Raw genomic sequence first — 60,948 nt, 5'->3', positions numbered from 1 at the left:
AAAACAATTGGTAATTTCACTGCTGCATGTTATGTATCTGATAACTTTTTAATTACTACCCAAGGTTTACCCTGTCGCCAGCTCAGACAGGGATGTGACGGGGCGACAGCCTGGAGTGTGGACCTCCATAACCCATGCTGGATTATGGCATGGCTCCGACTGTAGAATATTCAGATACAGGGCTACGTCCCGTGAGACCTCCAGCCCCCTCCCCAAATTACCCCCCTTCTGCTTTAATTGCCTTCGAAGTGTGATTAAATGTGTATTGACTCTGCAGTTGGTCCACCAATGAATAACAATGTGGTGATTGGGTGATATGACATCTCAGGCTCTAATACACATCTGGAGCAGGCCTGGTTTAGAGAAAAGTTTCCAAAACAGCAGAAAATAATCTTGAGGAAATTTTAGAATGGATTATGGCAGCATTAAAATTAAATTGGCTTAAAGTGAAAGATACACGTTGAAATAGCTAAGTTGGCAAAACAATCTGGTTATTGAATACACAAAAGTTTAATAGTGTGTATTGTGGCTGTGGAATGAATCAAACTCAGATCTTCAACAATTATCTTGGAGCTTTTTAATCCCGAAGTATACAGCAAATCCTCTTAGTAAAAGCATGATCTTTGGGGGTCAGACGTTAGAGGAATACATTTGACTTTGTGTGAGATGGCACTCATGAGTCTGTCTTGTTTATTATTGAAATTAAGAACGGCTGCCAAAAAATAAATGCAAAATAAATAAATTCATTTAATATCATGGTCAATCAATACAAGGGAAAATGTATTTTGATTATTTAATTTATATTACCCAACCATTGAAAAAAAATTGTAATAGCAACGATATAAACTGGGATGACATTATTATTATTTCTAGTAATTATCAAATAAAACAACCTCTTCATTAGTTGTTTTGGAATTGTAATTGCACTCAGGCAACAATAAACATAAAGAATTGGAAAATATCTGCTGCTGCTGCACCTAATATATGTACTTGAAATATTTTAGGAAAAAATAGGATCAAATTTTCGACTAATTGATGACATAAGCTATAATATAATAGTCAGGTGCTTTCTTGTCGTGCAATCAGTAATGCTAAATGCATAACAGTTACACAGCACATTTTGAGCTGATTCACCACAAAGTAAACATGTTTTATCTTTACAAAAATAAGAAAACATACTCAAAGCTAAGTGGTTACAAATATAAGTGTTTAATTAAAAAAAGGAATGGCCATTTATCACGTCAGCGTCATCTGATCAGTGCATCTCTGGGGATCTACTCCTGTCTCTACTCCTGTGGTCCAATAGATAACCTGTCAACTTGTTTGATAAAAAGGCCAGCGGTCAACATGAGCCCTTTAGCATGACAAGGAGAAAGTATTGGATCTCTGAGGCCTTAGATACAGTCAACATGAGACATATCGGATGGCATTCCCAACTACATTCCAGCAAGAATCAAACGGTGCGTATTTGAGGATATCCTTAGAGCGTTTAGGGCTGTGTTTGCAGCGTGACCCGCCGGGGCCAGTGCAATAACTGTGGACTCCCTCCCACTGCAGGAACCACTCTCAGTTTTTATTTAGCCGCTTGTGTGCCTTCCCAGTCCAGTCGCTTTTCAGATTCATTTCCAGGTAAACACAGTGTGGCCAACCACAAACCTGGAGCCAACAGGCGTTGTCACAGCTGTGGCAGATAATGGCGAGCCCAAAGTGCAACCCGGCTCTGGAATGTTTACCGTCCCCACAGGCAAGTGGGCAGCAAACACTGTTTCTGCCACTTTGTGAGAGGGCACTTTGGAATTATTACTTTGATTTTGATGAATTACACACATATAAGCCCTTTACCCTCTTCTGCTAAGTACTCAGGAAAGTGCAACACATATAACTCTTCTTTATTCAATATCATGTAAAATATTTTGCATTCAGAGACACATTCAGTGCTTATGCAATTGAAACAGAACAATCTGACAAATATGTTTATTCCAATTTAATTTATATGGCAATTGTTTACAATGTTGTGAATGAACATGTCATTGTATTGTTTTACTTTATTAGTCCATAATTGGATATAAAGATAAAAAGGAGGTTATCTTTGAGATAATCTCAGAGGGACATTATTATAACAGACAATTAGCTAAGAACAAGCACAAATTGAAACAACTACATAATACACTTTTATAGTAATAAAATAATGTTTATAATAAAGTGTGAATACACTTCCCAATGTATTATACGGCTGTATCAGTTGACATTTCCGTATGGTGCTCTAATGGAAACTTCAAGTTTTACTCCTGACTTTGGCAAACTTCCGTGCCTCAAATAGCTCCTTGCTGTTTTGAAGTTTAGTGCTGACAGATTTCAGACAACAACCCTTGAATGCTCTGACTTTAAAATGCTTTCTAGGCTAGATTGGATTAAGTAATTGCCACTATTTGGACTATGGTGGAGGTTAAAAAGATGCAGTGCTCGGCTTTGGCTTTTCTATAAGTCTTAAGTATATGGGAAATCACAATAATAGTTCCAGCTTTTATGGAATGCAATCTAAAATCTTAGTCTTTACACATTCTCAACAAGACTTTGAAGGAATGTTCCACCTGCAAAGTCTTCCCCCACCACAGCCTGCACCAGCTCCTCCGGACAGCAGCAGCCTGTGATGGGACCCGCAGCACATCCACTTCACACTTCAGTCCAGGAGAGTTTAAGGCGCTAACACTTATAAGTGTTAGACTTTCACCTTTTTACTTTGACTAATAAAACTGTCCACACTTTGGTAATTACTGATGTAATGGGAACAAAAGAGATGACACCTGGACTTGCCAAATACAACACTAACTATAATGGAGGCTAATTAATTTGAGGTGAACTGAACTGAAAATCTCTGACAATCACAATCAGATTGAAGATACAATATTTTGTACTTCAAACAAAAATGTGTATTTTTTTTTCCAATTACAAAATTGCCATTGATAGCAGTGATTCCAAATGCTAGATTTTGGAATTAAAAGTAAATATTATTTTCATAAATGTAGGGGTATGAACAAATGCCTGGCTTTTTTCTTCCTCCTTTTTCCCCATTCTAAACCCAAAATGTGACCTTCAACCAAGTAACAAAATGCCCTCTGGTTAAATATTAAACCCAGAATAAGCCACATATCTTTTCAGAAACATAATGCCTGCTAGGTCATCGACCATACCAAATATAAGTTTAAGTAAACAAAGACATCACATAGTATGATAATGTAGGCCTACAGGCCACGAGAAAAGGGTTTCAACAATTATATTTTCCTGAGTTCTCTCTCTGCCCCGCACCACATCTAACCATAATATTTGAGATAATAACTGCACCCGTCGTATTTTTCCTCTTTATTTATTAAAGGCATATCGTCACCACAGTATAAATATGAGTGCAAACACGATTCTATTTGTTTTCATTGAATTATCATTATGGTAATGCTCCATCAACACAAGGCAGTAAAATGGACTTGACCGCGCAGAGGCGATGCGTAAAAAGCACAGATTTGACCATGTCCCACTCTCCTCCGCAGTGCCAATACTCAGTCCTCAAATACACACCGTTTTTTTCCTCATGATCTCATTTCCAAGTTAAGCAGAGTCTGTTAGTCCCTCGTCAACAAGACAGGTTTACTCGCCTTTACTAATGGGGCTCAATGCGGATAGTTATGCTCTTGCGTAAATATGCGCTCAAATAGATGTACAACCACGACACGTGGCCAGCCGGACTACAGCCTCACCTTCATATTTGTGCCATACAAACATACAGTACGGTGGGAGAATTCGAGGCCTTGGGGGCGAATCGTAGCTTGGCTACGATTGCTAAAAGTATAGAAGAAAATATAACTACACGACCATTGTTAAAATTTGGAAAATAAAATGTTGTGGATATGAATACGTCTGATTCAGCAAGTAAAATACACTAAACAGGACGAAGGTGAAACATTAAATTGTTAAATTTAATTAAAATGACTGAATATAAAATAGACCTATACAATAATTAAAATGTAACATTTGTTAAATGTTATAACCACACAAAAACCGCCAACGATAAATACAATTATTGCATGAACTGTAATACGAAAGCAACAATATGAGGAAGGCTATTAAAAAGCGTCAATTAAAAGTGACCAACAGAGGGCGTCGTAATGCTGCATTGACTGACATATTGAACCCGAATTAAACACTTTTCTAGAATCGCGCGCTCAAACACGTCGCCTCGCAAATATTAGTCAACTATACTTATATATAAAAAACAATATCCCCCTCAGGATAACTTAGCGTTTAAAATGTACAAGATGAAAGGTTATCTATACTAAAAACACAAATCAACAAATCTTGAAAAAACTAACCCAAGCACCCAATTCAGCTTACAAATGTGTACAAAAATGTTTGTCTTACTCTTTCATTATGTTTGTCCTTATTTCAAATAAAACATACACTGGCCTTACCACAAAAATCAAGATGCAAAATAGCTAAATACTAAATTACATTTGCGTATTTGTATCCACAGGCTACACCTTTAGACTTTAACCCTTTGTGCTTCCTGTTTCGTATTGCCATGCGGAAAAACATTTCTTCAAATAACATTTAACCAATAAAATGCTTAACGTCAACATTCTGCCGAAAAGTCATGTCAAAGCGGGAATACACACTCTTGTGAGCTGTGTGCATTGAAAACTAACCCGGAGCATAACAAGAAAAATCCTCATTTTCCTATACGTCTTCAAACACAAACAACCCCTACAATAAACGAACTTTCTAATGAAGCTTTTCATACGACACTGTTCTTTTGATTGGCCGCAGGTGTACAATTGGAGACGTCAAGGGGGTGGTGGGGGTGTGGTGTTGGAGCTTGAGGAGTCTCACGCCTAGGTGCGAGGAGATTATTCAAATAGGGCCCAAGGCGTAGAAGTAGGGATTGGAGGCTTGTCTGGCGCACACTGCTATATCACTGCGCTAACGGGCAGCACGGAGCGTCATTTGAACAGCGCTCAGTGACAGACGGAGCACGGCCATCACATGCGCCTGTCCTCCACTGACGGGATACATCACCGACACATATCCAGTGGTCCCCAGTCCGCACCTACCTATTAGACCGACACTTTTGGCTTTTTCCTCTGCTGGGAGACGCGTTGTGGAAGTCCTCCATGATGCTTGGAGCAGTTAAAATGGAAGGACACGAACACACCGACTGGAGCACCTACTACGGAGAGCCTGAGGTGGGTACCTTAAATATATATTTCTTTCCCTGTCTAAAGCCGATCCCATTTTACACAACTCAATATTAGCCCTGAGATAATATTAACTTTGTGATCAAATATTGACTTGAGGCGCCTCCAAATCCTCCCCCATCTCAACGCGAAGCGACGCAGCGCGCTCTCTTCACCAAAGTTGCTTGAAATGCAGCACTGGGAGCCTCATACAGTGGGAAATAAGGCTACTACTATTTTCAACATTATACCCCACTTTTAATGTGCTCTTTACCATGGGGGGCCATTAAGCGGTCTGATTTCATAGAGATTGTGAGCGCGTTTTGGCAGATCGGGCGCACGCAACTCGAATTTGTTCAGCAATCCACAAATTATTTGTGCTTCTCAAAAACAAGATAATTTTCCATTAATGCTTGTTTTCTTTACAAATTATAAATAGAATTTGAAATAATAAAATGTGCGCATTTGGCAAACTTAGTTTCAAATGCTTTATTCACACTTTTTAAGCACAATTTAAAGTATATGCGCTGTTCCCAGTGTGCGCGCTCCTAACGACTGTTTCTCATTTCAGTGTTACACTTCCGTGGGCAACATGAATACAGGCCTGGGCATGAACTCTATGAACACCTACATGAGCATGTCGGGCATGAGCAGCACTGCCAACATGGCGGCCAACTCCATGAACATGTCCTACGTCAATACTGGCATGAGTCCTTCCATGACGGGCATGTCACCGGGCACCGGGGCCATGAACGGTATGGGCGCGGGTATGACCGCCATGAGCGCGGCGCTGAGCCCCAGCATGAGCCCGATGACAGCGCAGCCCGCCTCCATGAACGCAATCAGCTCCTACACCAACATGAACGCCATGAGCCCTCTTTATGGACAGAGCAACATCAACCGCTCCAGGGACCCCAAAACTTACCGCAGGAGCTACACGCACGCCAAGCCGCCATACTCCTACATCTCCCTCATTACCATGGCCATCCAGCAATCTCCGAGCAAGATGCTCACGCTGGCAGAGATCTACCAGTGGATCATGGACCTCTTTCCATTTTACAGACAGAACCAGCAGCGCTGGCAGAACTCCATCCGCCACTCACTGTCCTTTAATGACTGTTTCCTCAAAGTCCCCCGCTCCCCGGACAAGCCTGGGAAAGGCTCATTCTGGACTCTGCACCCGGATTCAGGAAACATGTTTGAAAACGGCTGCTACCTGCGGAGACAGAAGCGCTTCAAGTGTGATAAGAAGATGTCGTCCATGAAGGATTCTCGGAAATCAGGAGACGGCTCCCACAGCAGCTCTGAAAGCTGCAACGGCAACGAGTCCCCTCACTCCAACTCGTCCTCCGGGGAACACAAGAGGGCCCTGGCGGACATGAAGAGCAGCCAGGCCCTGAGCCCGGAGCACGTCGCGGCCCCCTCGCCCGTGTCCCAGAGCCAGCAGCACCTCATGTCCCAGCACCACGCTGTGCTTGCGCATGATGGGCATCTAAAACCCGAGCATCACTACTCGTTCAACCACCCGTTCTCCATCAATAACCTCATGTCGGAGCAGCAGCATCACCACCACCACAAAATGGACCTTAAAACGTATGAACAGGTCATGCACTATTCGGGCTACGGCTCCCCCATGGCAGGCGCGCTCTCCATGGGCTCAATGGCGGGGAAGACCGGCCTGGATTCCGCCTCTATCCCGGACACTACTTATTACCAAGGCGTGTATTCTAGGCCCATCATGAACTCCTCATAATACACACGGACTGCCCTCTTCTATTTGTACATTTGTAAAAATCTATAGAATTTGTGTACAATATGTATTTGAAATATTTTCCCACCGGTTTAGTCGTCCAATTTGTTTTGTAGTCTGATTATTTTAATGCTGATGATGATTCAAGTGATGTGAGCAGATCTGTTCAAGACAGGACCCAAAGACATTAAACAAATAAATACAAAGACGAACGTGCTGTACATTTGCATCCATGCACTCACAACCGGAGTTCTGTTTCAACGTTTCCTCAGTCATTTGTGTAATTCTATTTATGGCTTGTATATGTGTATTCTTGTAGTGACAAGAACAGAATCTATATTAAAGTGTTATGCTTTTGTTTCTCGAACACGCTCATTGTCTCTGATTATTATTATTATCATTATTATTATCATCGTTATGTTATCTAATAAGCTTGTATTAAAAGTGACATTTTATAAGCTCTATAAATCAATTGTAAACGGAATCTTATTTGGTAAATGCTTATAGGGGCACAATTTATTTTCATACTCCTACAGACAAGATGCTTTTGTTTCGAAAAGAAGGGATTATTAGATTTGCTGGTCAACATGAGCACACAGATCTCCATTTGTCATGAAGAAAAAGTAAACAAAACAAGCATATGCTTAATAATCCTAAACACAAACTCAAGGGGAATACATTATTAACAGGCAAAAGACACAAACGTGAGGAAAAATGAATGGACGTTTTAACAACACAGCTTTCTTGCATCAAAATGTGCAGATATTGTCTACAGATTTCTGGCGGTGCGCGTAAAACCCGTGCCAGGTGATGCGTAAAAAATCATCCACGCATTCATTCATTCAAATTCCCACAGTCGTGTTATGATTCTCACTGTCACCCACTGTGACGGGCTGCCACTCATCCCCATTACACACACACACCTCACAGTTTAGATGAGTGAACACGATTAAGTGTCTTTGTCACATAAACCAGCATCCCGCGGCGCAGGAGAATGACCGCTGGAAAAGGGGCTGATTCTGGAACAGAGACTCGCTTTAAATTCTCTCCCCACAATCTGGGCTCCCATTGTCTCGCGACTATTTGAAAGTAGTCGGACCCTCCCCTCTCGTTAGATAAGATACAGGTTAGTGGTTGTAGTTGTTGTAGGACAGGACCCCGAGCGCTTTCCTCCTGTGTCCGGCTCATACAGCTCAAATCCAAGGCCACAATCTGAGGCGGACACCTGCGCTCTCCGCTCAGCTCCGTCTCCTTCTGAACGCGCGGGGTCTAAAAGTGCGTTTATAAGCCTGGCCCTCTTTACAGATCACAATTTAAACATCATGATCTGCGAATAAACAAGACGAATAAACAATTGAGTCGAGGCTATGCCCACATATAGGAAAAGTACACACACCAACCAAATTGCACAAGTGTAAACTTTGAAGAGGACGCTGCTGTAGCTCTTTGTCAATTTACACAGACATTAAATTTGGTCCTATTCATTTTAGACATATACTGCTAAGCTGATTTTTTTTTTTTATAGCACACTGATCGATATCTCGGTAAAATAATCATTTTTTTTAACTAGCGGGGCAGTGAAATCTTTGCTTTGTGCTAAAGTCAACAGTGACAGAGTTTGAGCTCAAATAAATGCCGTGATGTCTGGAGCCCTTTGCAGAAGGCACAAGGCGAGCTTCTACAATGGGATCCTGTGTGGCTTGCCAACATCCAGTCAAGCACCGGCTGTTTTTGCGCAGGTACGACGCCTTTTTATTTCCCTTTTTAAACTCTTCTATGGGATGTAGATGTTGCTTTGGTGGTGGCCTTTTCCCCGACCACGCGCACAGAAGGAGGGGGTAAGGAGGCTCATATCCTAATTCATGAGAAAGGATTGAATCTTGAGATAGGGTGGTGCAAAGCTCCTGGCATCTGGGACTTGTGTGATCCAGGGGCTTGCCTCATGTTTCTTGCTGTTGTGACAGAGAGTTATGTTGCTGCACGAGAAGAGCAGTGAGTGAGCGACGCGTAATGTGCATCGGCAGTGCCTCCGGCATGGCAGCAAGTCTTCCTTTTAGGCATTAATAAAACGTCAGTGACAAAAATTCGTTTCAGTTAAACATATATAAATACGTGCGAGTATTTTATTTGATAGTATGTGATCTATTGCTGTTTGATTTATAGGGTTTTACGTGTTTTAAACTGTGTGTAACATTTTGTACAAAGCAAATATCACCAAGCATGAATTACTTTTTGTTATAATAACATATTATTATAATAATTATTGTTATCAATGTGATTATTACTATTACTATTATTATTATTACGATTATTATAATTAGTAATAATAATAATGATATCAATCGCAAAAGTATTATTATTTTATCTGTATTATTATTATTACTGTTTTTGTTCTTTTTTATTATTATTTTATTGTTATAGTATTACAATTAAATGTCATGGTCGGTGCATGGTGTGGATGCCTGGACAGCCTCCCCCGGACACACGGAGATGGGACTGGCCTTTCAGTGTTACTGGTTCAAAGGTACACAACCTCAATCAGCTCTGGAGCCTAGAGGTGCACGTGCCCAGGTACAGCGCCTCGCGAACAGCTTCTTTTTTCTGGCTCCGTCTCTCAGACGCACAACTTTGGCTCCTGCACCATCACATTTGATGTTATAGCAACTATAAAGTGTAGCTCAGCAGCCTGTTGAGGCGGCGCAAACGTAATTTCTTGGCATGTTGTCTGTCACATTTGCATTTTGCTTTTACGCAGTCTTAAGGCTACCTGACAACTGCTGTTGTACCCGTTTAAATACCACGGTCAGTTAACTGTTTCCTCTTTCTTATCATGTCTCGGGAAGCAGATGTCTCAAGGCAATGTCTCTGCAGCAATGGATTTTGAAGCTGAGTTTTGGGCCTCTATTTTCACAGAATGACTCAGTCCACGGTACGGCCGGTGCCACCCATGGGCGTCAACAATTGTAGACCTGTAAAGATACCGTGCTTTTTATCCGGCACCGGACTTTTATGAGAAACATAAAAGCGCAAAGATCCCAAGTTGTTTTAGGGGAGTAACGTGAAATAGGCTTTATGGTCCCGGGACAGCAGTGTTACTTATGGTTTATTATATAGGCCCCATCCAAAGTTGTGCGTAATGTGTTATGCCATGTCAGAGCAGTGTATTGGCTCATTGTCTGCCGCACCTATAGCAGCGTGCTGCAGCCCGCGCACTAGAACACCCAAGTAGATCTGTCTCCATGGAGACGACGGGACACCGGTCCAACAAGCTGTAATTCTGTCTCAGCCTATTGCAGGGGAGGGCCCGTTCACGATAGCGGGACTTAACTCCTCTTTGAGCAGAAACACGGCTAATCCAGCCTGTGAGCGGCCCAAGTGCCGGCCCTTACTATATTAAAGCCCCGCAAAGTCAGAGCCCTACAGCCACCCATGGCTTCACAGCGGGCGGCCCCTGCGCAGTGACACTGCGCAACACGTGCGTGCGTGGATGCCGGAGATATGTGGATTCGTTTTCACAGAGGTCCTCTGGTCCTTTAGTCAAAACCATACCCATTTTTTGTCTTTCTTTTTTTAAAGACCAATCTAAAATGGCTTGGTCTGATAGTCTTGGCCTATTTAATTTTATACATACTCAAACTAACCATATAGACACTATAATATAATAGCCTAAGCAAAGTCACAATAACTTTATTGTATACATTTGTCTTACATTTAGCAAATAAAATTATATATATATATATATATATATATATATATATATATATATATATATATAACAATATATATATAACAATATATATATATATTGTTATAAAATGATATATATATATATATATATAATTATTATTAGTCTATAATTAGACAGTTCACAGGCCTTGTTTAGGTTGTAGCCTACTGCAAATGTGTGCACAATTTAACATTTACAACAAAGATAATTTTCCTGTGACTATGACCTTTTTTGTATAAAATCTGCAGGAGATCTCCGCTGAGGTATTTGCTTCGGTGCTATTCCTGTTGAGCATATGGAAAAAGCAGGGCAGAGGCGGGCGGTGTGCGGGTGAGAATGCGGCCTCAGACTGTGATGTGTCCAGGCTCCTCTCACACCACTCTGTGACATTCCTGTGTGGGACTCCATCATGTCCACTCACACACACACAGCTCCGTCAACAATGCCCATTGACTAGTGCATGGCGGCGGCAGCTGGTGCAGCGATGCACTGACCTAAAGAGCACCATTCAGCCCCTCTCTGCCCCTCACTGCTGGTGTCTCCGCAGCTTTTATGTGTCTGGAAGGGGATGGATGGTCAGTGTTTGTCCTACTGGAAGACTGCCCCTCGGCCTCTTACCAAACCCAAGCAATCACAAGAAGGGCCATCCTGGAAATCTGTCAGATAATGTAAATATGTGGAAAAAGAACTTTCCATCCAGTTTCAGAGCAGCGTGATAAAATATAGATGAATGGCTCAGAAACGGAGAGAGGCTCAGCCGCACGGGGGAGATAAGCTGCTCAAGGAGAAATCTAAGCTTTCATGCAAGTAATAAGTGTGTGGCCAATCACGCAGAAAGATACTATATTGCTGCAAGATTAGAAGATACTCAAAATATAAAGTTTGGAATCACTACCAGAAAATGTATTATGTTTGCTTTTACAGGCATTTCCCATGGCACTCAGAGATCTTGTCTGGAAGAAAAGGTTGTCATAAAATGATATGTCAGTTATAGATGCTTTGCTATAATCGATTTGCTAAGATTCCTTTATTCCCCTGGAGAATATGGCCCATGTCTTTGATCTGTCTTCCTATAGACGTCTGACCAAACAATACTGTGCAAAATGTATTTGTAAGAAATATGAACAATGAAGGGAGAATAATTTATTACAAATATACGGAAATATAAAAAAAAGCAATAATAAAAATCAATAATAACATAACATAAAATAAATATGGGGCCGAAATGAACCATCGTCTAGTTCATATTAATTAAAAGAGTTAGGGTCACATTCAAAAAAGTTAATTTGTATTTGCACAAATAAATGTATTCTTCTTGCAATTTACCTTAGATTTTCATAATAAACATTTTAAAAATAATAAATCATTACTACAAAGCTCCTTTTCCCCCACATTACCACATCAACACAAGTTTTCCCTACATATCCAACACAGGGCCTCTCTATGACAAACAGCATGCTGCAACATCTCCCCAGTGTTCCAGACCCAGGAAGTAGTGCCAGATCTTCACCAGCCAATCACAACGAAGGACACCCAACTCATTAAAAGTTAATGAAACCTATAAACGTGGTGCGCCAGCGATTCATTTAAACCCCCAATCCAATCTCCTCTCCCGGCAAAGGCAAACAAGCCCGTGTGCCCCCCAAGTGCCGCCTCCGGAATAACAAACTACCCAATATTTTGTCTGCATATGTCCTCCTATGTGGACATGTACACCCCTGATAGGCTATCTTACAATGAGATTTGTCCAATTTAGTGAATGCCAGACCGGTTCTGTGCAGGGCGAATTCTGTAATCTGACTGCTAGTTGATTTTAATGCCGTTCCTTTTACAACCGCTTCTGCTTGTCGGGAATGGGCCAGAAGGAGATATGGCATTTCAGCATTCATGAGAATCACTGACATTCAAATAATGTGCTGATTTTAATACGGTTTGAGCGAGGGCCAAATGTGCGTGAAAGAGGCTGGTCATGGTTCTGTGAGTGTCAAGAGCGAGTCCTGATCCATGTAGGTGGAAAAGGAAAAAAAGAAAAGCTTTTGAGCATATTTCTTTTAATTCCCAGTCTGCTTCCAACCAATAAGGACTACAAAAGACAACACAATTTATTAGCTTTATCGACATGTATCTGTTCTTCAGTTTGAGGCAAAAGGTTATGACGCAAACATTATAGCTGGATGTGAAAAGACCTTTGGTAAAAATAAATTTTAGAAACATTCTTTAGACATGATGATATACTAAACAAACAAAGGATTTTTATTATTTGGCTCAGCTAAATTAGATTAAGAATTTACCCAGGAATAAAAAAAAAAAAACTATTGACACTAGCATTTACTACTGTATGAGTTCTAGACCTAAGTTAATTGTTTTGTCATTTTAAGAAATAATTTAAGTACAAACATCTTCTTTGTTCACAGCCTAATATTGTCATCATCAGACATTTCATGTTTTTACCTCTTGTAACCAATCAACACCAGTAAAGTGTCAAAAGCCTGTAACAACATACGCCTTGTCTTTTAAGAAGCCCTATTCCTCCACACTGCCCCTTATTACTTCCCCTGGGATGAGTTCAAATTAAATTCTCCCAGCGTATAGTGTCACTGTCATCCCGTTAATGAATTCCCATACCCTGACTCCAATCAAATTAATCCCTGTTTTAATCTCATATAAACGTCGGAGGCATTTAGAGTGGTGAGGCGGGCAGGAAGGAGACGCTGGGGAGGAGGTTGTTGTGGCAGATTAGGCTTGAAGTATGAGGCCGTCACTCCACTGGTCCCCTGACGCTCACTATTTAACCCTCGCCTGCTTGATGCTGACAGAAACATCACAGCACTTGTCACTTAACGTGCGCTCAGATCAGGGAAGTCAATTGGTGAAGATTTATAGCGGACAGCAAGGATGTGCTTAAGGTGAAGGAGGGCCGGTGGAGATTTCTGCAGTGGAGGGGTTTGAGGGACAAAAATTGTGTTCCCACAGAAAAGTATGTTTTTGATTGAGCACCAAATTTTTACATTGCACAAAAAATATTTGCTGATGAACATCAATTATATGTTAACGTTCTCATGACTTGGATTCTAAACCTAGACAATTTTCTGAAAATATTTGGAGTATCATCTACCAGCAGAAATCAAGGTCTGAAAACAAAACAAAACCCAACATTAACTAATTAGTGCCAAACCAGTATTAAACATTAAACAATAACTGGTAATATTCTTCTGCGTCTGTTTGAAGTCATGGCTTTAGTCAAGGCAGCGCACAGTTTCAGACCGCTGGACAGTGGCCTGATGCAAACCAGACATCCTCCATATGCAAACCATTTGGAAACTAGAGTATTTTTCTACTAATCATTACTGCAATATGTCAGCTGTCTTCCTCCAAAAGCTAAGGATACATAGTGTGTTAAAAGGCTTATTAAAACAAACAATATCTTCAGTGCTTTTTAAATGCAAATACACTGGCTAGACTTGTTGACAGAGAAGCAAAGATGTCCAGATGGCAGAAACAGGTTCAATAACTTCACATATATATATACATATATATATATATATATATATATATATATATATATATATATATAGTTATTTATTTATATATATTTATATAGCGCTGCATAGCTGCATATCTATAGACAGGTTGCATATCTAAATGTATAGTATTATTTAAGCAGAAGCTGCAGATGACAGATGCTTCTGAAGCCATGTTTGGCAGTTCAGAGGACAGTTTGGAGCCTTATAGTCCAGTCCACCAAATGTCTGAACAGTGATGGTTTATTGAGGCATCTGTAAGCTTATTCCGTTTATTGCCAAGCTTGGCTCATGTACCTAGCGTCATGGAAAGGGTAAAACGCACACACACAAAAGTTTGCTGTTTGCCTTTATTCCACCAAATCCTCGACAGCCGTGCTATAGCCCATCACTATTGACGCCATTGTGCTGTCACAACAACTAAACACATCATTTGTGCTCAGAAACTCATCCTGTATGTATCCAATACCAAATGTTTGGCCAGTGGAAGAGGTGGCATGGGGGGGTGCATAATTTGCTAGGAAACATTTTAGCGAACATTTGGTGATAAAAACGTCGGCGTCGGCCCCAAGGCTTAAAGCAATTAATTCAGGATCCTGACATAAACTCTCAATCCTTTGACAGCTTGGAGCTGAAATAAAAATGCTAGTTCTCCTGGGAACGGCAGAAGATAGCTGGCTCTTTTCTGGACTGTTTGCTCACTGGCCCTGAGAGCAATCTTCCCCAGTCAGAATGAAATGCAAGGACACAAACAATGTACGGGCCAGAGAATAGGAGATGGGGAATGAACAGTTTGGACTATTTGCTCAGCAGAAGGGCAGCCACAATGGCCGGCCCATGGCTTTCCCATGCATCAAGCTTCTTAGTCTTAGGCCTCCCTTTGTTGCCTGGTTTCTTCTTCCACAGCCAGATAAGGGCCCAGCTGCCCTACACTTTTAATTCCTATTATACACAATACTGTATGGTCATTTATCTGCACGCATTCTGCTGACATCACTGTGTTGTCTAATTGGAGGGTTATCGTGTGTGTATCTTGGTTCACCTTAGCATGTGCACTCGTTTAGGCCATGAATCGCGGTTAGTTTGTCCGAGAATGGAGGAGGGGTATAAAGCATGACCCCTCTTCTCCTCTCCGTGAAGTCAAGCACTGGGCGAGATAGTGATAGCAGTGTGCTTTGCATAAGCCAACGCTGTGTTCTCATTTCAGAGGAGCACTGCAGCTCAAAGAAAAGGAGAGATGTTGTAAAAGTGAGGCAAACAGAGAGGAGTCCTGTTTATGGAGGGGACAGAGCTGTACTTTTCCAGCCAAAGTAGAGAGCGGCTGAGGGCTCTCGAGGTGGAATGAAATGCTCTCATTATATGACCTAATGGCAGCTCCAGCCCAAGGAGAGGGCAAACAAGTGTAGTGGCTTGGGCCCACAGAGCATCCATATTGTGCTCTTTTGTTTTGTCCTGATGGTGTGTGTTTGCATTTACATTGACCAGTTTGCTGTCGAATGTGTATTCACACTCAATAGATGCAATGTGGTCTGCATTGCAGGAAATGGAAGCATAGCGTAGTGCCTTGTTTCAGTCTGGTGTGGTAAAACAACAATAGTGAAAGTATTTAAAATAAACAAACACAGAAAACAGAAGATGGCGGGATGTAGCACAGGATCAATACACATAAGACGAGGCAGCATATTCATGCATGTGAGCAGACCCTGGCCTAAAGACAAACACACCTCCCCTCCCCCCGGGGTCCGACCCCTTGGGTGGTCACGCAGCGGACCACAATATGATGTTGTGCAGAATAACCTTTGAGAAAAGAGCTCCCACATTTGTATGTGTAACGCAGGAAGTGATGAGTGCAAGGATACAGTGCTTAAACAACAATGCCATAAATGCTTGATTGTAATGCCTAAGCTCTTGATCTAACGCAGATCGCATTTCAAAGTGCCAGCGGCTGTGCCAAGACAGGTCCCAGGAAGGAGATCCTTTTGTTACTGGCACAAATGCTCAATTTTAAGACGCCGCTTAATTTATGAGGAACATTGCACAGGGGTTTGACCTGTGGTGGGAGCAAAAAGCAGCATCATTAGAAACAGTATTGGAGCTAGCTTCTTAGAGCCTAGAGCTCCAGCGCTTTGCTAGCCTGTCAGCGTGCAGGTACAAGATAAATCGTCTATTTGTGCATGCTGAGAGAGCTGGGCTGCTTGTGGGGTGGTGCTCTGAGCTTCACGCTCCAGCAGCGCTCAAATAAAGCCCTGTTCCAGGCATTTCAACATCGCTTAAGGTTGTCCGTGCCCGTGTAATTTATGAGTTAAGAGGGCTCTATTTTTTACTTAACGTCACTACGACCTACAATCTTCCAGCATTCATGGGTGGAGAAAAGAGCTGCGTGTGACTCATAGGAAACTTACAACACTCCTCCAATTACCTTAAACAAAGGCGGCCTGAGTGATCGCCGGAGCACTGAGGTTCAGCAGCAAAATGTGGGTAAGAGCAGAGCTGTCCCACTAATGTGACGGACCCACGCTTCCACAGGTGAGGCCTCGGGTGCTGAAGCGGTGACGGGTCAAAGACGGGGCTCGTGGGTGGTCATGTGACAGGCTGGCTGCACACTGGCATAGGATCCACGCTGGCAAAAAATTTAATCCTTGTCAGATTGTGCCGTGGCTTTTTACATTTGAATTTGTATTGAAAAGTAAATATGCAAATGTATTAAAGAGGATAAGGCCCAGGCAAAAACCCAGGACAGTTCATTAAATTAAAAAAATAATGACAATTTAATTTCAAAACGTACATATTTGGAATTTGTGATGAGGACCTATAAATCTGGTTGGAATACATTATTATTTTCAATGTAGTTTTATGCTTCAGTTAATAAAGAATTTACCACCTGCCTTAGCTGTTGATTATTACAAAATATAACTTTGCATTATAGGTTTTTATGGCAGCTATAAATGTATGGTAATAGGCTTAATAATTATCTTTTATATTATGTGTAGTCAATAAACTCATAATTTAATATTTTCTATTTGATTTGTATAGTTTTTTACACTTTTTTAATATATCATAGGATGTATTATTATCACATTGCCAAAGATTAAAGATATACATATGATATATTTTAATCTAAATTTCCTTTATTATAAAATTATTATATCCGACACGAGTAACAATTTCCATCAGAACTGGAACTGCTTTATTAATGACAGTGAAGATGAGGGCTGTAGTGTGAAGAACACACAGTGTGTACAAATCTGCTCAACGTGGAACATCCCATTTGATCTCTAACTCAAAACCCCTGCAAAAAATGATTTGTTCAATTTACATATTGCCTATTAATAATTAAAACGTAAATAAATATTTAAGAAGTCAGTAAGTAATAAATTAATAAACGTTTTTAAATAAAAAAAACTATCTGTGTAAACTTGATTCCATGTAATAATAAGGATATATTATAATAGTATTTTACTAAACGTACATTTTCTCTCAAATTAAATTCTATCAAATTACTAACTAGATAATCTCTTCGAATTTATTTCAAATATTGTAGGTAAGGTTTTATATTATATTATATTGTCCAAGCAATATAAATAGCAAAGAGTATTAATGACAATGTGTATTCACCATTGAAAATAAAACATGCAAATTACTATCATTACTTTAAATTTAAATATGCGATAATTTCTCTCCGCTATTCCATTCATGCAGTATGAAGCCGAGAGCTCGCCGCAGCCACATATTACCTCTGGCAGAGTGTGAATGTCAACACCCTGTAAACACCTTTGACACACATGCTTGAATGCGACGGGCGAGTTAACTAAACATTCCTGGGTGTTCCTCATAAAGGTCTACCACTCATCCAATAGAGCACGCTGACCCGACTCCCACGCTCCCAACTACCTGAACAGCGCCGACCAACCCAGCTCATTCCATTTATATTCTTTAATAATAAAAACTAGTGCTTTTACTAATGCTTGCTTTCATTTGAAAATAAAAATGAAATTATTAGCGTTGGCTTGGACCGAAAAGTACAATTCCGACCTGCTCTTTAACACGGCACAATGACAATTTCAGATGGCAGAGATTCAGACTCCCTCAGGAGAGATCAACAACGCCGAAGTATACAAGTGTGCATCAAATAAATAGCGGGATGGGATTTCTATAGAGGCTTGCGTCTTTGTCAAACAGGGCTGTAACTGACTAAAGCGCTCCCCACGGCACGGGTAGAGAAAGGTGGGTCCACACACACACACACACACACACGCACACGCACAGGCACACGCACACGCACACACACACACACACACACACACACACACACACATGCTAACACAATGTCCCCTTCAGTCTTGGGTTGTGACCGGTCCATGGCATTGGCCAGGTATGTCAACTATGTTTGCTGAGCTATCCATCAACCGTGCACCTTCCCTATACCCGAAACAGGAACTTTTGTTTAAAGCATGCTGAGCCAATCCTCTGACTAGATTTATTTCCCTATTGCCGACGCACAATTTATTAGCACTTTTGTTCTGTATTTTGCTCCTTTATGTAGGTTGCGCACGCGTTGGATGCAGGGTACAATCTGGGTGACACGACTGCCCCCTTATCATCTTTGACCAGGGTTAGCAAATAAACACTGTATGCAAACTGGGTATAAGAAAAGGTAAATTTACAGCTCTGTGATGCTTTTAAATGATAAAGACAATGTTTAGGGGGTTTCCTACATAAAAAAACAACAATGGCGTTTTGATAACAGGTTTCGGAACGTATATGACGTAGGTCTGAGTCACTTCGTTGTTGCAGCTCTGGAACATTTAGTTGAATTGTCACAAAAAAGTTCCCAATGAAACAAACGTTATAGGGCTGGTATGTTTGCACTGCAGTTAGACGCTTTTTACTTTATTCCCCGAAACACAGGCCTATTTATCTCGACTACTTCTCCTCTTAGTGAGATATGGCTAAATGTGCGTTGTTAATCATTGACTTTAGTACTGAGAGTATCCTGCTTTGAGTGGCCACTTTGCCTGTTCTTGTGCTGCACTTTTAGCCATAAATGTTCTCTCCAAATCCTACACACTATTAGCACTTTGTGGGGCTCCCTCCTTATAATGGACCACAGGCATGCCGAGCTAAATGAAAGATAAGAGATGGTGCCTTTTAGTGCTTTGTTCAAATGTGTAATCTAGCCCTAAAATAAATTTGGCTGGGCTATTGTGAAATTGTGATTGCTCATGTATTGCTTAAATCCCACTTTGACAGGCGTAAAATGAGCCCGGGCTTCTCTTTGACGATTGAAGATGGAGTGCAAACGGAGATTAGGGGCATGTTAATTAATTGCTGGGTTAGTAAGGTACTTGTCGTGTCAGCGGGCATTTATGGGCATTTTGACAGGGATAAAGTGATAATCATACTTGCAGAAACAGAGCTAAAGACATACAAGAAACAAAAAACAATGTATTATTAAGCCCGATATACTGCCTTTAGCGGGCCTCAGACAAAATTAGACAAACACAAAGCAAACGAAATAATCAGATAACACTGCATGACCTTTTTCTGAATAGAAAATAAATACATAAATAAATAAATACGAAATAATTATTTTCAAAATTAATGGGGAAACTGATAAGACCTAAGCAAAGATGTAGAATATGTGTGAATACAAGTTTAACCAAGCTTGTTTTCTCTCTCTCTATAGATGAAAATGGCCTTCGCTCAAAGGAAACTTCCATGTCCCATCACTGTCGTCGCACTTGGCCGTTTCCACGTCTGACCTGTCTACAATATGTAATATCAGAGCTGTGTCAGAGCTGAGCTGAATGGGAACAAAAGAGAGGCCTCCATTAATGATTAACTGTTCTAAAAGCCCCGGCTTTTGTATTCCCATGGAGCCTGGGCTATCTGGCCGCCATGTGACATGCTCACAGCGTTTTTCGAGCAGATTGGGGGAAAGCTAGTGAGCAAACACAGGTGCTTTGGAGCAGCACTGCCGACGCTGTCAGGGACAACCACAAACAAGAGCAGCTATGCCTGGCTAAATGAATCCCCACCCCTCCCATCAGCGTCAGCGCCCCCACCCCGCACCATACAGCCTTGCGCTGGCCTGAGCGAACTGTTTGCTAGAGCCATATAGTCATCCCTCCATTGAGTCCAGTGTCCGCCACAGGCCAGCCTCTACAACTTCTCACAGCCGCCAAAGAAACAAACAAATAAAAGTGAGGATGGCCGAGAGCTCCTTTGAGGTGATGGCATTTGCTGTGGTCATGACTAGTGGGAGAGCAAACAAATTAATGGTGTTCCAGTTTTCACTTTCCAAACCAAACTAAATGTCTTTTGGTTCAAGTGGGGCAATTCCACTGACCCTGGTGTCAAATGCTGTATGAGGGCTGCACACTTTCGCTCTCCAAACGCCAAGAGGAGGCCATAACAAATTAAACAGCCCTGGAGTATTGGCTAATGAAGAAGTAGTATGAAGCTTGTTTATGAGTTCTAAAGTCAGACCTGGCTGCAGCACTTAACCTTGTCATCTGCTCAGCGGGATGTGAGGGGGAGTCACACAGCCGTGATAACACAATCAGATCACATCACGCTTTATCTTAAAATGGCTTTTCCGCTTAGAGACAAATGAACAGAGGCTGATAATGGAACAAAGGCTCACCTCTGATTGGCCATCTCGGCAAAAGAAAAGAAAATTATCAGGCCCGAAAATTCGCCCTAGACAGCGTTTATGCCCGTTTCAATTTTCTATTCTATGAAACAAATATTTGAATTGTCTTGAGCGCAGGGTGTTTTTAAGATGGCTATATGACCGGAGCTCTATAAAATAACTACTATCACTGGAAAGATGATAAAAAATATTTCAAAACAAACAGCATGAATCAACAGGAGAGGAAATTAAGCTGTAAAGGAGAATGAGTAATAAAGTGTCAATAAAAAAGGTCAAACGTGGCGGAGATGAGGACCAGAAGTTTTGGGAGAATTTAAAGCACTTTTGGTGACTTCTGCACCCAATTCTGAGAGTCAGAGAGAGGCGTGTGAGTTCAAGGATTCTGTCAGTGCTTTGTTTGCTCACCTCAGAAAAAAGATGGGAAAAAAGGCGATATAGACCAATATCTTCAATGTGAAAAAACATAACAGAAAGAACTTCTTATAGAAATTGCCTAAATACAATATGGAAATATACATAATACACAATAGTTGAGAGCAAAGTGAGCTTGAAATTACAAAAGCCTTTTTTGAAAGGATGAGTGTGTTCATGTTTTATTTCAAGCGAGAAATTATAACCATAAAAGTTCACTGAGGATGTGGAGAACAGAACTGATTTCTAATGTTTTTAGATTAATAATTGGAGTAAATAAAGAGCATACACTTAAATCAACGAATGTATTGAAGTTGCTTTTTAAAAACTATTTAAAAAATGCATATTTGCATGAAATTTCCAACAATCCAAATCGTTTTGGATAGCATTTAAAGCACACTATCTGGTAGTACATTTTTTTATTTTGTACAATAATAAAGCACCTATATTCACATGGCCCTAGTTTCCATCAAAATCACACAATGTACATTATTTTCTTACAGCAGTAATTTGCAAATGAACCCGCTCTGACCACACGGCATGTTTTAGTGCAAATGACGATGAAAACTTTTACGGACAGATTATGTAGTTAGAGATAATATTTTTATACCATTAATAATATATTTTGATTAAATTGCTTACCAATGATAATATTAGCATTCAATAAATCATTCAGTTAATCACTAATACGTTGTGTTGAAGTGTTGATGATTACCTATTCATTAATCACTGATACCGAGGACATATTCTATAGAGTGTGTATTGTGTAAAGTGCATATTATTCCCTAGCACCATCTCTCCATTATTCAGACAGGATTTGGCTAGTATATATTGCTAGTGGCTCATCTCGACGCCAGCTTCCTGCTCGGATTTATCTCGCGCCAACCGTGAGCAGAGTCTGACGAGAGGAATTACAAATCCGCACTTTTCGGGGTCTTACTGTAATTCTCCGCCATGTTGGAGAGGAGGACTAAAGCGTGTGCATGTGTGCAGGAGAGAGGGGGGCATCTCGAGAGGGGATTTGAGGCAACATCTTTGTGGCCCGCTCATTGTGCCTCGCTGAAAGTCGTCCAGTCTCCGATTGTCTGAGCTGACTCAACTCAATCAAAGAAAAGTTTTCCAGTAATGAAGCAAGACATGAAAGCTGCTTTGATCTGAGGGACAATGCTAGAAAAATTGAAAAGAGCAAAGTGTGCACTAAGTAGCGGCATTAACCCCTTGTCTTTTGCCAGACACACACCTTGAATGAAGTACTTCTATGTACTGGTGGCACCCTTGTGCTCTAAAAAGTTGGCTAAAACAGGTAGACATAGAGTAGAAGCATGATTATAAAGATGAATATGATGAATTTAGGTGTGGTGAATGTTTTAGGGGAGTTTCACTCTATACTCTTATACTTACGAAGAAGAAACACACGTTCAATTGTTAAAAAAGGGGTTTAAACGAGAAAACACGTTCACTTCACTGACAAATCTCCAAGTTTAAGTCAGTTTATTTAGCTATTTATCAAAACTTTGTAGATACAACAATCATTTTCTTCACTCTACCCCAAAACCTGTCTCAAGGCTTTTCCGCAGTACTTTAGTGACAACATAAATCCCCCAAATGCCAGTTGAGCAAATGGCCCTCCAAGGTTGCATTTGTTCTTTTATGTCAAGTGATAAAACCTTAATGGTAGAGTTTTGGTGCATGGGGCTGACAGATTACCCAGCATGCCTCAGCGCTGGTGTCACGGGTCAGCGCTGGGCCGGCTCTGTCCTCAAGACTGTGTTAACTAAGTGGGCCGTCACTATCTGCCCATCAGCCAGCCAGTCTGCAGACTCCCCGCACTAAAGACCAATAAAATTTGGCTGACTTCTGTTCGGAGCTGCTTTATAGTGCCTGGGCGTCTGTTAACTTCTGTTACTCAATAATACGGACGGCTCAACTATTACATCTATTACAGGGCTTTAATTCTGATGAGCCAACAGTGGGTGAGACCAAATGGAGTCATGCATTTGTTTTACCCACAAATATCACGACAATAAACAGAACAAAAACAAAAAAGTAAAAAATAATATGCCAAAAACGCTAAATTGATGACGTTGTTGTGTTTAATGGTTGATGTGAAAATCTCAAATATAAATAAATGCATTTAAATCATACAAAAAGATTAAAAATAGCCAAGATAATATGCTGTTAAGTTTCGTGTATATTTTGATGTGAATCACTCAAATGCAGCTCATTCATTCCAACCTCAAACAAAACACAGACTTAATCTTGTCAGCGTTTATATCGCATACATTGGCAATTGAGTCGATTTATTTTCTTTCTTTTGTATAGCCAAATGTTTATTCTGCATCTTCCAGCTGCCTGCTTAATTCCCTCTCTTTTTCTCATCAATTATTGGTGACAGCAACTTTACAAAGCACAATTAACCACCCTTTTATTAACTATGCTTTTGTCTCTATGATGAATTAAGGGGAATGGAAGTGGAAGACCTATGTCAACCCTTTGTCACACCTGAACTGCATTCAACAGCATCCAGCACCGGTGTGGAGCCCCTCTGCTGTGCCAATAAGCCTGCACTGTCTCTGCCTGTTTTATGAATATGACCCTGCATCCCTTGTGTTCAATTACTTGAGTCAATAGCTCAGTATTAAACCTGGGCATACGAGTTGCGTCATAAAGTGTAGATACAAAAGCACAGCATGTTATGGGGCTATCTCGAAGGGGATGTGAAGATTACAGCGACAATTGCTGGCCAGGAAGTCAACAAAAGTAATATAGAAGGGTAATACGAGACAAATATGGCTGCAGTGTTGAGATCATCTGGACAGTGTTGTGCAGCTGATAAGGAGGGTGTAAAATATCAAACTATGAAATGTGCTTTGCGTGTATGAGACAGCTGCTATCTGGCACACACGCACAGGTTTGCAGGTAGCAGCTGGGCCGGCTCACCTGTCATATTAATAAAACCAGACAATCCCTTCTGTCAGCGGTGGCACAGGAGACACACAAGAGGATGGACTGCCGACAACAAAAGAACAGAGAAAATTAGCTGGGGCAAAGGATCAACACATTTGGTTTAATTCACATGTTATTTTCCGATTTAAATGATTGATTTTGTCGTTTTTTTTATAGCTATGATCATCCTACTGACCATTTTCAACTTTGATTGTACTGGAAAACACTTTAGAATTTAAATAATTTCCCACTGTTGCACCACAAAACAGTTCAAATTCAAAGAATCAAAACACTAAGTAGGCTGTGTAATGATTGAATAAACCTGAAGCTAACAATAAGATTGTGCCTTTTTTATTGTTGTATGTTTTAAATGAATATTAAAACACATAGTTCTGGTTTAAACGGATTATAAATAGAATGTTCTCTCATTGAAATGAGCAGTGATTCATCTGTAAAGCCTATAATTACCGGTAAATCAAACTACTGCATGGGTATAAAATTGGCGCTGGATACATTAGGCAAACAAAGCTACAACAAATAACAAAAGAGTTGAGAAAATAGCTGAAGTTTATAGATGGTTCATACAGTAAGGAAGGCATTAATTGTGTTGGTAGGTAGACAAGAGGATTGGCTGTGGATGACAGAGCGATGACAATAGTGATAAGATAAGAAAGCTCTTTACAGACTTTGTGGTTTGTGTTGTTGTGTGTGTGGACAAGTGTGCATGTCGCTGCTTGTTGTGTGTGTTCGTTCGGCATCAGAAAAGGCCTAAGTGAAGTGAATAGAGAGAGAGAAGAGAGGGGGTGGAACAATGACTTAGCTAGTGGAAAATGACAACGACGGGCTCCCTGAAAGATCCCATCTCACACAGGAGGCTGTCCCATCCAGAGCTCCATTAACCCCCTGCACTGGGCGCCCCGCTGCCCCTGCTCCCCCTTTCACCCCCGCTCCGGCCCAGGTAAAGGCGCATTCAGGGGCCTGACAGCTGCTCCGTGGGTGGGATCAGCCTGTTGACTTTTACCTGTAGACACAGAGGACTCAACCTAAAGCTAATGAAAGCGCTAATGTGTCATAACTGACAGCCAAAGGAAAACACACTCTTATACCCATAACACACGGTGACACTGATTAATACAGGGCTATTATAAACCGAATGCACATTTATTTATTCCATCAATTCTGCCTGTATATGTGCTGAATGCTGGTAGAATCATAATTTGGGCCAATCCTGCAAGATTACATAATATGTGGCTAGCCCTAGACCTTTCAAATCTAAAAAGATATCCATACATATTATTATTATTATGAATAACTTAGTGAACCTTTATGGTTATTATATATATATATATATATATATATATATATATATATATATATATATTTTAAATTATTCTTATTATTTATTTTATTTTTGTTTTACATTTGCTTGGCTTGGGAAGTCTGAAGGCAGAATTGTTTAGATGGGAGTCCCAAATTGACCATTGCCCTTATCCCATACATTTTAGCTCTACTCTCAGATTAGTTAAATTATTTATATTTAAAAAAACGTTAATTATAATTGAGGTTAAAACATACTCATTATCATAAACAAACGGGCCATTTAAACACTTTTTGTGATACATGAACACAACATTTTATCACTATATATCACATTGACACATATTTAGATCCCTTATAATCATGGCTTGAATATTTATTATCAACTTCCAAGTCTTGGTTTGTATCCTGGCAGCTAAAGACTGATACTAATCGGGCCAATTACCTCCACGGGTGAATTAACAATGAGGAAATGGTAAGAAAGCTTCATAAACAATCTTTTGAGAAAGGCTGACAGGGCCCAGTGAGTTAGCTGCAATTTATGGACGAAGGCACAAAAAGAAAGTTCCCGGCTTCATTGGAGGCCAGTGAATCCAAAATGAACTCTTTTTATGAGGCTGACTCTGCCACCGGGACGGCGCGCACACAAAGCAGCCAACAAAAGACAGGCAGTAAAGGGGGAGTAGTGACAAGATAGAAGCACAAAGGCAGAATCAACTTTCACGTGGCTCAATGCACGCAGAGAAACTGACCCAGCTGTTTTTAATGGGGAAAGCTATATTTAAATTGCATGTGTTTTTATGTCGCCCTTTTATGGAGCTCCACATTGTGAGCTGCACCAGGAGCACAAAAGATTCTATAAATGAAAGAGCAAAAGTACACAAATATACAACTTATGTATATGAAAACTAAATCTGATTACAGAGACAATGGTTATAGAAGAACAGTAACAACTAGATTGTTATTAATGAGTACACAAATTAATAAATCTAAACTTTGGTAAAGACAAAAATCTTCCTATTTATAATCTATCGTATATATAAAGCAAATAATTAAGATAAGTTGCATTGTCCAGCTAAGTGTGTCAAGATAAACAATAAAAAAAAAAGTATGGTTGTAGGATAAATGCTCTTATATTAAATGTTATATTCTAACTAAACTTTGTCTGCCCACAACCTCAGAGACCTCCATGAAAGCACTGGTCCTCTTCAAAATGTGTTCTCAAATTTAAATATTTTCAGGTTTTCACATACAGTCTCAACACTCCCACACTAGAAAACAATCCGCTCAAATCTACCACCTCAAAGACCACTAGAGTGCGCCGGTATAGCCAGTTAATGAAGTGTATACACCAACATTGACAGAGCAAGGGAAAAAGGCACTTACAAACTTAATAAATGCCTCCTCAAATACACACACAAAGAACGTACAAACAAGTTTGAAAACAAAAGGGCTCTTGTAACAGGGCTTGGGATCTTGATGAAAAATTCAAACAATATTAAATGGGGAGTGTCAACAGCTGACACACTTATGCTGAGGGCCCTTCAAACAGACAGAGTAACTCGGCACACACATTACGCCGCCACAGTTTAGCCTCTTAGTGTAATGATGATGGCAGCTTTAACCAGGCACTGCCTTTTGAAATCTCGTTCTCCAGCAAACATTGTGGCGGGGCGGGGTAAAAAAAGACAAAAAACGTGAGGAGTCGTTGTGTCCGGACATGTCATTTCCTGAGGGCTTTACCTGCAGCTCAGCGTCACGGATCAGCTGGATCCCTGGCCCTCTCCGCCAGCTCCTCCGCTGACCACTCCATGAGGGTGGAGGGTCCTGAAAGAACCAGATTAAGGTATCAGCGCGGAGGGATTCCAACAGGACATCCAGATGTAATGCCTTCTGACAGGTGAGCTTTATGGGACACAGCATCAGGGATCAGTCATCACGACTGCTGGAAAGTAAAATAACACAAGACTGTATAAGTACAAAAACTAAGAAGAAGAGGACTATACTGGATATGAAAACTATCCTTGCAAAAAATCTCAAAATAATTACATTTCATCATTATGAAGCATGTGATTTTTTGTCATGTCATACATTTAGTATTTCCCCCCCCTTTTTCTGTATTACTTAAGTAGCAAACTTGAGTCTTCTTACACCACTAAACCACTTTTATTATTTGCTCACAGCCTCTAACTTCCCGCCAGTATGTCACAATACAATATAAAATTACAAACTTTGCATGATTAAGTGCATTCATACAACGTCAAAGTTACAGTTTGAAGTATAATCCCCTTGGAGTGCCCATTATGTCTACAGTATCTGCTGTATTAATGTTAGCCCTGCAATAGACAGGCCCCACACCCAATGCAGCTGGGATCGGTTCCAGCCAACTATGCACCGCAAAGAAGTGGGTGGCTGGAGTGGAATTAAATGACGTACAACTAATGCTGAATAATATCTTATTTTTCAATCATAGAATCATAAACAAGCAACTGTATTTTTTTATATACCACCATAAAAACAGGCATTCTCCTTAATCCAGAGGGGCCATTGTACAATAGTGTGCATGCTGGAGGCCACTGGCTTCATGAGCACCTGTAGTTACCATGCACAGTGGGAGGGGCTCACTCTGGTCAGACACAGGAAGTACCTCGGGCAGGTGCACTGTTATCACTGATCCCCATAGAAAGCCGGCTCCTTCCACACCACAAGCAACAGCTGATTTTTTGGAGCCGACGCTATCCTGTTCACAAAGGCATTCTCCAACATTGACAATACAGGCAAATTTCCCGACTTGTGCCCCATTTGTGTTGCTTTGTTTCACGCTAAGTTGTATGACATTTACGGAGCCTTTTTTGCTTTGAAGGGCGGCCAACTGCTGCACGAGCTGTAAAAGACGCACCTGCCTCGCCTCACCTGCCCTTCTGTGCGAGATTAGAGAATAAAAACTCCCATCATACATGGAGTAGAACACCTTTTTTATGACAAATCACACCATCCCCCATCACAATTTTGGCTCTTGCAACAGACGAAAAAGAGGATATAAAGAAGGAAAGCTGTTTTCTTTGCTGCGTCTCCCCTTGGCCAAAGCTGGGGTAAACCCACTAATCCTGCGCAGAGTGGTGACTCACGACGGGTGTGGCCAATGTGTTCCCAAAGATATCTTTTTTCACAGTCTATATCAATACAGATGTTTATATTGGCTTTGGATACTGTGATGTGTGCCATTTATCTGCCACGGTCACACTCAAGTATGGCTCCAACAATTAAGCAATTGTATATTGTATCAGTTCATTTATTTTTACAAAACTTAATTTCAACCTTTTAGTTTTAATTTTTTTAATGTATGTTTACTTTTATCTCATGTAAATGGATGAAATATTAGCAAACATTATGTGCTGTATCAATGGTAATGTATAAAATATTTACTTCTGAAAATGCTGTTATTACATATAGCTAAGCCTTCAATGCAAAGATTTTCTATTATTATTACTGATATTGAATTATTCTTTTTGATTTACATAATTAACCAATCTCACAAAACAAAATCAATACATTGTAAAGCACAAAATACTAATAGTAAAAAAAAGAGAAAGAAATCAACTGCTAAAATATCTTATTTGAAATGAACATCAACTACATAAACTGTATATTCTTTATTGTTTCATAGCTTTTTCTTGCCAGTCCTTTTGAGTATAAATATCTAATCAGACATAAGATCATAAATCTGGCTTTAACACCTCAGACTTTTTCACAGTTTCCCTGGCTTTTACTTTATTTTTAAACAGTATTGGTTATATGCATTTTATACCCTGCTAAATAGACTTTTCAGTAAAAAACAACATATGACAAACTTCATATTGCATTCCTTGTAAGAGCTTTGTGTTTGAGAGATGCAGAGAATCAGAGCTGAGCACATCATTGTTATTGCGTGTGTGTTTGGTCTGGAGACAGTCGATAGGATCCAGCCCTGAGCCGCAGCAGCCAGCGGGGGGTGCACGGGGGGCCTGGGCTCTCCACTTCCCACTGTCTTAGTTGTAATGCATCCCTCCACTAACAGGGATCAAGGTATTAGGGATTCAGGTTATTTGTATTGATTTTATGTGCTGTCATGCCGGCCTCCAGGACGCCCTCATATTTGTGGAAATTGCAAATTCCACCTCAGAAATGTCACCAACGTTTAATCTCTTCCTGAGTGGTCAATATGGGACCCTCGCTCAGGTCCGTTTATTAAACAGAGACCAAGCTTTCCCCTGGTTACCATGACGCCGCACAGAGCGCAATCTTATTGGTCCAGACTTGGCAACATGGGAGAAAGAACTTGAACATTAATAACTTTTGATAAGATCTGTGTCAATGGTGGTGAGATTGATGTGGATAAAGACAGTTGACTCAGGATTAGAGCCCAACATGGAGGAGTTTGAACACAAAGGTGTAGAAGTCACACTGAGACAACATTACGGTTGGTCACGATAAAGACCATTTACACTCTTAGTTTGACAGTCGTTCTGATTTCACTCTTTTACAAAAAGCTAAGATACAGCATTTCTGAGCAGCAGAGCAGCAGAATAGTCATTAATATTTTCTATTTTTCTCCTTAATGCCTAAAATAATAGATGCATCTGAAACAAACAATACAATGCAAACCGTCTGTAAATTTGAGATACAAAACTACATACTCCCAGCCGGACTAGTAAAAAGAAATATATATAAATATAAATATATATAATATAAATATAAATAAATATAATATAATATATATATATAATATAATATATATATATATATATATATATATATATATATATATATATATATATATAATTGTATCAGATAAAATATATGTGCAGGTCGGATCACAGCCGACCCTTCTCACCCTGGACACGGACTATTTGAGCCACTCCCCTCAGGCAGGAGCCTACGGTCCATCCGGACCAGAACCTCCCGCCATAAGAACAGTTTCTTTCCCTCTGCCGTTGGACTCATGAACACTTCGAAACACCTGCCACTTTAACTATAATTTATCTGTAAATTTACCTGTAAATTTGATGTACATTGTAAGCCTATTTTTATTTGTATCTAATAATTATAGTTATCTAAATAAATAAAATATACTGGTATCTTGTTTTTATTATTGGTCATCGTTTTATGTTGCACTGAATCACCAAAGCAAGTTCCTATGTTTGTGAATTTTGTTCATTGACAATGACAATAAACCTTTTCTGATTCTGATTCTGATTCTGATTCTGATGGCTGCCTGATGTACATATTCACAGTTGCCAAACATCATTTGTGAGTACAGAGGAGACAAAGTCAGCGTCATTATTCCACAAGTACACTTCAAGGTCTATCAAAGCAAACGGCTCTGCCACATGTGCCAACATTTGCATGCTATTATCATCTTTGCTTTATACGTGTCATAGCAAATGTTTCTTTTTCACTTGTGTTTACAGAAATGGCCGAGGCAGCCTCCTCTCTCCACTCACCACAATCAAATTTACTCTGGCTTGAGTACACGTTTAGTGGGGACCATTTGTTTGAGGCAAACACTTAGGGCTCTCATATGTCATTGACCAGTGTCCACAAATATAATCCTATCAAGTTCAATCTCTAGAATGTCCATGCAGTAAATGAAAAATAATCCTTTTTGCATCACTTCAAACAGACAGAATTAACTTTGTGGAGTCTATTACTATTTCCATTTTATATGTTACAAAGAAGTTTTAGCTACAGTGTTAAGCTGATCCAACACAGGTCTATTGCGGTGGACGCCATGTGAACACACCCTCTCCTCTTTGTTGATAAAGCCCTGTCTCCCAAGCCCTCAGCTGACATGTACCTACAGAGAAAGCCTTAGCAAAACAAGCCGGACCCTTGTAAATATGCAGTGCCCAACAGTGGCACACGCACTGTTGGCTTACATACTGCTCGTGGTGTTTTTCTTTTTACCTCCAAATTTGCTCAGAAAACTAATCATGGTCTGATAAAGCCCATGGTAAATATGGGAGAGATTGACACCCACATGTCAAAGTTTACATAGCCAGACCAAGTGTACATATAGGCCAAGGGAAGTGAGAGCCGGGCGCAGTTGGACTGGCCTGACCTCAGCCGTCTGCAGCACAGGAAAGACACTTTGTTAGAGAAATATTAGCCAACGACAAGGCAGTCTTTAAAGATGAACTATAAACAGTGGCCCAGATGTAAAAAAAATAGAATAACTAAGAGAGGTTAAGGGGGCTGTACATTATGTATAGTGACTGTTCTTCTCCTTGTTTTTTCAAAATCAAATAGATAAAAAAGATATATTTATTAAAAGACTTGGCCTCTCTCTCACAAGTATCTGTCAGTGCTCCAATGACTTGATAATCCACAGCAAAGACAGTGCAGCTAACAGGAAAGGTTAACCCTTGACTGATGTGTCTGATGTTAATCTATAGATCAATTAGGAGAAGGCACACTGGGTCAAGCTACAGATATTGCAATGGCTATTAGTTCTCCTATCTGCCATTATTACACAGTCACATGCTCAAACAGTGTGCAGGGTTGGTATGCGCAGCACAGATGCCGAGAGTAAACAGGCAGGCCTACAAGGCTTGCACAAAATATTGATCTGACAGCAGATGGAACCTTGATATCAGCCCACTCCCAGTGCCGGCCCGGTCTGTGTGCTGCGCCGACTGGAACATTTGTGGCAAATGTGTTTGGGGAAATATTTAAAAGCATATATTATGTGTTTGCTTCGCCTCAAGTAAATAAACAACATCTTTTTCCACATTCAGTTCAAACATATTGAAGAAGGTTTATCCCCCTAAATTGATGCCTGATGCATACTAATACAATTATTATTGTAGTTTATCACAGATAATATAATCATTGATGATGTATATGTAATTATTTGTAACAATATAATTACTACACATATTCCTGCCTTAGTAAAGCATGAACAAAGACTTAATTCATACTGAACAAATTGGTTGTTAAGAATGATTCAGGCTTAGTAACTCTTACCTTAACACCTAACTCTTAACGATAACCATAACCTTAACCTTAATTATATAGTTACGAAGCCTGAATCATGCTTAATAAATGTGTTCATTATGAATTAAGTCTTTGTTCATGCTTTGTTAGTCATTTAGTGATTTTACTATATATTATTTTCACAGAATCATATATTCTTGTCATTTATCAAAAAGACAGTTAAAATAACATTTTGTCATTTTCACAGATGAACTTTTGCTCTGACATTTTTTCTGCGAAAAGCAAACAAAGCAAGAAGCACTTGCATCAGTTTCTTTGTTGGATTAAGCCGACTGAGAGGCATGTCAGGGAAAGGATGGATGGAATTGTTCCATTACTTTCATTCAAAGAATTACTTTGCTACTTTCAGTGAATGGAATATGCTGAAATGTATTGTTGGGTTGAGAGGAATGAGCATTCTTAAATCCTCTTTGAAAAACTCTGGACTCATATTTTGACTCAAGCTGTGAAAATGTCAGCTGCATTGACCCATGCATTAGAGCAGACTGCTGCTTTATTTGGTAAACCTGGCAATAACATTGAAGCATCAGGTCTCAATGAAGACATGGAAATGTTCTTAGTAGTTATGAATAGAGAATCCCCGCATATGAAATTCAATTTCTCCAAAGGGTTAGAATGGGTTAGGGGTTTTCTTGGACTGATCACTGCACGTCACAATGATTTGGACTTGTCCAAATAGCACTGATGGGTAATCCAGCATTCCTCTTCCTAAAAGCTGGGATCATCTCAGCAGGGGTACGGAGGCATATTCATGACTAATTATGTGCTATATATGTGCGGCCTGCTTCTGTGTGTTCACTGCTGCATAGTGAGAGCCTGGCCCAAGGGATCAGTCACTGAGAGCTGCATGGCCAAACAACATTGACAAGGCAGACCAAGTGTAAAGCTGGTCCATCTCCTTCCAGGCATGCAACCGTTCAATTAGTCTTGGTCAGCGGGAGGCCCGATTATTCCAAAATTAGTGATTATTTCCCTGGGCAAACATGGCAGGATTGGGGCGTGTCATCCCTCACTGGTGACTGGCTCTTGACAAAAGCAGAGAGGCCGAAGAACATCACAGTGCCTCCCTGGAAGAGGGATCCCGTCCCGTGGCCTGCCACAGCCCTGCCTGATAAAGTGGTATTTCCCGCATACAAAGGAGGCATTGGGTCTAATCTGCAGTGTCCCACACCCCCTTCTTTCTTCACTAGCACACAGCACAATGAGAGTGGACCTTGTCTTAATCCAAAGGTGGGCTATCTGAGTAATCTGATAATACACGCTGATCAAAGTCTATTGAATGCTAATCAGAACAGCAGATCACTATTATGATCTCATTAGGGACACCCTACTGAAGTGACATGCCGCAGTATTGTAAAGCCACATAGTGGCAGTCAAATGCTAGATAAGAACAAAGGGCTCAGTATAATTCTAAAGCATAATCCCTGTCAAGACACCACAGCAATATCATTCACTACTATCAATAAAATGAAACCAAATCAAGATTAAATCAGGATTATGCACCAATATTTTCATTACAACCTGCCCTCCTGTGCTCCAGGTTGAGGACAGATTTTTAGTAGTCCCTTGGCAGCAAGAGGCCACTCTGATTTAAAGGAAAATGAAAGGGTCAAAGGTCAGCTCTGGTAGTGCACTGTCTCACAACATGTCACACGCTCAACCTTTGATTCTAGCTGCCGCCAAGGTTAAAAGAAAAATCACACTCTGGCCTCCATCATCTGTGCCATGCTCAGTCTGTGGTGGTTTTCCCTCACCAGTATCTCAGCAATTAAATATAAGTCATCATCTAAACTCCAGATCAATTACCCACTTGGCTTCCGGAAGTTGCTGCTCTTGTGTGGGAGGTGCATCAGTTGGGTCTTGCCAGAGCAGTCTCAAGCTCGAGAACCTGGGTGGCCACCTCTCTTTCAAAAGAGCACAATAAAGCTTCTACTTTTACAAAACTAAATCTGCTATAACAAGGCCCCTAGCAATGGGCTAATCCTATCAAAATGGACTCCTTTAAAATAGAAGATGCTGCCTGCTCCAAGCAATGATTTGTTCAACATAAACTGCAGGGAAATTTTCAGTACGCATTGAAAATTCCATCTGTTCCAAGTGACATTTCTTCCACCTGGGTCTAAAAAAAACAAATCTGTTTTCGGATTTAGCTACTCCTTGCTACGAAAATAAAGGCCAGATGTGCAGGCAGGAATCTCGTGTAGCTACATGCAGGCGATGTGTGTGTGACGGCAGTCCTGTCGACAGCCACTGCTTTGGAAGATGACTTTCCCTTTCAGACAGTGTACAAAGAGAGGTTTAACCCTTCAGTACAAACACTACTCACTGTGGGAGTCAACCTTGGCAAAGCATCAGTGAGATGCTTTATGTTTACAATATACCATATCTACAACATTGAGAATATGCTTAAAATGATGTTGGGCATCAGAGGATGTCTAGACAACAAAGTAGATTAGGAGGATTAGGCATGGTACAAACCTGATGACTTGAAAAGTGTTACACGGGCAGATTAGAAGGCAGGCCCTGTGTTTCAGTTTAACCCCTAAGAAGCTTGTGAGTATCTTAACTTTCTACGGTGGCCTGTAAGGCCCCACCCCCCACGTTTAGCCCTGGTCCCACACACAGGCAGGGACAAAAAGACCCACCTCGGTGTGGCCCTATCAATGTCACTGCTTTGTGCTGCGCTCTTTCAGGGTACATGAAGTGTCTTAAGCCACAATGAGATCAATAGTCCAGCCAACTGTGCAACGGCCAGCCCCAGCAGAGGCCGCAGGACGCAGCAGAGCCGGCCCCACTCACTGTCAGATCTCAATCTTTGATCTACTTGTGCCTTGAGGTCCTCTTTTGGCATGTGTTTTGCTTACTAGTGTATTTGAGGAGCAATATTGATGTGCAATATCTCTGTTGAGTTAAATAATGCCTCGGTGGACGTTTCAAAGTTGTGTGTACTGCTGAGCCAGATCTTTCTGACAGTGACCTCAGTCAGCCTATAGGTACACTGGCTTGGACAGGTCAGTTGCATTGATTTTCCATTCTATCTTGGCACCAACCAATGTCAACGAACCACTGAGATGTGTCCTTGACCAAAGTGGAACCCACGCAGTTGCATCACATTCTTCTCAGAAAAAGGTTTTACTAGAGCAATGATCTACTTAACACAGACTACGTTTCCTCCACATCACCATATCTCCCATTGTTCCTCCATAATCTTGTCAGCATGAATATATCATTGTAAATAAACAGGACCACCGTGTTAGACCTTAGCGATTTCTCTTCTTTTTCCCAACAGAAAAAGCCTAGGCCTAATTTGCCGTCATCAGCTCCTTTTGTTCAAACAGAGGCTGGTATTTAAGAATAATCCTCCTCCATAGAATAAATAGTGTCTCTACAGGCAGTGGCAAGACTCTGTCAAAACCTTTGGCAACGTCTGTGCAAATCTTTGAGAGATCTGCAGTTTTCACAGCGAGAGAAAACTGTTAATGAGAAAACAAATTATGTCAAATTTAATGTCACGAGTTTAATTCAGCAAGGAAAGTTAAAGCAGGTCAAGACATAAGTCATTGAATATTGTATTTGTAAAGTCATGCAATATGCGACAAAATGACCTTAATTTAAAGGGCTGCCAATAAAGTCAAAGGCAGGTAAATATCAAGTTGCAAATGTGCATTGATTGTTTAGAAGCTCCAGCTGACACCACGTCAGTAGAGACAACTACTATTTACCCCTCACATTTTAACCAAGGCTTTTGAATGTTATTGGCATTTTTGGGAGGATAGATTACAAACTGGTTCAATGCTTTCAGGTTTACAGGGTGGTTACTAAATAATGTAGGGGCCCAAACATTTCATACAAACTTTTAACATTTCTAAACAAGTGCTATTTTCTATTACAAATAAAGAGTTCAGTTGCATGGAACAGTTGAATAAAGAAATTAGATGCAAATGACTATACGTCCACAGAATATTTTAACTTTAGTGTTTTGAATGAGCCGATGCCTTTGTTGTTTAAATCTAAAGACGCTTCAAAAGATGTGTTCTTAACCTTTGTGGGAAGAGCAGAATATGTTTGGAATGCATTAAAGTCTGAAAACTGTCTGTCAGTCCATACAATTAGGGCTACTCTAATAGATGTTCACAGTAATAGTAAAAAGAACAAAAAGGAGCTGCTCTCAGTGGTGCACAAACTGCCTGGCACAACTAAAAATGAATCCATTTACTTCACAATGTTTGCTCTGTACTTTTGGCTGTAAAGGCGAAGGGAATCAAAAAGCCAATTCACAGATCAGGAGCCAAGGCCTTCTTTATTATGGGCTAAGCACCCTGGCAGCAGTGAGGACAAGACAGAGAGCGAGCAGACAAAACCAAACACTAAACAGCCACATCTGCAGCCGCTTCAGAACCCAGCTCTGCGCCCTGACCTTGGCCAACAAAGAGGAGATGCCTCAGGACTGATGCTGGGTGTCCGGGGAGGGGGCACCCACCAAGCTTCTTGCCCGGCGGAGACTTATAGGCTCACAGCAGGGTGACAAGGTGCCAGTGCTGCCCCCCAGCATGGCAGAGCAGTAAGGGACCAGTGTCTTTGTCATATAGACACTGAGAGAATACAGATGCTAGAGAGAATCGAGATGAAAGAAGCAAAGAAGATGAATATTTATCAATGTGGCAAAAGGATGCTAATAAATATACAGATTTATTTCACCTCTGCCCGAAGTTAGAAAAGGCAAATTCTTCCTCATCAAATCAAAGGGAGACACAACAAAGCAACTGTGTACTTCAAGACTTAAATCTCAGAAGTTCCTAATCCTTCTGAAGTCCGCACGGGACCTTTGGTCTCCATGGCAACAGCAGGGCATTCAACCAAGTGATTGCCTCCAATGAATTTCAGATAAGACAAAATAGAAGTGAATTGATGTGATTTTAATGCAGAAGTGAGCGGCGGAGGGGAGGTCCACTCGGTTCATATTTGAATAAAGCAAACAGAGCCGACAAAAGGCTGACAGCCGTAAATGACATTGTCAGAACAAAAATTATCAGCCAGTTTACAATCTGTTTGCTCATGTAAAACAAACAGAATGTGTGTGGCATCCCCGGCTTTGTGAGCGCTCGGGCCGGCAGCCGGTGGCCACAGAAAGGCAGATATCAGCTCCCCCTGCAGCCCTGCAACAATTAGATAGCAATTTGACAGGCACACTCAAATGTGGGTTTGTTGTCCCTTTCCAAGGGCACCACATCTCGTTTTATCAGGAAGGAAATACATAATTGAGGCATCTGGAACAAAGACAAATTGCGTGACCTATGGCCAGAGGACTCGCAGGGTGGCATACAGGGACCAGCGAGACACATTCCACACACAGAGCCTTCAGTTACCTAGCAAGACTCCAGTCAAGGTCCCCTTTTCTGCCTTGGCCTTCTTTGGTGGTGGTGGACCAATGGGAGCTCCAGCCTTGTTAGGCCCCGTCCACTCTCTTTGTTGGGGTTTGTCACTTGTTTTGTTTTGAGCTTGTTAACTTCTCTATGGTTGTGCTGACAAGCAGCAGCTGGTGAGCTTGCGGTAGGCTGCAGGACATCAATTTCATCTTACGACAGGGAGGGAAAGTGCGCTGTGTGGCAGCTTTAACTGTACCTGTGAGCTTTACACTACTACCAAACAAGTCCTCTCAATACGGCACCACGGAAAGGAGAAGAAGAAGTAGCTCAGTTGATTGCATTCATCCAAAGACAAAAAACATCATAAATTAAAACAATGATAAAGAGTGTCATAGAAGCTGTCAGAGAGTCTTCTTGCCACCTCGATTGTGAAACAGCAGTGTGCCGGTACATTCATTGATATTAGTGCTGAGTGTGGTCTCTCTGTGCTGGAGCCTGTTCTCCGGCTGTGGAGATGTCGTTTAGTCTTATTAAAAACTTGTTTGATTAGTCGTCCCTGGAATGGAAGCAGTGGAAAGGTCTGGCAGCAGCAGATAAAAGGGGAATGATAAATAGGTGAAGAGCCAAACGAATTTCAGTCAGCCACCAGAGCAACAAAACACAGGCAGTTCACTGCAAAGTTGATCCAATTACTATCCGCCACTCACGCAGCTACATTGCTCTACTCTTTCATGGCAGGTTAAATTGCTCTTCCCTTTTTGCAGATATGGCAATCGGTCATAAAGAGCCACCCATCATTAGCACTGTTTGAATTGGAGCCCTGTTGTGTTTGGTTAAGAGGCTAAATGCAAATTTGATGAAAGAATAAGGCAGCATTTACATATCAGCCTCTGCTCACATGGAGAGAGTAAACATTCTGTTTATCTCAAGTGTCATTTTATGATTCAGTCCAATATAAAAGCAAATCCTGGCAAAAGATCTATACAACTCTCAACTCTTGTAACCTTGAAAATAAAAGAACATCAGATTCATTTCAAAGACAAAATAACAGGAATAAGTTGAATATTAGCTTGAAGATACAATGATGATAAACAATGAATGTAAAATATTAGTTAGTGAGTGATATATCTAAAATTACTCTCAATTAAGAAAAATATTGTGGAATAATTGCAAATATTAAAAAAACACTGTAATTATTTTTGGTTAAAACATATGAATGTAAAAAAATACATATATATAAACTGGCATATAAAACATAGCACATGATGCAACACTATTGCCTCTATAATGAGAAAATCAGAAAGTGTGGTGATGTGTTTAATAATTGAACATGGCGCTGGAGCAAATAATATGGAGTGCCAAGTAATAAATTGCCTTGACACAGCCATGTGAAAGCATATTCTATGAGAACACAGTGTGCAGGGCTCCGAGCAGACAGGGCTGAGGAAAAGAAGGCAAAACACTGCCATCTATGGCTTCAATCCTAGGACTGCTCAGGTCTGTGCACTCCACTCAATGCCAAGACACGGTTCCAGCAGAAAAACGCTACGGCTTTATATTTGTAAGTAAGATTAATAAAACATAATTGTAATCAGGCTGTAAACACATGCTTAACTATTCGCACTGTAGTAAAGTAAAAAACTCTTTTGGAACAGTGTTCATACTAAAGTTTCTAGCTTGCCTCATGAAGCTGACACGTTTTTGGCTTGTGAAATTGACAGATTAGACTGAAAGCTAGATTTTCATCCAAATGGGCATCTGGTGGCCATATCCTTTAAGCAACACAATTCTGCACAAATCAGGGGTTCTGTCGGAGCTTTTCCTACCACCTGCTGTGTATCTTCCCTCAAAATGATTGAGCCTGCCTTTATTGTTTCATCATAATTTTATCTTTACACTTTGTTTGCCAAAATGCAACACACAGAGCACACTTTGTACTGCAGAGATTGATAGACTGATACCTCCATTGTCATATACAGTAGGTAGGCAAGAACACACTATGTACAAAATGGCTTGAAGTTAAATTTGGGGTTGGCAATAAAAACAGATAACCGGACGAAATTTTGACTTTGATTCAAGAGCGCATTAGGCACAATAATGATGTGCATATAGCTGCCAGACTGGGGAGCAGGTTGGCGATGGAGCATAGAAGAAAGCCAGATGTCAGGGCTTCTATAGCTTAGGCCTTGACCAGGCCTTCGTCTGTGGCGGCCCTTTATGTAGCTCAGTGAGGGATGCTCTGGTCTCCTCTGGGAGCCCGGAGGCTTTACTGGTGATGAGACGCGATCTGTCCCGTCTGTCACCTCGCTTCCACGCATTCATACGCCATCCATACAGTGGGTCCTCCAGGCCCATAATCCCCTCTCTGAGGTGCAGTACAGACAGAGGAGCAGACAGGAGCCAGGCGGCAAGTCTGTTAGAGCATGTTCAACACGTTCAGCATGACGGAGCACTTCACGTCTCCTAGAACTGTCAGACTGCAAATGAGTGGGCTATTTCTGAAAGAGGAAACCTTATTCCATGTCATGACAAGAGCATAACAGAGAGCCATAAGATTGAAATTAAATCTGACTTCGAAAGACTGTCAGGGCCTGATACATGTTCGACAATTTATTTAAAACATCTGTGGTATGTCGTTCTTACATCTCGTCATGTTCCATGTTTTCATTGTCAATACACTAAATGTCTAAGGCCAAATGCATTCTACTATAAAGGCTTTCAGAATGGCTGCAGCGTGCACTCTGTGACCACACACAGAGTAAATTTACTCTACACGTCATCTCCTGATGTTTACTAACACATACAGAAAGAGTTTATGTAATGCATTCAGTTAAACACCACCTAAGATACAAGCAAATAGATCATTCTTAGGCATTCTTTGCTTTGCAAACACGCCTTTTATAGATTAAAGTTTGACAGTATGCCAGAGTTATCAAGGTAAACTGGAACTCTGACTGACAACTGAAAGTGGTTTCCCTTTGTTCCCCAGTGAGTGAGAGAGTTAGACTAGCCACACATAAAGAGGTTGAGCCAGTCCTACTATGGGCTCTTGTTTAAGCTGCCTCCTTCCTGGAAGCAACATCAATTTACTCAGGACAAGTTGACCACTCCCTTCAAGGATCAGCACAAAGAGCTGACCTGGGACAGACATGCAGGGTTCACCTCGGAGCCCATTCATCAAGTGTCATGCCTGTGTGTGCATGAGGTCACGAGCTGGCATGCAGTGTTGCAAATGATAGGTCACCCACAGGGCACTGGATCATGGCCACAATATCTTAATAATCCAAAATCAAAACCTAGGCCCTGTGTGTGGCTTGTTGTTTTGGTGTTGACAGCTGATGCGATATGTGTGATCAGGAATGTTTGACAAAGTCAAATAGTGTTGTTTTTCCTGCACAGATTAACCTGTTTAATGCAGAGAGTAATCAGTGGGCTGCACTGCCTCTCTCTGTGTGCTGTGTGAGTTGTGTGTGCGGGACAGACCACCTGTGCAGAGCCCGAGCAGGGGAGCACTTTAGACTGTAGGCTTGGGCTCTTTTCTCCATCCGCCCCTCCATCTCCTGCCTTCCTCTGCTTCCTCTGCAACAAGCACGTATCCAAGACAGGTCCATGTGCAGGTCACACACACTGGCACACACACACATCATGGCTCTTTTTTAAAACCATACAAGGGCTGGGTAATATATATATAAATATATATATATATATATATATATATATATATATATATATATATATATATATATATATATATATATATATATATATTTTATTTAAATAAAGGTACTTGAACAATATATGTATATAAGCTTGTTCCTGAATTGTACTTTTCTGGTACTTTTTCCTGTAACAATCATTATCTCTACAATGACAAAATAGTAGTTTTCATAATTTATGTTTGGTAACAAATCCTAAAGGGCTCTTCCAGCACACACCAGGCATAAAAACATATTCATAAATAAAAATTAATATTTTTGGGCTTACCAGTACCAATATTTCAATACCAGCAGTACCTTAATTTATTTTCCGCTATTGTATTGTAACTTATTTGCAATTATCTGACAGTCTAACACAGTATAGAATGTAAATAATTATATAAAAAGTACATAGAGGACAGAAAGTATAAATGATATACTACAGACATTCTATAACATATACAAAGGGACTTTGTTTTTCTTTTTAGAGGATCATGAAATTTGAGTATGTGTTGTATGCATGCACGATCTGTGTTCTGAATTGTAGTAAAGCAGCATTGTTTGACATCAATAAGGCACTGACAATGCCAGTTAAGTCAGAATAGAGGAGTCATGGCACAGGTATTAGGGAAGCCACATCTGAGCCACCTGCCTTTGCAGCAGTACTACAGTGAGCGTTGACAGAACACATTCATAACCCCCATTTACATATGAGAAATCAGATGAAAACATGAACAGAATAGAAATAGATTGAGTAATTGCATTCCATAAATTCATATGAAAATCATATTTTCAGACTGTCAAAAACTGTACAGGATATTTGTCAATCTAGCAGGTGCAACAAAAGAAAGCAACGTTTCAAAATGACCCCAAAGTTGTGTGTGAAAGAGCATTTTTAGTGGTACAAGGCTTTCTTTCATGAGACTGCAGGGCGTGGAGCACAACGTGAGGCAAGCCACATCAATCGTTTGATAAATTGGCCAGGTGATGCCGAAGGGGAGCAGAATGTGAGAGTGAAACTTGCCAAGTTGCCCAGCAGCAGCTTGTCTAATTCCGTTCACCAGAGCAACAATAACAAATAGCCCACCACTCCCTGGGTAACAAAGCACACATATCTGCAGCAGACAGGGACAAAAGGACCAAAACGTGTCTGCACTTTTCAAATGGGAATCTGAAAGAGCTCAAAGCGCATCAGTTAGCAGCAAGAGTTGTTTCCCATGACAGTAGAAACTTCGAAAGGAATGACAGAAATATGTGTAATGCTTTCAAAATAGAATTTCCTGAGAGAAGCAACAATTTCATAATAAAAGTCGAATCAAAACAGTGACAATTACAAGAGCAATAAAACGTCAAAGCTATTTTGTTAATGTGTGACATTTCAAATCATTTCTAGTAACAGCACATGAAATGACTAAACCAGCGCTAAAAGGCTAAAAGGGCAGCAAGTAAGTAGGTAATCAATGAATGATTTTGGAAGAACATCGAATCGTGTTTTTCTTTCTGAAATGTAATGCTATTGTGTGAGCAGTCTCAATTTATGTAGAAAATGTTTCAGTTCAGCACATTTAACATGTGCCCCGGGGCTTTACTAATCTAGTAAAGACTGAAACAGACAAATCTGATTGTTAGAGTTACTTAAAAGGCTTTAGACACACAATAAGAGTTAGTTGTTTGGAAATATAAGTATGTTACATAATAATTGCAAAATGCTATCATTGGTATTTTCCAAGTATGATCACTCAAACTGTGATTCAATTGTGAGAATTGGTACTTGGCAGTTAATTTTCTTGTACCTGAACAATTTAAACAGTAATGGTAAGTGGTCAAATACTGCAATTTGCGATGTGCTAGAAATATGTTGCTGTTGTAATGGTTTGTGAACATTTCATTGTCAGCGCTGCTTCAAAATAGCATTGAGAGAACCTGAGTGAAGGTGTCTATTGAGAGTGCCACCCAGCCACATTCCTCACATGCCAGTTAGTGTCGCTGACCCTGAAACAGAGCCCACTTTCCCAATTAGAGTCGTTAATGTGAGCCACTAAGTGCCCCAGTCACACTCGACTGCAAAAGCAGGCCTGCTCCGGCACTGTGGAGACACCCAGATCACAACAACACAAAAAGACCATTGCCGAGTTCTCATCAAGTGTTGGCTAAGATGTCCGTCAAGCATTCAGAGGACACACAAGTGGGATTTGTTGCTCAAATCATGGGCGAAACAGGCAGGATACAAATGGGAAACCTAAAGGCAATTGCGTGAAATAAGAAAATGAGCTGGACTGAGCTGGTGAGAACGATATTGGCAGGGAGATGGTTGTGATAAAACAGCCTGAATGACAGTTGTGGCAGTTGCTTCTGTCCTCGGTGCTGTTAACACCAGTATTTAGATGGACATTTTCAACAGCCATTCTTGCATGAACCATCTGGATGAGCTTTCTAGTCTATTATTGTATTTTCTGTGATATGGAAATAGATATTGATTCCTTGAATGATATTTTCCTATTCCTCACAATGGTGATCTAAATGACTATGATTTTAAATCCAGGGTAGAAAAGAGGGGCATTTACATCTGCGGTCATTTTGTATTGTCCCCTAAAAATTGTGGCGTTAACGTATATAGCAGATGTTGTTGCTAATTTGACTGCTAATTTGGTTAGGTGCTTTAAATCTTTGAAACATCCGTTTATAGATATGCTGAAAAACAAAGATGATAGGTCAGTATCACTTGTGAGGATCTGATTGGCTGTTCAGCCTGGTAGGTTGCTTTTGTCACAACCTCAGGGCTGAAGGAGATACTACACAGATATATAATGTATAAGGCCATAATATTAGAGCTATATGCAACTTTTGGAATAGAAGTGTCGTAGTATAAAGTCCACGGAAATGTGTTGTGTATGGAACTGTACAGGGCCAGATCATTATTAGCACGTGGCAAGTGATCAAAATGTCACCTCTGCAGATAGATATACAGCTGATTTAAATAATATTACAATTTTATTTTTATATATTCAGTAGTGTTCAATGTTGGAAGCGACATATCCACTTGATACTGTTATGCCATCGATTTCATGGGTATCATGGCAAAATTGATAAGTATAATATTTGGATTAAGTAAGAGCATGATGAAGTTTGTGTTGGTTTGGAAATATAGCCCATGTTATATCTTCAATTTGGTTTTTATTTAGGATGTATTCAGTTAGTGAAATGTGTAGCTGAGCTGTGTTCCAGCCATTACCAGGCAGTGTATCAGTCCACCTCAACACTTCAGAAAAGCTGCACTGAGAGATTTAAAAGGTAAAGAGGCAATAAAATAATCTGTCATCAACTTTCACATTGAAGAAACAATAAAGCAGAACAGGTTTTAAAGCTAATCATGGGAACTTTACCGCTCCATGGGTTGCCAGATTTGTTGCTTTTCCACTTTGTAGATGAGACTCTGGCACATGCTGGAGGTGAGCGTGAGTCAGATGGAGGCGCTGAAAGCTGCTAAAGCCCATGAAGAAAAGATAGCACTTCCCCGTGTGCTGTAATAGGACGTTAAGAGGAAGTGTTAAGAGAGGAATTAGTCATTAGTGAATCATTTACTGAGCAGCAGATTTAGACAAGTATATATTATGTATGGAAGGTGCTGTGAATGAATTATGATAGTATTTTATGGACAAATGTTGTTTTTTAATCAACAAATAGTTTACAATTAAATCACAGGTGATGATTGCCAAGTTGTTTCTGTTGTCATTTGGTGTTTTGGTTCTCAAAACGGTTATCCAATCAGAAAGCAGCACGAGCCTCACACTCTGAGCCTCTTATTTGGGTTGCCAGGTCCAACATGTAAATCTGAACACTCACAACCTGATCAACACCTGCAACCAGTCAATACTCATGACTGGTGTGGGTCTACTGTTCAGTTCACATTCACAGCCAACCTGAGAATGAGAAAAACTCTTAAGGCAACCTAGGTTTCAGTTGCAGTTCCATCTTTAAACCAGTAAGAGCGCAGGTCACGCACCCCGTCGTGAAGGTTCTTGCAGCTACAGCTATGACCACGTTGTAAATGATGGTAATGCACACGTTACATCATAATAACCAGGAGGACGTGCCTAACAAATGTCAGTTTTAACATTTAACCATGGATCAACACCATGTTAAGGACAGGTAAGGTTCTGATAACAAAAGCGGGCACGTGATGAGTGCGCTCTTGTGTGTTTGCCTGCTGAGATGTCTGCCTTCAGTGCCTTGTAGTGTTTAAAGCCACTTACCTCGCTCTCTGTCATAAAGAACTGTTTGCTCAGAGATCCTTCGACTAAGGCCTAGTGCGCGTGAAGGCTGCAAAACGTATAGAGCACCCGGATGAAAAAGGTTCGCTCTTGATCTGAGGCATGTTGGTAAATCGAGGAGAGAAAAGGGAGAAGAACAATCAGAGAAATACCGTTTATGCAGCCAAACTGTTACCTGAGACTATGTGGAGACAGCAACGAGCTACTTTGCACAAACCTAAATGTTCAGAGTTTGAGAATCAGTCCCAGATATTATGGCATCGTTTAGCCTGTTAAAAAGAGTCCAAATTAGTATTATTTTATATATCCCACTGAAAAACAGATGGCAAGTCAATGATTTAGGGTGCTGTTTTTTTGTACGTGTTTTTTCCTTTTTAAAGCAACCGTGCCCTCAGGTGGAAAGGTTAATTATAGCACGTAAAAGTGTAAACCCTGCAGTCTAATCTTCCATTACACGGAACAGAAATGAGTTTGTCTAATGGAACACAGCACACGACTGGACCAAGCTGTTGATTATTGCTGCTCCTTTCTCCACTGCCACAAAAAAAAGCCCACTCCCTGCCTTATCTCGCCTCCGACAGGTGTTCTTACTCTTACCTGAGGAGAAGGCAGAATGAAGATGTGTTTAGGGCCATAAAGCCATAACATGTTCGGCTGTGTGGCGCGGGGATGTAGCGCGCGCGCACACACGCACCACCTGCCGCACGCGAAGGGCCCTTTATCACCAGCTGCCCCGTGTTTTACTGCGCTTTCTTCCGACTGGCTGTGATTAGCAGAAAAGGTCAGGCACAAATTAAAGTTGTTGTTGTTGTTTAAACGAACCGAAAGATGTAGACCAGGGCTTGGATTTCATTAGTTCTGTTCAGAGATTTGGTGAAACATTCGAAGGGCTTTTCCAATTCATGCGCTTAATATCTACTGCCATCTACTGTTTAATGCCATGTATTGCATGTGTTGACAGGTTAAAGCAGTGAAGTACAAAATGATTGATTTTTTTTTACATGTTTTATTTTTAATAGTTATAGTCAGTTTTAATGTACAGTAATTACTCTGTGCCATACACAATTAGAATATAATAGTTTTGAGACATCCTTCTATTTTATAAACGGGTGTTATGTTTATGCATTAGCCCTTTGTATTTAAAATGTTGTCTTTTATAGGATTGACCTTATAATTTTATTCATAGTGTGTCTCTTAATGGCTTCTCTGGCAAGAATTGTCTTCAGGATTAATAAAATTGATATCTCATCCTACCTTATTTTCACTGTTCGCATGTATGTGTCCTTTATTTTACCAGGTAAGAACCCATTGAGACCGACACTCTTTTTCAAGGGTGGCCTGGGGCGACATGAAAATCTAACAACACCCAAATCATAAAAAAACATTCTACAAAATTTAAAAGAGACCAATGAAACAGAATTAAACCAGAATCTATATTTAAAAGCACACAGTCATTTTTTCTTGAATGAATATCATCCAATGAGTGAATAAGTGAAAATAAAACTGTATGGACCAAACACAATGAACCTTCATTAAAGAACATTCAGCAATTACACCAGCGCTGCGTGTGCCTAACAGAACAGAATTAGTCAGCAGTTAAAACGTCTCTTGCCTCTCCTGCTTTCCTTTTCCTGCAGCCATGTTCTGCTAATGGCTTTGGATCACAGTTAAGCCTTACAGCAAATGGATCCTAATCCAGTGGGCCTGCATTTGGTTACCTGAGGGAAATACTATCCAGCCTTGGCTCTCTCACTAGTGCACGTTTCCAGATTAGCCCAATACATATTAATCCTCCCATTTATCTTTGTCAACTATAAGCCCAAAATAATTTGAAAGCGAGTAAATAAAAGCGGGTGAGTGTCAGGCAGGCAGAAGGCAGGTGTGCTCCACCACTTAGCGCTGGGATTGGCACTATGGTTTCCCCATTGTGGGACAAATAAAGGTTCTCTAATTTTATAACCACACTCCATGGCATATAATGTGCATTTTAATCAATAGTATTCAACGAGTTAGACAAAATCATTCTAAAACTATAGTACAGGCTATGGCACAGTCTATTCTTTCTATCTATTTATTTCTGTTTGGTTTGGTAATCAGCTTAATCATTCGTGCATTTATTTTTGGCTCCAGTTGTGTCACATATAAACCTGATAATTCCCAATTTAATTTCAGATATCACTTTATAATCCTTATTTGTTCCTGCTTTTGTTTTAGATATGCATATGGTAAATCTGTTAATCATGTTCTCATTTAGTCCCTGTTATTTGTAGGTGAAGTAGCTTTTGCACTTATTTTATTTTGACATTAGTGACAGTACATATTGATAATAAAAAAGATCCATATGTAAATGTGACAGATGAATTTCCATATTTTATTTTTAGACAGTCTGATGATGATGACATAAAATCACAGATAACATAAAACATGGCAAATATATCACAAACATTAGTCTACAGACAGACAATAACTTTACATTAGTACTTCATTTGGACTCTGCTTTAATTGTGGTTAGTCTTCTCAGGGCCACGGTTTAGTCCCTGTAAAATATATAGTCCTGAAACTTGTAGTCCTGGTTTATGCCTTGTTAGAGGTTAGAGCCTGGATAAATCAAATACTTTCAGTTGTATCTGTTTTATCCCAGTTAAGTGATGGGTTAGCTCTTGATAAGACCCTCTTGTTTTGTCTGAATTTAGCAATTTTCATTTCAGTAAGATCTCACAAAACATCACAACATTTTGGGCAGCATGGTTTATTTCATGCTTTTCATGTAATAGATAGCCACACCTGCCCTGGGTCATACTGACAGAAGCGAGGCTGCCAATCTGCGCTATCGGCCCCTCCAATCACCATCTAGCCATTCACACACTCCTGATCCATACTAGGCAATAAGTGTCTTGCCTAAGGACACAATGACATTTCCTCTAGTGGCCCCATTGTGGCCCCTGGTGTTCCAGCGGTCTCTATAAAAACACAACAAAGCAAGAACATGTGCACTAGTATTATATACATACAGTCTTCGCTCAATATTTTGTTGAAGCATCTTTGGCACTAATTACAGCCTCAGGTCTGTATAATGCTACAAACTTGCTACACTTACAGTGGTGTGAAAAAGTGCACTTAAATGCACACAAACAAATTTAAGTATTAGTCAAACACAACGAAGAACGCAGAATGTAGTTATGTTAAATGAAGGCAAACTCTTTTTCACACCACTGTATTTATGAGCAGTTTATCTCTTTCTTCTTTGCTGAACTTCCCAAACCCACTAAGTTGGTTCCTCGGTTCACAGCCTTTTTCAGATCTCTCCAGAGATGTACAAAGAAGATCAAGTCTGAGTTTAGGCTGGGCCACTCAAGGACATTCACAGAGTTGCCCTGTAGCCACTCCTTTGTTATCCTGGCTGTGTGCTTAGGGTCGTTGTCTTGTTGGAAGATGAACCTTCACTTCAGTCTGAGGTCCAGAGCGCTCTGGAGCAGATTTTCATCAAGGACGTCTCTGTACATTACGTTTACCTTTCTGTTGATCCTGACTAGTCTCCCAGTTCCTGAACTGAAAAACACCCCCACTGGCCAGGTGCTGAGCGGTGCCTGGTTTTCTCCAGACATGGCGCTTGCTTAATATTCAAGCCAAAGAGTTCAATCTTTGTTTCATCCGATCAGAGACTTTTGTTTCTTGTGGTCTGAGAGTGCTTCATGTGCCTTTTTGCAAACTCCGGACTGGCTGTCATGTGTCTTTTATTGAGGAGTGGCTTCCGTCTGACCACTCTACCATGCAGGCCTGATTAATGGAGTGCTGCAGAGATGGCTGTTCTTCTGGAAGGTTCTCTTCTCTCCACAGAGACGCGCTGGACTTTCTGTCAGAGTGACCATCAGGTTCTTGGTCTAGTGAGAACCTTCTAGTGATACCACTGATTTTTATTCAATTCAATACCAAGTAATACTGTGGCATACTGTATATTGCGATATCGATACCAATACCAATGATGTTTTATTCAAAGGCATTGAAACTCCTCAACTATGAACCATTTTACATTGGCCATCACTATTTTCCTTCAACCTCTGCTTGATTAAATATTTTTTTTCGTGCTATTTTTGATCGAGTATTGATATATTTTGATACCTCTGTCAGGATCGGTATATTAATATTTGGGATCGATCTGCCCATCACTACCCCACAGGACACAGCCTAGGAAACTAGGAAACAGCAGGCTTTATCATGGGAGAGTATGATTGATCTCTTTCCAATGGATTCCAAATAGATTTGATCAGTATTGTGTAATATTATTAGCTGATTTGTTCTTTAAAAAAAAAATATCTCGAATTTCATTTTTTATCATTATATATTTCACCAATATAGTGAAGCCTTCCAGAAGTCTTTATTGACTGACACAGCATGCTTTTACAACAGACAGCAATGAAAAGCAAATAGAGTCTGTAATAAACATGTTCTGTGACTCAACAGGTATGTCAATAAGTTGTGGCTTATATCCCATAATACATCCTATCATTGTTCCCTTTAAGCTTTAAGGATCAGAGAGAAGATCTGATTATAATATTCAAAGTAAACTGCTAAATGATCATGTCTCACCTGTTCTTTGGCGCATTAAACATACGGTTGGCATTTAGATTTGGATGTCTTTGAAGACTGCTTGCTTGGAAGAAAATGTCAATACCATCATATGCTAGAAGAGCAGAGCATTTCTTTCTGGGTTATCTGTTACCATCCTAAACGGATTAAAGACGCCCTAGAGTCAGAAGGAGAGGTGACATAATAAGTGATCCATTCTTACCATCCTCAGCTGGGATTGCCATTTCCTCAGTTTTTTCCTGAACCTCTCAGCTGGTGGACAGGAGTCACAGGACAGGGTCTGACCAGTACAATAGCACCAGTCTGAGGCCTGAGCTGCCATTTTGTGAGAGGAGAGTGGAAAAGTCATCAGCAGACCTTGATGTGTGGCCAGAAACAAAGTCAAACACAAATGCCTTTACATGATGTGTGTATGAGTGAGTGCTGCTTGGGAAAGTGAAAGTGGAATAATGGATGATGTAAGACAAGTGAGTGATGGTGAGAAAAGAGGGAGCAGAGCCACAGAGCACACCACAGACAGGTGGTCAAAGTATATTCAGGGGCCAGATGCATCATTATGAGACCAATTACTAGAAGAAAATAAACAAAAGCAAATGAAGAAAAAAAAAAAGACAACTTTGAAGTACTTAAGTAAAAGTACATTTATAAGGATAAATTGTACTCATTAAATGTACTTCTGCTAAGCAGCACTCAAGTAAAAGAAAAAATTAGGCATGAAAATAATAACTGCTGACTCAAAGTACGACACGATTACTCAACTACAGTAACTTGAGAATTTATAATTAGTTAAGCGTACTTTCTATTGAACTGATAGATCCAGAGAAAAACATGCTAAACCATTAAAAGTAAAGGTGTAATGCAAAACTGTAGATGAATTAGCAACTACTTAGGCCTAAATAAAGCTCCAAGCATAATAAAAAGTGTAGAAAAGGAAGTTTTGGTTACGGTTGTGGTAAAACATAAATTAAAACTAAAAAAGGACAAGACATCTGTCAAGCTCAGGTTACAGCACCATATGACAGAAGGCCCACTGTCCACCTCCTCTGTGCATTCTGTTTACCCTCCATTTGGAACGGGAATAAACTATTACGCGTCTAATTTATGCGTTTGGACCATCCATCCCGAGCGTTCACCGGTGCCAGGGAATCCAGAGCAGCTTGGATATGACGGTAATAAATGTAACACTTAGGAGTTCAGTTCACTTCCCCTAAGATATGGTGTTGTTGTCAATACTGTGCTAACAGTGGAACTGGCTTCAAGCAGCTCGTTTTGACATCACGTGATTTGTTAGTTCACCACAACTTCTGCCCACTGCGCGCAACATGATGTGGCGCAAAGCAGTTAACCGCGACGCAAACCGCTTCCATATGGCAACAGAAAGCTCTTACGGTCAATCACCACTAGAGAGCGCTGATGCCTCGCAAAGCCAGTGCAGTGCAACAGTATGGGCCTATAATATATGTTTGTCCAAATAATAATTCAAGTGAAACAAATTCAAGTAACAATTTCAAATTCTACGCACATAATGTTTGCTCACTCGTGTTTCTGTTGAGTTGATACAAAAAGAGTGCTGTGAGTACATTTTCCATTGCAGAAACAGGGAAGAATCATGTGTTGCGCTGACCCTCCTGACGCCCCTTATAAAGACACAGCCCCCCGCCTGATCTTTGCGGTTCACATCCCTGTCTGGTGGTCCCCAGGTCAGAAGGGGGTCTCTCGGGAGGTAGGTCCTCACTCCTTTAACTTTGAAATAACATCAGAGACAGGGTCAGGCCAAAGATTATTACTGACGTTTCCTCAAGATGGCTCCCAAGAACACCTGCAGGAAAGGCATAGCATTAACCCCGTGTATAAAAACATTTTACTTCATTTTAAATTGTAAAACGCTTTGGCTGAAGATACAATTTCAAACGTATGTGGTGATGATAAAAGCAAAGCAATGGCATGACTAAAGACCTTACAGATGTACAGGGTTTTGCTGTAAAATGACAATCCTATCCAGTGCTTGTGTTTGTGTCTGTCTGTCTGCCTCGCACATGTAGATAAATATGTTCACTTGGCTTTCTTATTTTTGGAGCGCACTGAGGTCTTTGGCCAAAGCTTTATACAGCCTGGCCTCCCATCCAACAATCCTCTATAACAGTTAAACCTCAAGGGCCCACAAAGACCTAAAAGAAACAAGAGAAAAAAACTACAGTTGGCAGCCAAGCACACACAGTGACTGAGCTCATCCCACCAGGCAGCCGTAAATCAGAATGTAAGCAGAAGACACTGGAGTTGCTGCCATCATCTAAGACCAATAAAGAGGCCATTTGTACGTGCAACCTCCTCACATGAAACTGTCACTAACTGCCATGTAACAAGACATTTCTCTGTGTGGGCTGCAGCCTGAGGACAGAGGTAACACATCCACAAGTGGGACCTTCCATTTACTATTAATGATCAGGGCTTGAGCCAAGGATTTGTAGAGATTTATGGCCTGGTCCCACAACAAAGGCAGATGATAGATTAGGTTGGAGAAAATTAGGGAAGTACTCCTGATGTCGGGTAATCAGCCTAGGGTTTAATCAAAATCAAAATGTTCCTGTTGCTGAAACAAAATAGCAATTTACTGAGACCTCCTACAAGACTTGCTTTCTTTCCATGCTCCTGGGACCGCTCTGGCTTGATGTTCAAACTTAACAAATAAACAAACGTCGAGGATGTGACGTGGAGACCGTTGGCAAGTTGGTTATCTTGCTTCAATTTGTAGTGAAATTGCTAAGCGGTTTACCATTAACTTAAAATAAAAAAGTGATACATTTGTAAGGCAGAAAACGGGACGTGACATGGCATCAGTGGCACCTCATTCTCCGCGGCCCGGGTTCAAGAGGGGCGTGAGCGGTCAGTCCTGCCCTGGAAGACATAGAACGTTGCCAAGTTCAACAAAGACTAAAGTCATCCCCTGCTATTAGCCAGCTTCTTGACTGGCCCGGGACAAGGAGGGCACTCGGAGACCAGGGCCGTCACCGTCGGGACAGGGGGCTGGTGGGGTGCGGAGGCAAGCTGGAGATGCCACGGTCGCCCCAACCTGCCAGTCGAGGGGAAAAGGGGACGGAACAGTATTTATTTCATCGCTGGGTGGATGTGGGTGGTCCTCCCTGACTGGAACACAATGGCTGCACCAGACACGGCGTACTCACATACTGTCCTGCCTCATTGGAAAAGCCATAAAACACGAGTTGTCCAGGGATCCCAGGCTGTGCATGATATATTCTGGGCTTTGGGTTTCCTCACAGATTACCTTACATTTGCTTTTTCTGCCAGACGACTGAATGGAAACAGGTCAATTTCTAAAGCTTTGTGCAAACACGCTTCACCGTCCGATTTGACTGCTACTGGGTATCACAACAATCTCAACGGGTAAAAAAACACAACAGAACAGAAATTGCTTATGGTATGCTATATAAATCACGGTTTAGGGTACAGTTCTTGTGATCATACTTTCTGGATGTAATGAGAGGAAGTTGAGTATTCTGAGCACGCTCCCTCCAGGCGCTGAAAGCTGATCCATGCTCCAATTTATCTGAATTGATATCAGACATAACAGAAACTCTAGTACGGTTTATATTACATCACTTCCATTTTTCATGAGAGCTGTTTTTAGAAAATGCACTCTTAAAAGCAAACAGTGTTGGACAATGCATGGACAAATATTACCACAAAATAGAATAATGTTTACAGGAAACTGATTAATTGGTACATGAATGATTACCCTATCATAAAAACATCTCTAAAGATTTGTGAGCCTTATCTCGCATGTGTCTTCGCCACAGTTGCCTCACATGTGCTCAGAGCGTAATGGAGATGTGACTGGAAGAGATTTCAAAACATATGGATTCCATTTGTGCGCTGCGCTGAGAATGTATAGGTCAGTCTTACCCTTTGGTATCTCTCTATCCATCTGTTTTCACATTACTTGCAAATTATAGTGTCCTCCAGACCCAAATGAACATAAATCAGGCCAGTGAAAGTGCAGAAGTTTTCCCATCTGTCATAAAACAATGATTTAACGTATGGGTTGTCAAAATATGGCGCTGTGAATTCGCCCCACTCCCCAGCAGTAGGAACACAAAGCACCATCTCATCGGAGAAATTTATGGCCTCTGAGGGAACACTGGGTGATTAGGGCCCGGGCCACCAACAGCCAGAAAAACAGTAGGAGCTCCAATAAGGATGGCTGGAAAACCTCGACCAAATTTATCAAGCAGTTCAGCGAAATCTATTTCTGTTTGGAGAGGAGAGCGAAATATATGCCCTGTTTAGTATACGGGTACATCTCTGGAACATTTGGTCGCGCTGCCTTTGTGAGTTTTGGAGATTCTACATTAAATAGTCACAGCCAGAGACTTTTGATGTATCGGTCAGCTGAGATGCCCCGAGCCAAATCAAATATACATTTGGCCATTGCTGGATTTTTAACCAACATGTGCATGTGAATGATGTCAGAGCATCCCAATAATGTGGAATTTTAGGCAATGAGTGATGCCATTTTTGTTGGTGGGGATAATGTTCCATAAAAATGCAGCATTAAAACACAGTGTAGTTCCCCATAGTGAGTTATCAAAAGTGGCTACTGTTGCTAAGGTTAAACGGGTTCTAATTAATGCCTCTGCTTGTTGACTCTGTCTCTAAATACATGCGTGTTTCCAGTGAACCAGAACTGGGGTAGTAAAATGATCATAGGTGGCCCATGTAGCTACAGGGTGGTCATATATCAATAACATATTTTTCTTTCCAATGACACACTCCCACAGTCTTATTTTGACAAATGCTCACGCTAAAACATTTGTCAAATACAGGCCTGCGTTATTTATGCCTCTTCTATAATGTAGTCGGATGCAGTTGCTGTGTGTATTTTTGTACGTCATATCAATTTATCTTCACCTGCTCGTCTCTGCACGTGGGAGACATCTTGAATGACTAGGATAGGTATTGTTTTTGCATCTATTTTTACAACTGCTCAGCTGCGTCCCAGGGCACCCATAAGCGTGTGTGGACGGAGTCGTGCCTCCGGCCCCCACACAGCGTACAAAGTTCAGCCTCTCCTCTCTGGGATACAGGTGTTTTGCTTAGGCCGGGCTCAGAAGTGAAGGCAAGAGTGAAGGACGAGATTTGTCCTCCCTTTGGGTACCATGGTAATGAATGAAATACTTGTCTTTATCAGTGGCATAAGTGAAGTCATGGGCCGGGCTCAGAAGGGAAGGCAAATTTAAGTAAAGCGCTGACAAACTGACATCAGCTCCAGTGATGTTTTTTTTTATTTTTTTTAAACTTCCTATATGTTAGGAACAGTAATTTTAGGAACAGTAATTTCCTATATGTTAGCTACAGTATATATATATATGTTTTTCTTTTAAACTCCCTTTGTTATCTGTCCTTTTCCTCTGTATCTACTGCGTTGTAACAATGAAATTTCCCCATGTGTGGACAATAAAGGAATATCTTATCTTAATGTGCAGATTCCAGGACCAAATGAGAATAGACAAAACGACAAATATACAACATATTTAACAAGGATTAAAACACAGATTACTATCGCAAAGAAAATAGAAGTATAATTGAGGAAAATGTATTGATTTATACTCAAGTCAAGGTAGCTAATTTTGCAGCAAGTTTACGACTGCTAGATATTCAAATGACTTTGTAGTGCATATTACAATACATAGTACATTTGTTCTGTTTGTTTTCTGCTTAACATTTTAACATGATACTGTATGACCCAGTTTAGATAATTGTAAAGAATATCATTGATACAATTAGTAGAATTTGAGTGCCTATAAGATAAGACAAGATAAGATAAGATAAGATGAGATATGCCTTTATTGTCCAAACATGGAAAATTTTGGTGTTACAACGCAGTAGATACAGGGGGAAAGGACAGATAACGTATAGGAAGTTTAAACAAAAACACTCTTAATAGAAGAACTCTTATGAACAAAAACAAAAACTCTTATTAACAAAACTCCTGTAAACAGGACCTCTCATATCAGAAAATAAAAATAAAGATAAAATAATAATAATAAAAAATAGCTGGCATAAGACAAATAATACTAATAATAATGGTAAAGTAAACACTCTTATTTACATAAGTTATATGCACATGAATATGACATTAATTGCGTGCGAGTATGACAGTAATTGCACATGAATATGACGGTTTGCACATGGTTGAGTCAGTCAGTATTGCACGTGTTCAGGGCTAGCAGTGTTTGTTATATATCTTTGTGAAGGCAGCAAGTTTTTTTTTTAATGAAATATACAAAAATAAAATGTAAAATTATTATTTGATAGAGATTTACAGATTTACCACATTCATTTTAAAAGGTGACAACAATCATGACTTTCTGATTGGATAATACTTGGTTATCAGATGTTTATTTTTGCTGTTAGATATTAAATTCAACTTCAGTTTTTGTTTCATGTAGATAGGGACATCCATAACCATGCACCAGGTTAAAACATGTGCATTTTGACAATCAAACACCAAATTCTACTATTCTACTATCGTTCTGACCTATCTACATATTCATGAGCTCAAAACATGTATTCTCCATTGTCCGTGCTAAAACAAGGACGATGCATCTCTGCTGAACCGCCCAGTACACTGTATATGAACACTCTGCTTTGACTTGACCCACAACATGACGTCGTTCCCCCTGATCTTATTTGGGCTAATTGCGTGACGCTGTGGTAATCTTCTGAGCCACCCATGCATCATCTCCCCCGAGAGCAGCCTGTTAGCGTGTCCCTGGACCAATCAGCACAGAGCTCTCCATCGCTGCCGGCGGTCCAGTCCTGCTCTGGGATCCAAAGGTTGTTCTGGCCAAGTAGTTGCTTATTTCTCTGGAGGACAACAATGCACTTACTGGGAATCTTAAACATCTGAAGTGGAGCTGCGGCCACCAGACGCAGCTATCTGTTCAAACAGCAGGTAGTCTCCAAATCTCCTCTGTTTGCGTCCGTCGCTTCCCCCCGCACTTGGAAGGGATTTTCCCATACAGTCCACTGCTCCAAAGGGGCCTTGAAATATGTCTGTTTTTCAGGATGGAACTTGACGGAAACAAAAACACACATTCACAGTAGATGCCAATATGATCTTCTTTTATTCCTGAGAACCGACAGTGATGTGACACATGTCCCTTTGGATGGGTCTGCTTTGGTTTTAACGCTTTTGCTTCATTTTTAATTTTTGAGACATATGAAAAAATGATGATCTGGTTTACAATACAATTACTTATTTGAAATAGAAGTATGGGGTTATAAACAAAATGATTCCTTTACCAAATTCATATTCAATTCATTCATATATCTATTATGGAGCATGCTTTGTCAGATTCTGAAGTTTTTCTACATTTATTGGAACTTAAGATAAGATAAGATAATCCTTTATTGTCCACGCATGGGGAAATTGCATTATTGCAACACAGGTAGATACAGAGGAAAAGGACAGATAACTTATAGGAAGTTTAAAAAACACTCTCAATAGAAGAAATCTTATAAACAAAAACTCTTAACATGTTTTAAACTATATAAACCATAAACTATATTTTGAGTTCTTGTGATGAATTCTGATGTCTTTGTTTGTAGTTTTCAGTAAGGATGAGAAAACAAACACACACAATTGAGAAAAAGACCCCACATGTCCCGGACTGAATGGACCTGGCCTCTCCTGGTGCTGTCTACAAGCTCACAGGTCGCCTCCATCAAGGTGGGCTGTCCACGGCTTCTATTGCGTCCCATGTCAACACCACTGACAGCAAAAAGCACTTAGGGAGCAACAGATCACTTTACCATTCCTGCAGCAGGAAGGGCGCGCGGGGGGAGGGCAGGGGGGGTTGTTGAAGGGCCAAAAATACTGTGAGGAGATGCAGTACTAAGAGATGGCCAGTAGGTGGGAGTATTGATGCTGCTTTAATAGTTCACTATCAAAAACGGACTGTGTTTACTTTTACTTGACTTATTTATTTGTCAGACATGTTGGGTTTTAATTATTTCAGCACAATCGGTTAGAAGTTAATACAAAAAATATAACCTCGACAGCAGATGTGTCAGACGTGAGAAGGTAGTTCAGTTTAATTCAAAGAGATTTTTTAACTACTACCTGCAATTTTGTACTGATAATTTTCCAAATGTATTTATATTTTATGCAGACATTTTTGTTGGATTTACCTTTTTTCTCTTGCTGCAGCTGTGATACTGTTACAATAGAAGGAGTTTCAAATGAGTAGTTAGAGTTATAACAGTGATCTACTAAGAAATCTGGAAGGGAAAACAGAAAAATTATAATCGTGAACATTTTAGAAGCAAAAAAAGTCATCTATAATCAAGCTACGCTCCAACAATGTAGTTGTTGAATGACTAGAACTTGTTAACATTCTGATAGTATGAGCTTTGACAATGTGAATAAAAGTACATTTCACTGTTGTTTTTCTATGCTAACAATCATAAATAATCATAAAATCATGATGTTCACAATAACTCAAAAATATTACATCACAATATCCCTTATTACAGTTTATACTTATACCATTACAGATGACGAAGGATCTTCTTAACAGTTTGTCTCAGAGTTGTGACATGCAGGAACCAGATCTTATTTGTGTTTTTGCTTTCAGCACGTGGGGTCGGCCTCAGTGAAATTCAGCAAACTGTGTCATTTGGCCACAGCTCACCTGGAGCCTTTTGCCCGGACCGGCCACTCTTTTTCTGTGGGTTACCAGGGCGACAACACCTCTGCTACTCACCAGTACATCACTCTGTATAATGTTTTATTTACTGTATAAGGGAATTTCACACAGTAATAATAAAATTCTCTGTCTCTCTTGTGTGTAAGTGGTGGCAATAGTAGCATCTGTAGTCATTTTTAAATCTTATTGACTACTACAACCTCACGTTTAAAAATAAATAATAAATACTAGTGATTTCCTTTTTAAATCAAATAAAATATCCTCACTTTATGTGCTTTTGCAGTTGTTATGCATGGTCAGCAATAGAAGCAACAGCACTGTATCCAATAGCAATTTAACTTGAACACCATAGAACAACTTCTCTGGATACCTCTCTTGAATCAAGTTAATCTTATTATTACTTCTGCAAACAACAATCTACCGTTTGTCTTGCGCAAAATGCAATAATCTTTACCTGTCGTAATTTTGCTATGAAACTGGCAAATTGTATTATGTCTGACAGACTTAGCGTGTGTGTTTTTGGCAGGCCTGTGAGAGTGTGTGTGTGCGATGTTGGCTGTATGCTGGTGGAGATATGCAGTCAGGTGAAGCCAGGCGCCAGCGTTAGTGACACAGTCTCAGCTCCACCGCGGCGCTGGGCTCTGGACGTGTCTTTTAGCGTGCTGGAGACGTGGCCATTCACCGTCAGCCGAGCGTTACATTGAGCCGCATTAGCTGTTGCACCAGTGTTTTCAAACGGGCAGCTCCAAACTTGCTTTTTTGTGATGATTGTTATTTCGTCTGGATACATTTGAAATTATGATCTGTCAGGGTTTGTTATAGCCTAGGGGTTCACCAGGACTGATTAATGAGAATTAAGTCAAATTCACTTGTGTCAAATTCACTAGATAGATGGATTTGTGCTGTAGAAAATGTTTACTTCATTGAGAAATATTTGATTTGCCTTGGTACAAATCACACATTGATTTGTGATTAGTGGTGGAAAGGATGTATCAAAAAATAGTAGTAGTAATAGTGGTTTGGCTCCCAAGGGGGCAAGAAGTGACATTTCTGCTCTTTGTTTCATTTTACAGTCCATTTGTGTGATACTTGAACCGCAACAAAGACATTTACAAGCCCATTTTATTGTGTTTCTCATGGATTGCCATTATAAACAATAGCAACAAAAATCAAGATATTAATTTTGGTCAGTATCGCCCAGTGTCCACCCCTACTTAGGATTGAGATTGAGTTTAAAGACAATGCAGACATTTTACAGAGTTTGCTGTCAACTGTAGCATATAATCAACGAAGACCAAAAAGTATTGTTATCAAGTATAAACTAGTTGTCTTTTATTGTTGTAAGGCCTTGACTGCCGAGAAAGACACGTAATAAATGTATTTTTATTATTATCGTATCACGTTAATGTTTTAAAAAAAAATGCTACTATATGATACTATACTATACTACGGCCAACATAGGAAAACATTTTTTTGCATAATAATATAAAATTTTATCCACAAAAATGATTTACATTTGCCAGCTCAGATAAAGATCCAGACCATTCTAAATATTCAGGAACTGTCAAATTTTGTCCCATTTATGCAATTCTTTCAGTATCAATACTCAAGTGTGAATATCAAGTTTTGATACTATTTTTAGTACCAAGTCGTATCTTGATTTTTGACAACCCAAAAGGACAATCAACCACAATGTGTGTATTTCTAAATATTATC

At 40.4% G+C, this 60,948-nt stretch overlaps 1 protein-coding gene and 1 long non-coding RNA gene across 3 annotated transcripts; both read left to right on the top strand.

Moving 5' to 3' along the window:
- Nucleotides 1-4,921: 4,921 nt before the first annotated feature.
- Nucleotides 4,922-7,342, top strand: foxa2 (forkhead box A2). Its single transcript, XM_072457694.1, has 2 exons — nt 4,922-5,231; nt 5,794-7,342. Exons 1-2 carry the CDS (start codon nt 5,160-5,162, stop codon nt 6,973-6,975), a joined length of 1,254 nt encoding a protein of 417 aa, XP_072313795.1. The 5' UTR covers nt 4,922-5,159; the 3' UTR covers nt 6,976-7,342.
- Nucleotides 7,343-8,397: 1,055 nt separating this feature from the next.
- LOC140370767 (uncharacterized) lies at nt 8,398-21,275 on the top strand. 2 transcript variants are annotated; one of them, XR_011928391.1, is made up of 3 exons: nt 8,398-8,711; nt 9,394-9,543; nt 19,907-21,275. It is a non-coding gene; the product is annotated as an uncharacterized lncRNA (long non-coding RNA). The 2 variants fall into 2 exon arrangements; XR_011928392.1 differs by lacking the exon at nt 9,394-9,543.
- The last annotated feature ends 39,673 nt before the right edge of the window (nt 21,276-60,948 follow it).

Source organism: Eucyclogobius newberryi, unplaced genomic scaffold, assembly GCF_026437365.1.
Source record: "Eucyclogobius newberryi isolate DKJ021-1_F unplaced genomic scaffold, fEucNew1.0.hap1 SCAF_21, whole genome shotgun sequence".
Classification (NCBI taxonomy): Eukaryota; Metazoa; Chordata; class Actinopteri; order Gobiiformes; family Gobiidae; genus Eucyclogobius; species Eucyclogobius newberryi.
The sequence above is the reverse complement of the archived record's forward strand: the minus strand, read 5'-3'. Positions and strand labels throughout refer to the sequence as shown.

Excerpts from the sequence above, each read along its gene's own strand:
- foxa2 (XM_072457694.1), top strand. The coding sequence starts at position 5,160 with ATGATGCTTGGAGCAGTTAAAATGGAAGGACACGAACACACCGACTGG. Across the intron at positions 5,232-5,793 it reads CCTACTACGGAGAGCCTGAG|TGTTACACTTCCGTGGGCAA; the intron begins GTGGGTACCTTA and ends TTCTCATTTCAG.